Raw genomic sequence first — 72,089 nt, forward strand, 5'->3', positions numbered from 1 at the left:
TCCTGCAGCACTACTGCAGTTGCCCCACAGATACTGTATTTCAAACAGCTCTAAGTTAAGAAAAAAGAAAGTACCACAGTAAATGACTAGACCTACATCCTGCGTAATACAAAATGCATGTCCTGTGATATTCACACTAGGTTAATTCAATTCAAGATTATCAACAGAATGTATTGGACAGCCTCTAGACTATATGGGGCTATGATTAAAGGCAACCCCAGGTGATGGAAGTGTCTTGACGAAGGTACATTAATCCATGTCCTATGGGACTGCCCTGAAGTATGTGACTTTTGGACAGCTCACACAAGATTTGCTGATTACATTAATGGTCATTAAAGAATCTATGGCTTAGCTCCGTTCCATGTAGACACATGCTTATATATTGCCTATTTGGCAATGCTTATAACACAGTCTCCCCTTTTTTGGTACCCACTTAACATCCAATTGTTACTCGTTTCATTTGTACACAAACCTGTATAATGTCTTTTGTTTTGTATGTCTTAATCCTCGGTGTTAAGTTACACATGTATATATTATAATTTACTTCTTGCTTTCTGTTCGTTGGTTTTCCTATGTCTTTTAAAAACTTAATGAAATGCTAATCATAAAAAAATGGGGAAAAGAGAAAAAAGGCCAGGGAAAAACTGTATTTGTAATATTATTATTATTATTATTGCATTTTGAAATTATGTTACAGAATTTTTAGAATTTTTAAGCACTCTTTCCAAGACATTTCTTGTTTATTTGTTTTTAACTTTATATAATTATTTAATACTCATTTTCTTGTTTTATATTTTTAACTAATTTCTTGCTAATTTTTTGAGTCATTTCTTCCTTCATTGCTCATTGTCCTCTTGCCGTGCATTTACAAGAAACAAAGCCAGTTTGGTCAGGGTTCAAGAGGTTAACTAGCCACCTTAAACCTTCCTATATTTCTATTTATTTATTTTTTATTGTATTTTAGGTTTACTCTCATCCCAGGTCTGTTACAAAAGTGCAAACAGCAACATTACAGCATATTAGCCGTTACCCTGTTAGTTAGCTAAGTGGCAAACATTTACCACAGGCAGCTCAGCCGGCTACGTCTAATTCCTGGGGACGCTTCACATTCTCAGTTCTACTTAGCCGACCCCGGCTCTGACTATTTGCTGGAATTTTCACTACGAGGTTCTGTGCATTTGTTAGTAATTTCTGTACATTATAGTAATATTTCTGTACATAATACATTTTTACAAATTATGATAGGAACCCATAGTAACGTTACTCACCTTGTGTTCTTCGCTTGGTAAGACAGACAATACATTCGGTGGACCGGAAACCGTTAATGTAAAGTAGCTAGCTAAAATTAGCCGCATAAGCTAGCGGCCGTTTGTTGATAAAACAAAGCGATATAATTTATACGACATCTCTCATAAACATTAAAGGAACTAAACTTTGAATATTCAGCATGCTAACTTTAGCTTAGCAAATTTTAGCTTATCACAAATCACCTCACCTGAGTCCGCTTGTGCAGGTGGAGACGTCCGTGCCAGATTTGGGTTGTTGAGGTTATAACTTTGAAACAGCATTAAGATTCACAGCCTCTAATTTCTCTCTGGGTCAATTAAATTTAGAAACATAATTATAATTATTCAAGGGAAACCTTTTGTGTGATGCATAACCACTGTTATATGCCTGCCACTGCCACTAGGTGTTAGTAAAGGGCGTCAGAGAGTCAGCCTTCCTGCTCCCCGGTCATCAGGTTCACCTGTTTCCTATCAGCTGTTTCCTCGCTGATGGACTATCCTGTTTCCCCATTGTTCCCCTGTCAGCCTGCCTCCTTGTTTCCTAGCCAGCTGCTCATCCTGTCATCCAGCTTTCCTGTTCCCCAGTCAGCTCACCCTGCTCCCAGTGCACCATATTAACACTTTTACCAACCCAGTTCTATAGTCTGCTCTTATATGTCATTTACAGTAGATAGTTTGCATACTTCCAGGCAATAAAACTTGTCTCTCTTACTCACAAAACATTATCCACACAAAAATAATTGCGCAATTTTGTCATACATGAGGTTTCCAACAGTTAGATGCAGCCTAAATTACAGATTTTAAGCATTCTGTTGTTGATTGGCTACAACAAATGCCTAAAAAGCACATTACAGATGCCTTCAAACCAGAATAAAAGCACACACAATATCAAATAAACTTGATACATGTTAAGTTTGTGTGTCTGTGAGGAGCAAGCACTGTTTAAATTAGTGTTTTTTAAACTTTTTGTGCCCAAGGTACACCAATGGGCACGCCAAACTATTACTCAGGAAATATAAATACACAAATAAGTTCCTCTGAAGGTTTATTGAATTAAATTAAATTGAATTAATTTTCTAGGTAGAATTTTCCTCTTTATTAGTAAATCAGTGTGCACAGCACACTGATTAAAAATAAAATTAAAAATTAATTCATAACTTTGTGTATAGGCCCGGTTGAATATTGCAATAATAATGTGCTGTTATCACAAAATTCCACAGCACACCTGGATTTGTATTATGACACACCACACCATTGGAGAACCACTGGTTTCAATGATAGATGAATGCATTTACATAAGAGCGTCTTAACCTTGTACTCAATGTATTCATCCACACTGTTGATTTAACACTTGAGCTGTGGAGGAAGAATTATGGAAATGGCTCCTACGCACAAGACACCAACGTAAAATTACCAGATTATTTACAGAGTAAAGTGCATTTAAACAGGATAAGAGGCTCACAGACTGTGATAATTTTGCTGTATAGCCCTCAGCCTCTTGTATTTTCATTTCTGAGGCTCTGTGAGTACCGGATGTTTACCTTTGGATCCTGTCTACCGAGCGGGGCAAGTGATCCTTTTCACAAATATTACCCAGACACGTTTCCAAAACAAGTTTGCCTTTGTACTCCCCTTGTGTTAAAGACAGTGTGTAGACTGATGTTTGTTCCAGAGAGATTAAAGAGAGGCAGGGTGGTTGAAAGCGAGGCCTTATTAGAGCAGTAACGCAGCTGTGACTTGTGACTGACCTAAACATATAACATGTACACAGTGCTGGTCACCTTGGTGACAGTGCTGATGATGGCACCACAATAAAGTACGGTACACTCCACTGGATACAGACTGTGCTGTCTTCACTAATGTGTATGATTTCATATTCTCTGACTTTTGCCACACTGAGATATTTTCCACCGCTGATAACTCAGCTTTTCAAAATGCTCTTCAGAGTGGAACAAAAAATGGAAAGAAAGCTTTTTGAAAATCCTGATGTATGGCTGTCCGTCTTCACCGAAATAGTTCAGAATTTACTGTATCAAACGGAAGTATTCTGCCTCTGACTCTGCGTGAGGGCTCATTTGTGCAGGTGTCTGACAACAGAACAGAAACATGTCAGTGACAACACCTGTATTGAGTTCTTGGCATTAGACAGCCAAAGTCCCAGCACACATCTGGGTTACTTTTGTTCCATTATATAGGAAGCTTTCTCATAAAGGCTTTCTTCCATAAGTCTCCCAAAAAAAAGAATGTTCCTGCGGGGATTTCTGTCCATATTCCGAGATAAATGGGTATTTACTACAGTACTGGGGCCGATCGTGTATCGTGGGGCATCACTGCACCATGGGGTGGAGGGTGGCTGGCAGAGGGTAGGGGTGGGGGTCAGCGGACAAGTACCAAAGCCAGTGTCCTTAAAGTGATACCGATACCAAACTTGTGATCATGAGCTCTGGGTAGTGACCGAAAGAACGAGATCGCGGTTACAACTGGTGGAAATGAGTTTCCTCCGTGGGGTGACCGGGCTCAGCCTTAGAGATAAGGTGAGGAGCTCGGACATCCGGAGGGAACTCGGAGTAGAGCCGCTGCTCCTTCGCGTTGAAAGGGGCCTGGGAACGCCTTGGCGTCCCCAGGAGGAGCTGGACAGCGTTGCCAGAGAGAGGGATGTCTGGGGTGCTTTGCTCGGCCTGCTGCCCCCACGACCCGGTCCCGGATAAGCGGATGAAAATGGATGGATGGATGGGTTATTTTGGTCGATACCTCTAAGGTACTGAGTACTGATACCCAGCACTATGCAATACTGGGTATAAAAATTTCAACTCCTTGTCAGAGAACTATAAAATGTTTGGGAACTGAATATCAACAAGATAATTGTCACTTAAAATGACAAGGTATTTCAATTTTACTGTCCAGTAATTAAGAGGATACACATATAGCTTTGAAAAAGAACCCTACAAACATGACTAAGAAAAACTGATGAAAGAATCCTTCCATAAGTACATACATTAAATACATGTGGTAAAAAGCAAACTAGATGCTATTAAGATTGGAGGCATGGGCTCTCTGTACTGAAACACAAAATAAGTTGGAGATGACAAGATTAAACCTGCTAAAAGAGAGTGTATTTGGTAATGTCCTAAGTACAGTTGAGAAAATATCTCTCATACATAACTAACTGTGCTGAAGATTTAAAATAAATCAGTGGAAAAAGTAAAGTTTTAGCATCAAAGTTGACATTTTGAGAAGATCATTGCATTCACAACACAATGGTAAGGTGCAAGAAGGCCAAGTCTTTCTGCAGTTAGGTCCAACGCAAGTGCGAAAGGGGAACTAAAACACACTAAAACTCCTACATGTTATTTCAATGGTTTAAGGCAGTCCCAAAAAACACAAATCCCAAACTAGAGTGTTAAATCTGGAGCTGCCTCATGGACTATGAATTGGGAGAGATGGTCTGGATCAGTGGTTCCCAACTGGTGGGTCATGGTCCAAAAGTGGGCTGCAGGTTCGTTCTGAATGGACCGCAAATGACTCACAAACACGTCAAGTTTGTAAAAAACAAATTTCATTTTCAAGTACAGTGAATTTCTGGCACAGAGCTTTTATTTTTAAGTGTTGTTTCCTGCTGTAGAGTGAGTGACTAATGGGCAGCTATTTGACAGAGACAGCCAACCAGCTTGATGACATGGCCAAACGCAAGTATGACCCTGAATGTATTAAACTGTGTGGACCTTGAACTAATGACGAAGGAGAAATCTGGACCCTGTGACTGGACCAGTTGGGAACCACTGTTAGAGATGGCATTAAGAGCACCCTGGGGAATGTTCTGAATATACAGGTACACTTTCTATTTCAGAAGTGAGAACACTAGGATAGAATAAAGCTCATTTGGGTATAAAAAAGAAAACAAACTTTCTGTGGGTCCACAAAATCCATCTCCTATTCATTGTCTATGGAGCAGCTCCAGACTTTATATACTTCATGTCATCACAAGTGTGAGACTTCTCTGGTTTCTGCCTTTGACAGAGAGTAACGCATGCTCATAAATATTCACTGAACTTTTCTAGGCCATGGAAATAACATATTTGAGTTGTAAATTTAGGTAGCGTTCCCCTTTAAATATTAAAGCTTTCCTTTCATCAGGGCAAATGTCAACAGAAGAGATCAGTCATGTCAATGTCATCAAAATGAGCAGACCTGTGCTTTTTTATGCTACTCCACATAAAAAATGCACTTAAGAAATGCAGCCGAGAAGATCCAAATACATAAAACGTTTGACAGATAGAGCACATCACCACAATGGAGGATAAATCATTATTGCATTTTCCATTCTCTAGTTTCAAAGCTGTCCAAAAGCACTTGGTTTTATCCTCCCAGGTGGCCACCATCATCCCACTGCTAGACTTTCATCTCGGCATGATGCTACTACATCAGAAGCTTTGTGTGACATATCGTAGTAGAGTGCAGAAAACACACCACGACACACACATTCACAAATAAACAGACAGGAAAGAGGTAGACAGTTTTATGGCATCGTTTGCCACTTTAATGAATGGATGTGATTAAATATTAATCCAATGCAAAATGATAAAGAACTAGAAATTTCTTTAGGCCACACACAAGTTTGGAATTAACAATCCTCCCACATCCACCCTCAGTTTTTATGGTCCAATTTTCACTTTTCCTTCCTGCTTGCTCACAGACTCACACTGTGAGACAGCCAAGTTGGTTCAGTACACTTGGCTGTCTTTTATAGTTTGTATCATAAACCCCGTACCGGGTCAGGCTTTGGTGAGCTTGCTTTTCTACAAACAATGTTTGGTTGTCGGCAACGGACCGCTGGAGGGGGGGAGTGTATGCCAGTTTATAGTAAATATCAAAGGCTTCAATAAAGATCAAGGCCACAAGCTTAAAGCTCTTAAACAAGAATGTTTACCATTTAGAAAAAGAGATCTTTACTAGCAAAGAATTAATTTAAAACATAACCAAACTTAGACACCAGTGTTCCAAAATAGGGAGAGTTAAATCAGGTCCACGCTGAAAGGGAACACAGTTATGCTTTACACTTAAAATGATCTTGTCTCTGAGAGCCCTGCTCAGCACACACAACAGGCAACGGAAAGGCAGGAATGTCAGCTTTGATGTCAGTTTGTTCTTCCCCTGGTTTTCTGAAGGTGGGTGGAGAGAGAGATCGCTTCCTCCCTCGTCTGAACCCAGAAAGTCATTGTACACAGTGAAAACTGCCTTCTCTTTGAACTGCAAACATGTCCAACTCCACCTAAAACAAGATGGTGTCATCAGAATTTCAATTTCTGTGAATGCTCTGAATGTACACCAACAGACACAACTATTTTTGTTTTTGCACCAAAAAAAAAACTAACTGTAAATTCACACACTGCAGCTGCAACTAAGGATTATTTCCAGTATCAACTGATCTGTCAATTATTTTTTCAAAATAACAAAATGACCAAACCAGTAATGCAGTCAGTCCATAGGTTAATTTTGCTGCCCTTTAGTTTACTGTAGTGTGCACCACAAGGGTGTGCTGGGAATTAACTGCCAGCCAAACAGCATTGCTGCTGAAGCACTGCGTCCACCCTCGTCTGTCCCCAGGTAGCTTCACACACACTTTCGAGCCACAAACATCCTTCAGCACTGTTATCACTGTTAGCTCTCTTTGCACTGTTAGCAGTGTCAGTAAAGCTAGCAGTGCTGACATAGTTAACAATGCTAAAGTGGTTTTGTGGCTCAACATATAAGCCACTTACTCATCAGGGCTACCCATGGGGAGACCTGGGGGTGACTACCATGCATCCACAGCAACGCTCTGGGATCGGGACCGTGCTACTAGTGGTAAATGCAGAATGGGCAGCGCCAGGAGCTCCATGCAAACCTGGGTGGTTCATAGTGCGGTAAACTAAAAAGCAGCAAAATAAACCTATAGACAGACATGCGTAACCGGTCATAAATATTCTAAGTGGTTAATTGATTAATGGTTAACCTTAGCTCAGCAAGGAGACCAGCAGTGAGCAGTGACCACTATGTTTCTGCATGTTAACGCAGCTAGCCAGCTGTCTGTCAGCAAAGCCAACAGAACATAAAAGGCAAGACATTTTAATCACAAAACATTAAAATTTCACAACCTCTAGATGGATGGAACTTTGAAATGTGGTGCTTAAACTCACTGAGTCAATGGAGTGCCAGACTAATGCTGGATTTATACTTAAGCATCGAATCAATGCCGTACCTACGGCATAGGTCTGCATCGATGCAACCTACACTGTACGCTGTAGAGGTAATCTTAGCTCGTCGTTAGGCTAAATACAATGTAAAATGTCATGGGCTTGTGCTAATAACGTTAGCATGTAATATTTGTTTGGAAAATGTGTTTAGTATGAGAAAGTTGCTTTTATCAGTGAACCCTGTGAGTTGTAATGGAGCCAAATTTTGTGACGTTACCTTTGTTAAATGTTGCTGTTGTCCCTGGATTCATAGGAGTAGAGGAAAAGTCCACTAGCAGCTAAGCTAACTTATACAATGTAAAATGCCATAGCCTTGTGCTAATAACATTAGCATGTTGTATTGGTGGGGGAAATGTGTCCAGCAAACGTCAAGTGCTTTGTCTGTGAATGCTGCGAGTTATAGTGAAGCTGATTTGTGTACTGGTGTCTGAAATTGTCTATATTAAGCCATGCTTAATGTATGTTTAATGTGTGTTTAATGTGTGTTTTGCAACAACTAAACTTTAAAGCACTTCACAGAAACCCCGACACTGACTAGTGTTTTGAAGGTGTAACTGCAGAGTGACACAGACACACCACTGCACAAGTATAAATGTGCCTATCCTGCAGGATAGGCTCTGCACAGAGCTGACGTACAAGTATAAATCCAGGCAAAAAAGAAAGGTTTCTTCACACCATATGCGTCAATTTCTTAAAAATTAACCTGTTAGTTTCTGGTTAATGGGCTTCTGGCAATTGAAAGCAAAATGAACCAAAACTAACACACCTAGACTAAACCCTAATATATTAGTTTAAGATGTGTTAAAACAAAGAGAAGCAGTAAATCCTCACACTGGAGATGCTGGAACCAGAGAGTATTTGGCATTTTGCTTGATAAATTGCCTCCTTTGCATTTACTGTTGATGAACTAATTGTTCTAGCACTAAACCCACACACAAAGTAAAAGGTCTGTGAAGAAAGTGTAGCAGTAACTAACTTTGGTTGTGTACTGGAGCACCAGTCACAGAGGTGTCTCTCTCTTGTATAAGGCTGCGCTAGTGGGACCCTCAAACTGCAGTTTAATGGCCTGTTTCAGATTAAGCTGCGGGTCTGTGGTTGTCATAGTGACCATAACATCCTCTGGCAAGGCACTACAAGGTGGGACTGGGGAAAAACTGTAGCAAGCAGGTGACAAAATTGTCTTCTGGGGATGAGAATCCCAAACATCCCCTTGGAGTGGGCTCTGTAGTCTATATGGATAACCCAGAGGAGGACTGTCTCTGTTTTTAGCACCTACTGCAGGGCTGTCTTGCCCTGGCATGATGCCAAGGGAGGCCATGACTGAGTTCCATTTACCACCAGCGTAAGTAGTCCTGTCTGCTTTTATTAAGTTTTGTTTGTTCATTTTGTCGTGATGTTCATGTCCAGACGACAAGTCTTTCTGAGGCAGTTCGCAGTTGTGCACCATGGCAGCAACTGTGCAAACAGTGGGAGGAGGGCTGCCTTTGGGATGCCTCCGGTTGCTCCCATGGAGGCTGCCCATGCCTGAGCTCCCTGGTGGGGGGAGGGTGGAGGGGCGACTACGACTGCGTGGCAGTGAGTGCTGTTGGATCTGCTGAATAAAGCTGAGGCTGTCAGCTGGCACTGTCTGGACCGTGGCCAGCGAGTGGCAGGTAGAGGAGGTCTGGGAGCTCTGCATCGAGTGGAACCGTTCTGCAGTGGAGCCGGGAGACGATACTGAAGAGGAGGAGGTAGTGGCTGTTGCGTCACCTCCATTGCTCTCCAGGATGCCTGAGGAGAGGATCTTGTTAGGTTTTACAGGAGAGACGGTTCTAGAGTTAGGCAACAGGCCTACATATGGCTTGGCTCCGTAGCTCTCCAAGAGCCTGACAATGTTAAAGTGTCCGTGTTTAGCAGCCACTTTAACTGGACTTCGGCCATATTTATCCATGTGATTGGGATTTGCACCTCTTTCCAGAAGCATTGCAACAATGTTTGCATGTCCCTCCTGGGCAGCAATGCTCAGAGCTGTTGCCCTCTGGTGACAAGCTAGATCTATACTGATACCACTTGTTTCAAGGAGACGGCGTCCTACTTCAGCATGTCCTGTCCAAGCCACTGAATGCAATGGCGGTCTCCCCTCCGCATCCTGTGCATTGGCGTTTGCCCCATGCTTTAAGAGTAGATCTACCATTTCCATTAACCCCTGCCACGAAGCCACATGAAGTGCTGTACGGCCCTCAGAGTCTCGTGACTCCAGAGGCACCCCTCCTTTCTCTATGAGGAGAGTGGCCTTTTCGAGACGATTCTCTAATACCAGGAGGTAGAGCAGAGGCCTCCCTTCTGCGTCCCGGACATCAGTATCTGCCCCTCGCCTCATAAGCAGCTCTGAAACCTCTGCATGGCCCTCCAGGAGGGCTGCACTCAAGGCAGAATGTCCATCATACGACCTGTGGTCAATGGGAGAACGTCTGTCCAACAACAGCCTGACAGTGCTCCAATGACCTTCCTGGGCAGCCAGTATAAGAGGGGTCCGCCCTTCAATGTCCATCTCTCCGACACGTGCCATGCTGCCTCGCTCTGTCAAAGCAGCGCACACACCCCGATGGCCTTCACAAGCAGCAGCGTGCAGCGGAGTCCAGCCGAGGTCATCCTTGTGGTTCTCGTCCAGGCCTCGTTCCAGCAGAGCGCGGACAACATCAATGCTGCCTCTCGCTGCTGCAAGGCAGAGCGCCGTCCTGCCTTCACAGTCAATGGCGTCCACAGCTGCTCCCCAGAAAAGCAGCCGTGACACTGTCTTCATGTGGCCCATTGCTGCAGCTGCTAGCAGGGGAGTAACAGCAGCTGCAGCAGGGATGTTACCATCAGGGCCAGCAGTCTCATCTACATCAGCACCAGCTTCTAACAGAAGCTCAACAACGTCGTCATGGCCCTCATAGGCTGCAAGAAGCAATGGTGTCATTCCATCGTGGTCTCTGTGTCCTGGATCTGCTCCACGTTCCAGTAACAGACTCGCTACCTCACCGTAACCTTTGACTCCTGCTGCTGTAGGGACACAGAGAGCAGCAACTGACAGAGCAGTGCGCCCATCCCCATCAGCTAAGTTAACGTCTGCATTGTGGTCCAGCAGTATCTCCACAGCTTCATGATGTCCCATGTAGGCAGCAGCAATAAGAGGTGTGCGGCCCTTGCTGTCAGCTTTGTCAACTTGTGCCCCATAGTTCAAAAGGGTCAGAACAATTTCCTCATGGCCCCCCCACGCAGCAGCCCTGAGAGCAGTACGGCCCTCAGAGTCACATCCATCCACATCTGCTCCTGCGTCCAGTAGAAGCCGGACAGCCTCACTGTGTCCTCCCCAAGCTGCAGAGCGCAGTGCTGTCCAGCCTTCACTGTCGACATGCTCCATCATCCGCACTGCAGTTTCTGGTTCCTGGCTCTTGGTCCATTCCAGGAGCACAGACAACACTTTGACATGACCCTGCCTAGAAGCCAAAGTCAGTGGTGTTTGACCCTGATGATCACTGACCAGCGGATCAGATCCGTATGACAGGAGAAGTTCGGCTACATTTGCAGAACCCTCGTAGGCTGCACTGGCAAGCAAGGTCTGTCCATTTGGAGAAGCAGGCTGGTTTACAGACACCCCACTGCCTAGCAGCTTCTTTACAGACACCTCCCTTTCAAATGACCGTTGTAAACTAGTTCCCTCTTCACCTGTACAGTGCACTCCAACACTTGAGTCTGTGTCTGAAAAACAGGCTGCAGACACGAGCCCACTCTTCATTAACAGCTGATGGACTTCCTGACTGACCAGAACAGGAGGCTGGGTTACAGATGTGGTGCTAGGAGTAAGAGCAGACACATCTGCCCACAGCATCCACAGTGCCAATAATGAGGGGTTATCTTTATGGTGACCTGAACAAACTAAATGTGTGGCTAGCTGGCAAGTGTCCTCATTGTCCAGGTGGGGTCCCTGCAAAGTCAGAGCCATGGCGAGCATGCTGTGACCCTCTGCTCTGCTGCAGAGATATCTCTGTGTGCAATACTTTACATCCATCAGCCACTCAGCAAAACTGGCATGGAAGAGTAGTTTGGTGTCCCCAGGGCCATCGATCAGGAGAGGTGCGAGGGTTCGAAGCTTGCTCTGAAAGTCCTGTTGGCTGAGCAAGCTGTCATGTGTCCAGGCTGCCGTGAACAGCTGCTGGGGCGGGAGGGGCCTCGGAGCAGCCAGGAGGACGTTGAGGAGAGGCCTCACATAAATGAAGAGCCCCCGGGGGAACAGTCTCTGGCACAGCCACAGGTAGAGGCCATTCAGAGTCCCCGGGATGTCCCGGATCTCCCGGAGACCCACCAGTGAAGCTGCCACACCATCCAGGACACGCTCGAGGAAGAGGAAACAGCCACCACTTTTAATGTGCAGAAGATTGAGCATGTCAGCTGTGTCGGGGGTGAGCTGACGTCGAAGCGTCGCGTCTTCATCCAGCCGGCAGAGGATGTACTGCTGGACGTCACGAACTGGTGGGGGCTTGCGCAGATCATCCAGACAGAGCCTACGAAAACCTGCAACACAGAGGGAGATAGTAAAGGTTTTTAACCCCAATATAGTTTTGCTTATTTTTCAGTCCTACATTGTGTATTTTAACTTCTTCCACTACTTTTTTTTTGACTAAAACACAACAGTATATGTTAGTCTAGTGTTGCTGTAGGCACATCTAGTATTCTTTTTAGCTTGCAATGTATATTGCTGCACAAGTGCTTATAAGAGAGAGGACCTGCAGGGCTGCTGGTGATCTCTGCTGACATTGCTGTATTTCAGAGGCTTAAACGGGCTGAGTTTGAGTGACAATACTGGTATCATATGACACTAGGACACCAAAGGAATCCAGTGTTAACAACCATGTAAAGGTAGCTTGTTGGGCAGGGGGCTAAATAACAAACCAAAGTTTGGTAAAGGAAAAACTGGCATGGTCATTTTCACAAGGGTCCATTAGCATCTCACTTTAAGATAGCTGATGAAAATGGGTTCTGTGAGTACCCAGGAGTCTCCTCTTTACAGACATGCCAACTTTATGCTAATGCCATGCCATTTTGGGCAAAAGCCATGTGTTATTTTGCCTACTGTATTTGAATATTTCTACATATCGCGGTCCCTGAACAGTCTTGGAATTGCATAAATTGGGGATGACATGAAAGCTGAGACTCTTGTGGATTGAGTGAGCCCAATTTTATTCGCATTTGATGTTGTTAGTCTGCACTGTGGTCATTTCATTATAGTGAGACCACTTTTTAAATGGATATAACTGTAAAAAATGACCTATTTTGACCCCTAGGATAATCACAGCTCAGCGTCATGCAACTTTACCACCACAAACTAGAGACCTGGTGCATTCACAAATATACTGACAATAAGTGAATTTGTCGAACCTCCCACCTCAGGTTTGAACCATGAACTCTCTTGCTATGAGGGTGGACATGGACATAAAGGACCCATTATCAGTGATACTTCAATGTAACCTTGCGTCTTTTCATTTTCTGTTTATGATGTTAAGTATTTCACCTTCCCCTATGATGTCCCTGCTTGTTATCCTTGGTTTTGTCTGCTTTTTTCTTTTTGTAAAAAACGATAAAAACAAAAAAACTGAGAGTCCTCATTAAATGTCTAGTTAAGTCTGATTAACAGTCCAAAACCCATAAAACTGCACCACAATGCTAACCACTGCACCACAGTGCCATCTATAACACACATGTATTTATATGTATATATAACATGTCTTTTATTTTATTATTTCGATTGTTATGTTATTATTAAACAGTTATATACATACATAGATACAGACAGACAGACCGGCCCACACAGTGCCTGCTTAGAAAAACTCTGGACGAATCTAGTTGATGACCCCTGCTGTAAAGTTTAAATAGACACCTCACCAAAACCTGATGTTTATTAAAAAATATATGACTGGAAAAACTTGCTACCTTCAATATCCCCCTTAAAAAAGACAAAAAGGGTCTATGTTGGGTCCCAGAGGGTTAAAGAGCTCTGATTTTTCATCTGAGAAGAGGAGATACACACTCCACTGTATAATCTGCTCATCAGGATCCACTGTTATAAAACAACACGCCTCTCTTTCATTCAGAATTTGTAAGTAAAATGAAGCTAGAGCATAAAACCAGAGCACTCAGACTCATAGCATGAGTTAAAGTCAAAGATCTTTTTGCTATAGCTACAAAAAACCTTGGTCCTCAGCAGGTGATTGTATTTCATAGTTGACAGATGCTTGGTCACTGGATGTATTGTTAATGTAAGTACGTTTATCTGCAATAATAACTGATGATAACACGATGCATCACAACAAAGGGTCAAAACTGAGGACATTCAAATAAAATGCCGACATCGCGATTAGGGGATGATTGACAAGTGGCTGCTGGATGACTTGTGATAACTACACTGTAGCAATTAAAAATAAAAACATCTCAAAAACTCATTTCACATCTATTGTGCCTTGGTTGTAGTTTTGAAAATTATTATTTGCTTGCTATCTCTCAATCGATAGTCTCTGTTATAAACTAGTCGAGACAAATAAACAGCATTCACTCAGTCATTTTATGCCCAATCATGGCTGCTTAAGTTCCTGTCTGGCCCCACGCAGCGTAAAACTGCCACCATAATAATATCTTAAAGTGCAAAGCCCAATAAGAAGATTATTTTTGCTTTATACCTGAAAACATCTTGCACACAGCTTTGTTGTGGCGGCGCACGGAGCAGACCAGCAGCAGCCAGCCGGGAAGCAGATGTTGATTGGCGGCAAGGAGCTCTGCAATGGATCCGCTCTTCCCACCTCCTGTATCCAGGGAGTCTACCAGCACCATCAGGGTCTGGGCGGGTGGAGGAAGGTCTAACAGGGGTCCCAGCACTGCTCTGAGGACATGTGAGAAAGAGACAGACACATAAAGGAAGAGTTTAGATTTAAAACATCCATGTAAAAAAATGCAGGAGTCGTGGACAGATGAAAGTAACAGTGTGCACTTTCTTTATAGTGACTGCAGGTGGGTCATTTTAAATCTACAGTCAAATGAAATCACTCTGTGGCTATGCAGGCAACTATTTTGGCGCGACTAGAGGCAACTCCACTTTACTTTTACTTTTGTTTTCCTTTCCTTCATTTCAGAAGCATACCTCTCATGCTTTTAGACACAATTCAAAACTGTAAAGTAAACAACCATATGTCAGTCAAACTAACATCCCAGCAGACGACCTGAACAAAACACTTCCATCAGCAGCATCAGCGGGCAGTATGACTCAAATCTGGCACACTCACTCAGAACACAGTCTAATATTAAAATTTAGCCTTTAACACTGAAATACAGCCGGAAAGAAGGAACAAAAACAGCAAATCTTGTCTCCTCTACTGTGATTCAACTCTGGATTATGATATAAAACAATAAAAGAACACTAAACTTGCCAAAATCACAGTGTAGCTGTTCTTTAACCAGCACAGTCAGCACCCACGCCCCGCTGTGTGATCTGATGGTGACTCAGGTTAATGGAACTTGCGAAATGTCCTGCTCCACCCTGGGCACGCTCACACACAGCCACGTGGGTTAATGTGTGTACACACAGGTTATAAACACACACACACATACACACACACACACACACACACACACACACCCAATCCTAACATACCCAAGCTTACATCTCTCCTTTTGAAGTACTTCCACTGACTGTACTAATTTAATGACCCTTAAAACACCAGTGTAACAGTCATTCATTAATTTATGTAACCGCTCCTCCTGTTGGGGGTCACTGGAGTCTATTCCAGCTGACACTAGGCGAGAGGCAGGGTACACCCTAGACAGGTCGCCAGACTATCACAGGGGTGACACAAACAGACACATGCTCACACTCACACCCACGACCAATTTAGAGTCACCAATTAACCTGCGTGTCTTTGGACTGTGGGAGGAAACTGGAGTACCCAAAGTAGTTTACAATCCTTAAAACATTCAAAACAATACAGTAAAGAAAAGAAAGTTAAAAACAAGGACTTGAGCCCAGCGATGAAGCTCAGACACCAACAGTTCTTTGTACCTCCATGCTATTTTATTCCTGAATCTCGATTTCAGACCTGAGGCAAGTTTATCTGAGGGGAGTGAAACCCTGCAGACAACATGAGCTATAGAGCTGTCGGAGCATGAAATCTTTATAATAAAAGTGCAAGTTGTACAGTGTGAGGGAGGTGTGGGCTCGTGAGAGAGAAGTTGATGCTTACAGGCGACTGCTGTGGCTGCAGCAAAAATATGCCAAAGCCAAAACACAACTGACATCTATGATAATGTTATGGTAACTGTGTAGTAATACTAGTTATTATAGGAACCCATGTTCACTAGTTATTATAGGAACCCATGTTCACCCTGTCCTGACAAAGCCGTGCAGTGCAAGACCTGTGTTTAAACCAGGCTAGGAGAGGGGTGTAAAGCTGTAGTTACTGGATTACTAACAACCCTAAGCTTTAAGCATCATCAACCATGAAGTTCTAATTTTGGAACATTGCTTTACCTTCTTATAGACAGATCGATTTAAAAACTAGAATTACCACTTTGCAGTTGTATGCCTCTGTCAACCAGTCAAGCTGCACTTACAGTTTTCATCCATGTCTGTGAAATCATGGATGCGTCACACACATCTCCATCCCAGCAGCGAGGAAGATCTATACAATCAGCACAAATTCAAGACTAGTGTCACCAATTCGGTATCTGACCAAATGTCACTCCTTCTGTTCCTGAGTTGTGAAACTGAATAATGGCCAGAGAAGTGTTTTTGCAGGACATTTTGATGTCACATCGTTATATCCCATTAGATATTTGTGTGAAATTTTGTCCTAATTAGTGTAAGAATTTTGAGTAAAACTTTTGTGAGGTCAGAGTGACCTTGACATTTGATGTTCAACCACTAAATTCTTATCAGTTCATCCTCGAGTCCAAGTGGACATTTGTGCCAAATTTGAGGAAATTCCCTCAAGGCCTTTTTGAGATATTACATTCACAAGCATTAGACAGATGCAAGGTCACAGTGACCTTTGAACACCAAAACCTAATCAGTGGCTGTTTGTGCCAAATTTGAAAAGAACCCCTCAAGGTGTTCTTGAGATGTTGGGTTCAAAAGAATGAGACAGATGAGGTCAGAGAAATCTTGAACTTTGATCTATGACCACCAAAACCTAATAAGTTCCTTGTTGGGTTTGTGCTAGTCTCTATATACAGACTCTACATTCAGTGAGTGTACAGTCTGTAGGCAAACCCCAGAGATCTTGCCTCCGGAAGAAGAGGGGAAGAGCCCTGGTTTCCGGTTGTAGGCTGTTTGTAGTCTGCGTGATATTGACCAATCACGTTTGAGTCGGCTGCAGTTGTTGCCAGGTTAAACGGTCCATGCGGTGAACTAACGAGGCGGAACATAATTGCCGTCACTGCAAACTCTGAATCCATCGCAGTGGTTCAGCATATTTGCTTATATATAAACGGAAGTCGGAAACAGAAATTCGCCTCCTCCGCCCAAATCAAACCAGAATGCCAAAAAATCGGGGGTCTGCCCCCAGAGGCTGTATCGCCGTCTGCCGGAAGTCAGATGCCGAATACGGCTGATGGGTTCTGAGAATGGGGTTGTGCCAAATTTGAAGATTCGTTCTTGAGATACTGGGCTCACGAGAATAAAACAAACGAACGGATGGACATTCAATCCAAAAACATGATGCCTCCAGCTGGCATAAAAATCTTTTCTCATACATTTTTGGTTGTGCCAACAGTGGATCAAGGAATGGCAATGCTGGTCTGTCGGTCGGTTCACCACTTTGGTCCAGATTCAAATATCTCCACAAGAATTACATTGACTGCCATAAAATTGTACACAGACAGTCATGATCCCCCGAAGATGAATCCTAATGACTTTGGGGACCCCCTCACTTAGACTCTTGTGCCACCATGATTGCAAAACATTTTATGTGTATGTGCCCTTTCCCCTACTTCTTTGTGTCAATTACTCTTCAGGTCAGACATGGATATAATGATCGATCTCTGACAATGTTTGATAATGACTTAAACATGTCAGCAAACAAAAATCAAATATACAACAGTACCTCTAGCTGTATACTGAATCTCCATTGTAAGAAAACCTTTAATAATGTGAATATATTTGTACTAGTTCTGGTTTGATTCTGTCACCTACTCAGCAGAGACTTGATGGAGCTACAAATAGAGACAGGGGTCTTGTTTCAAAGGTGACAAACAGTAATTAACCTGTGACAGCAGTCTGGTTTGACTAGGTCACACCGAGGCTGAACTCAAGTCAATTATCCCGCAGCAACCACAGGGTGTGTGTTTGTGTGTGTGCTGTCATTAGTGTTAATGTCTATATTTAGGAATGACCACAAGGCCCAGTCACCTTTAGTCACCAAACAAGTTTTCTTCAAACCCTGATCTTACTAAAGCCTAAAGAAAAACAAGTATCCATGAAAGACCAAGAACAGAAACAAATCTGCACTTTTCAGTCTGTGTTTTTCTGGTGACTAATAATGCAAATCAAGGAACATTTCCAATCATGAAAAAAATAAAAATGTGCCGCTACCTGCAAGGAGCAGCTCCACAAGTATTTATAAAACACAGGTAAAAGATCATTCAACGTGTAAACAGAGCCGCTGTGGCAGAGATGCATGAAAATGTTAGCGTTCTGTGGCGAGAACAGGAGCTTGGTCAATTAACCAAGCGAAGCCCGTGCAGCTGAATTAACAACTAAAAGCAGGGTCATTAGCTAAACGTGTTCGGGTCAACAACAAAGTATCAGTCTCAGGATTAACATATGCGTGGGGAGTGGGGTGTGAAATTCCAACATCACAGTAAATTACTCATCCATGATGATTAGACTTTGGCAAAGGATGCATCCAGCAAATCTGCCCTGTTTGAGCTCCTGTCATTAAAATTGCACCATGCTCCGATTCCAAAACACACAAATTGACTATCAGCTCTTCCATTAAACTGTCCATGAGTTAATACGCTTGTCTTCACATAATGGACGATTTAACTAGCATCGTTTGTCAATGGTAACATGCACACAGTTCAGGGTTTAACCTGGGAATTTATTCAGCGGAGGTTGTGAGCCGCCCACATCCTGACACCTCTCAACTTATGATAAATAAGCCAGAAGAAATCAGACTAACAAGACTCAAGTATATGGCATCTGCTCTCTGTGGAAGAGCACATCTGATTTATCACTGAAATGAATGTTATATATCTTAACATAAATAAATAACTACATTTAATTTTTTCATGACGTTAATCGAGGCAATCTTTCAGACGAGGTGGCCTGCCTTTGATATTAAAAACCACACTTCCAGAAGACACCGCGATTTTCTAAAAACTTCTTCAGGGCTGCAGTTTATTTTCACCATCAAATTAAATCATTTGATCAATAAAATGTTAAAAGAGCTCAATGCAAAATTCCAAGCATATGAGTTGTCTGCACACGGTTCTTAAAATGGAGGTGGCTGAGCCAGCGGCGAGCAGCTTACGGTGCTACAACAGCAACAGCGCTGACAGAGCTAATGTACTACAGAGCTACTACACATTTTTGTCCGTTCTGACAGTCACTATGTCAGATTAGGCCTTTGTGGAGTCATAAAATCATGCCGTGACTTGGCCGACAGACATGACACAATGTCTGTGATGTCATCAGGTTATTCTTGTCCTATGTTTATTATCATTACTATTATTTTAGTCACTGTGTCTGTTCATGTGCCAGCCGAAATGTTGCTGTAGTAACATAAAAGTGTCACCATTTGAAGTACCGTACGCAAACATGCAAGTCACTGAATCCTCCACAAGTTCCTGCAAATGTTTCACAATAAAAGCCTGTTTAGAAAATAAAGGGATTCTCTCAACTGAAGTTATAAGAGGTTTTTAATGTGAAACCAATACAGGAAGTATTGAGTTTGAAATGACGGCTCGATGCATTTCTAATGTAGTTTGTTTCAAATGAAGCTGGTAGCCTCTGCAGTTGTGGTAAGTAAAATTTTTTCCTTTATATCCTCCATTATGAAGACACAACATTGTTTGCTAGCTTGATGCTAATGGCAGTACTCAGTGGGTTGAAAAAGTGCCTCTGCTGTTTTACACCATCATTTTTCTACTTTTACTCTGTGTAGCAACATCCCTACAGGAAATATCTGTGTTGTCATCATACAGTTGTCCACGGCAGCAGATTGCTCTGTTTTCCTCTTGGTCAAAGTAACAGCTGTGATGAGAGATGTCCTGAACGACAAAAAGGAAATCAATCATGCTGGACTTTCTGTCGGGACATCATGGGGCGTCCCAGACATGGCATCTATTGTTGTCACTTGATGAAATGATGATCGACGTACGACACTCATTATTGTTCACAATCAGAGCTGACACTGTAAGACGCTGTGTCGGGCTATAATTGAGCTGATATCGTGTAGTGTGAACCTGGCATAGAATGCATGTGTGGAAAACCTGCTTACCATAACAAACCACAGAGAAGCTCTGATTCAACACATATCAACACTGCTATATTAATGCTCTGAATGTTACATACAGAATCTGAAAAGGTCAGAGGTGTAGAATTTATTGGCATTAGCTGTGAGGCTGCAGACTGCAACCAACTTAAACTTCTCCAGTGTGCCAAGCGCTTAGGAGAACTATGGTGGCCGACCGTACCTACAGCCAGTGTTTGGTTTGTCTGTTCTTGGCTACTGTGGTAAAAACAAGGTGAACTCCATGGAAAAGAACCTGCTGCGTATGTAGACATAAACGGCTCATTCTAAAGTAATGAAAACACAACTATTCCTTAGTTTTAGGTGATTATAAACTGATGAAAACATAGTTATGAATATTATATTCCACTTCTGACAATACATCCCCCTAAACCCTACACACTGGACCAAATTTAAAAAAAAAAAAAAAAACACACAATAGAAAAGCAGCAGATACTCCAAATTTGAGAGGCTGGAAGCAGGAAATGTTTGGCATTTTTGGTTAATTGAGTTTTATACGAGGAATTTCAAATGTTATTATTACATTTCTTTTGATAAATTAGGCTTGTTTGAGGAGAATAGTAATAGTACCACCAAGAAAATGACTGTATCATCTGGCAACTTTGTAAGATATTTACAGACCAAGCCTTAATGTATGTGATTCATCTCATTGCATGGTAGCCTTGACTTTTATCATTGAGCATATCCTGCAATTAAAAGTAGATTTAACCCCCACCCTGGGTGACGGCTACAACGAGCTTATCAAACCTCTGTTTGATTTAGTCATCTGATTGAAGCGACACTCCCGCACCAGGCACACGTTCAGGTCTGCGGGGGAGGACGAGGAAGTGTAATGAAATATTATTGCTGCTGAACGTTTTCCGCTCCATTCAGCCCACGTAGTCCTCAACACAGGTCTGTCAGTGACCTTTGACCCTGAACTTTAATACAACTTGTAGCGGTTGACATGACACAATCAAACCGGTTTCCTGAGAGCTAAATATGTTACTCCAGAACATAATAACTTTACTGGCTCTCTGAGCTGCTCAGACTTCTGTCATGATTATGACTTGATTGATGTTCGTGATTAGTTATTACACTGTGCTGCAAGTGAATGTTTCTGTGCTTTGTATCCTCTCATATCTTGTTACTGTCGCCTTTTATTGTATCTTATCTGTTATATTCTTCTGCACATTTCCATTTATTTTCAGAGTCAAGGCCCTGATTGCCTGTAAAACTCACCTGATAGCAACACTACACTGTTACCCGGTGTGTATGTGTTCGTATTACATTACTTGACCAGGAGAACCTCACTCAGACGTAAGAAAAAATCAATTTTTCAAAAGTGCCCTGGGCAAAATGGGCAGCTTAACAATCAGCTACAGACTACAGAAATAAAATGTTACAAGTTCAGTTTGTGGTTTAAAAGCAAAGTGGGCCAACCGCAGGATGACATGATCGTAGGTATGAGATGTTGCCACGTAATCAATACCTGTCGAGCAAAGGAAATATTAATATATAATGAGCGTGTATATAAATACAGTGGATAATTTGGTAACCATGGTAACATTTCTGCATGCATGTCATGTGAGTCCAAGGATTTTTCCTTCATTTGTCAGACACAGAAATGAAGTTTAAAAATGGTGCTCTGTGATTGTGTCCTACTACTGCTATGTGTTTAACTGAATAACGTAGCAACCGCACAGCAACTAACCCCTCAACGACATCACAACAAACATTATTTATGTCATATAAAGTTAAGTAGCAGTCTCCAACAAAATGGCTCTTAATCACCTTTCTTCTTGTGAGCTCTTGAGCCTTGACACACGGTATTAACATGTGTCTTTGGGGATTCAATCACAAGTGGACGGCTCAAAGTCTGTCTGTACACACTTGGCATTAGAATGCGTCTGCCCAGTCCATCTCGAGTGACCACTTAGGATCAGATCTCATTTCTCCATTCAATATACAGGTCAACACATACAACATTCCTGTTTCCAAAGACAAGATGTGTTGTTGATTTCACTGGCACATGGCAGCAACGCACTTCACATCCCTGAATCCGCTTTTTACATCTGGAACCTCCTGACTACAGTGACTTTGCCGCGCAAATTGGTATGTACGTCTAGCGATGTCAGCTGAGTAGGTGGTCCTTCAGTGTGTCCGAGTGTGGTGTACACACTGCTGAAAGAACATGGCCACACGCAGCTAAGACCACCTCTAAATGTGCTCTGAGCGTAGAGGCCCTATGCTTCAAACTATGAAGCTCTAGGTACACCTTTAGTGTCAGTCTGAGATAGGGCTGTCAAAATTGCTCAAAAATGACATTCGAATATTCCTTGTAAAAATAACTCATAGGTTCGAACCATTCGAATATTTTTTTTTTTTTTCGCATTATGTCCACAAGAGGACAAACTAATACAAGGAAACATAACTACTTATGAAATATACTTATAAATATAACTACTGGTGACTGAGGCTACCATACATGGTGCCACCTGATACTGAGTAAGCGTTCACACACTCTCACACACCTATTGAACAGAGGCAATTTGGGCCTTAATATCTTGCCAAAGGATACATCAACATACGGACCGGAGGGGCCGACACTGATATTCCAATCAGAGTACTCCTGAGCCACAAACGCCCCGTTCACAGACAAAACTACATGAGGCAACAAAACCACTTGGTTAGGTTTGAACAAAAGAGCCTGGTTTGGGTTAAAAAACCTAACTTCTAAGCACGTTAACAAGTATGTTAGTTTCTTTTTTTTAAAGATTTTTTTGGGGCATTTTTTTGCCTTTAATGGACAGGACAGTTAAGTGTGAAAGGGGGAGAGAGAGAGGGGATGACAGGCAGCAAAGGGCCACAGGCTGGACTCGAACCCAGACCGTTGCGGCAACAGCCTTGTACATGGGGCGCCTGCTCTACCACTAAGCCACCGACGCCCCAACAAGTATGTTAGTTGATATTAACTACGATACATATTTCAAAACATCAACGCTGACTTTTGGTTTCAGAAGGGATTCAAAGAGCGGCCTCTTGGCTCAAAGTCTGGTGTTAGTTTGATCCATCCACCTTCCTTCCCAACCTACACAGATTTTCTAACCTCTGCTACAGATGGGTTTACACTAGAGTTTGTGGTGTGATGCAGGCTGCCTCGTGAGTCGATAGCAAACGGCAAGGGTCACAGACCAAGCTGCCGTATTTGACCCTAAGCCATTAGAGGCTGGCTCGAAAAGCAGTATCATCACCACAGACACCCACGTTAACATGGCCAACTTTACGGCAGAAATAAACATGTTTAGAGCCTGGTACAAAAAATGGTGTTGGTGCAAACTCTGCAGGGGGTGGTTTTGTGTACAGGTCACTTGTTTATGTTTGATTAATGCTTAAAGTTACGCATGACCAGTGGCGTCGCCTGGCCTGGGCATCCGGGGCTTTAGCCCCGAACGTTTTTTCTTAAGCCCCGGATAATTCAACTTCAGAAGAAATAATGATAACTGTACATTAACGAGCCACTAAAGAAGTTGTAGTTTTCCATTTTCAGTGAATGCAACACAGGATGACGTCGAGACTGGTTAATCAGAGAGAGGGGTTGCGTGAAGCATCCGTGTTTTATTAGCTGATAGCCTCGCGTCACCAGGCTCTTCCGGTATCTAAACTGTTGGCGTGCTGGAGGGAGACGTTTTAGCAACAACACGAAAGATCATGGATATAAGACGTTTTTTCAAAAACAAGGAGGCTGACTCGGCTGAGGCTCACGTCTCTGGGGAGCCGTTACCAGAAACAGGTAAATGAATAATTTAAATTCTGTTTATTCCTTCAAAATTATGTGAAACGTGTAGTGTTAGGGGGGCGTGCCGGCGGAGCTGCGGGACAGTCCTCCCCGGTGATAGACGCTCTTAGGCGGGCTGAAAATCCCTGAAGGCTCGGTACGGCTGGCGACTTTTCCCACACATAAATTCAGTGATATTTTTCTCACATAAGTTAGCAAAGATACCGCACACAACTACGTAACTGTTGTTATGTCCTTCTAACGTTGCTGTGTGGGTTGAAGTGTTGGCCTTTTTCTTTTTATTGTGAAAGCTGAGCTTTCACAATAAAACTCCCGAGGACTTCCGAAGGGCTGACGAGTGCCGCCGAGCACCTCTATCTCATTTTGCCTTAAACTGACTCATGTAATGTGCATTTTTTGGGGAAAATATGGCTCCTGATATAGTCTGTAGGCATCATCACTCAACTTTTTCACATGGTCTGGTGTTAAAAAAAAAAAAGCAAACTAAAAATCGCAAATCATGTAACCTCTAACATTTTTTAAAAATTGAGGGGGAATATGACTTGGCTTCAGTCAAAATATTTACAAAATATTTATTTTTTTGGCTTTAATTCCTGTGTTATCTATAAGTGCATCATCCTGTTCCTATCAATATAATATAATTTTATTTTGACACATTTTGAAGTACATGTTGGCAGTATTTGGCTGTAGACAAGACACAATAAGGCTCAAGAAAGCATCGAGCTTTTTTCCCCAGGTAGGATCCCCTAGACTTCCCTATAAGGTTCTGGGCTCAGCCCCCAGTGTTCTCAGTCCCAAGAAACGCCCCTGCACATGACTAAGGGCAAATTAATTTAAACTCAGAGAAACGGACCAACTTTTTAAACGTTAAAAGTTTCCACACAGAGGGAGCAGCACAACTTAAAATTCCTGCAAAGAGTTAATGACAGCTGGTTCAGGCCATATGTCCCACGTATATCCTGTCGCTGCCGATTCAGGCCCATGTTTCAACATTTTGTCAACGGCTGTTCTCACATGGCAATGTTTCGCCCGCAGCCACTTTCCCTCACGAGCGCTCCAAACACAAACAGCGTCTGGCTGCGAGCCAGTCTGAGGGGAATGTGGAATCCAGCTCGGTACTTCACACCAGAGGTAAGCAAACACAGGAGGAGCGTTAAAGTGCTCAGACTCATCGCAAAGCAAACACACCAGGAGAGAGTGGAAAAAGTCCCAGAGAGGAGGGTGACCTCGCTGACTGGTGCTGAGACGGTCACTGGGGTACTGGAGGCATTTTTTCACTTCTTTGTTCTTTTTTTTTTCCTCCCTCCACTCTGAAAGGAAGTTGTGTCGTAAATAACACTGTAGCATTCATTCACACTGGAGGCCCATTGTGTGTGTGGTGAATGGGCTGCATTATGAGAGGAGAAATAAATATAAGACGAAGAAGAATAGCCGCCGCCGTCTTTTTCCTGTGACTGCCGTGGCCTCTTTCTGCGTCAGCAATGGCCACATGGTTGCTACATTAACAGGCTTTGCAGCTCCTCTCGTCTTGTTGACAGTCTAAACACCTGCAGAGAACCACCTCTATTTATACAAGAAAAGGTGCAGCCTTAACGCTTTCATGGATCTTTTTCCCACAACAAGAGCAGGAGCTGCTGCTGTCTTTGACGCTCAATAAGACACTTTGCTAGGCTGAGTGGGAGCTCTTTATATGTCGCTGTTGCTGACATTGGAGTGACGGCTGATAATCCATATTAGTTAGTCAACTTCTAGTGGAACTACGTCATGATGTCAGACGTTTATGTCATCATTTTGCTAAATATGGCATGTCCAATTTAGTGATGCCAGGCAAACCTAAAGATACAGTATGCAGGACAGAAGTAATCCCTCTCAATCATCACCTCTGATTTACCACAAGTGTGTGGCGGTGTATTTTCTGCAGAGACTCTGCCTGTATTTTCTTGGTTTCTGTGTTTTGGGCGTTTATGGGCGTGTACCCACAAAGCAATCAGGTAAGGTCGTGGCTTTAAAATTTAAAATTCAGCCACTCGTCAGCCCCTCGCTCCAAACATAAAATCAGGTGTAAAAAATCTAGGTGTTATTCTGCAGAGTAATTTGACCCTGGAGCAACATGTAAGGAATGTAGTCCAGTCTTGTTTCCACCAGCTGAGGAATATCTCCAAATGTAGGTCACTTCTGTCTTTTAATAAGACAGAAAAATCATACATGCTCTTATATCCTTGATAACTATAATGCCTTGTTCACCTGCCGAAGCAATCAAGCTACACATCAGCTCCAAATCGTTCTAAATTCAGCAGCTAGACTTTGACCAAAACCAAACGATCCTTACTCATCAAACCCATTTTGGCTTCCAGTCTCTTTTAGAATCCATTTTAAAGTTCTTTTAATCACATACAAGGCTCTCAATGATCTGGCACTGGAGTATATAACTGAGCTTCTCACACCGTACCAGCCACACAGGCCCCTCAGCTCTGCTAGTCTGGGTCATCTAACTGCTCCAGAGTCCAGGTTAAAGACAAGGGGTGGTCGAGTCTTTTCAGTTCTTGCTCCTCGGCTTCGGAGCAGCCTCCCACTGAGCATCACATCAGCTAAAAAACAAAAACTGCAAATATAGCGAGGTGAAACGCCAAACCAGAGTGAATCTGGGGTCGGCTTTGACTTTGACTTTCACTGGCAAGCGTGTCTACATACAGACATGTGTTAGGATGTTACATACATTGACATGTTTCGGTGGAAACTTCCGCCTTCCTCAGAAGTGTCACTTGGTGGTGGTTGTGACGCGTCTTTATCAGCTGATTGACAGATTAGGAAGGCGTGACCGTCCTGCCAGAGAAAACCATCTTATGGACTGGGACAAGGCCAGAGTCATACACACCGAGGACAACAAATACCGGCGCTGTATCAGGGAGGCTATCGAAATAAGGAAGTGGGGCCCAAGGACGATGAACAGGGACGAGGGGGCAAACATGCTCTCCCACACCTGGAGCAGCGTCCCGGAGAGGCGGCGGACCGACAGCAGGTGGCGTGATCGTCCTGTCAAAACAGAGAGGGCGGTCATGCCTCCCTAATATCAGCTGATTGACAGATCAGCTGATGAAGATGCGTCACAACCACCACCACATGACACTTCTGAGGTAGGTAACCAGTAGGTAGGTAACCGGTACTACAAAGTTGGTTCTCATTTTGCTCAGTCATCTCTGGGTTTTTCTTATCCAGCCATGAGCGCGTTCATGTGAAAGAGGTTGGCATGTTAATTACGAGTGAATGAATGAAGTAGGCTGCTTCATATCACATGAGATGAAGCAGTAACAGTAATTACCTGCGAGAATGTTTGGTCTATGGAAAAAGTAAAAAGCGTGCAGTGTAATCTTACAACGAAAGATGTAGGAACACTGGAAATAATTTAGTTGGATGATGATGAAACTCCTCTGAATACGTCACCTTACACGTTAAAGTGACACCAGACTGTTTCTGCTGCTGAGAGAAAGAGTTTAAAAGTAGTTAATGACTGACAGAGATGTTGCATTTATATAAATCAGAGCCAATTAACAGTGTGTGCAATATGTTTTTCTAATAAATTATGATATTTGCTCTTTCCTAGTTCTCACAACACAGGTGTCTCGTGTTATTTTGAGCTGCGGTGATGAAATCAGGGTGTAAAAACAGCAACACTGTCAGCTATCACTGAGGACTTAAATACACTTTGCAGGAGTTAAAAGACGTGTCATGTGTTAAGTGTTGTAAATGATCTCTCTCTTTGTTAGAAGCTCTGTTTTAAAACCAGTGGACACAGAAAGCCCGGAGCAATGAAGTGAATCTACTGACTTATAACAATATATAGGCTCCTCTTTTTTTAAACCTGTCACTCCAGACTTTTGATCTGACAGGTTGTGATCTGATACCCTGAAGGTAACCTGCTCCGGAGGTTGCATGCTTACAGGAGTTTGTGGAGAAGTGGAATGCATTGGCCAAAATGCACCCATCATCTATCATCTGAAGACAAGTTAGCTTTGTATTAGTTTTTTAAGAATGTATCTGCACTCATATGTAGATATTGGCTCTTACTGTACGTTCAAACCAGAAGCTTCCAAAGAGGCAAAGTCTCTCGCAGACACCCAAGAAGCACGACTGTCAAATATCTGTGGCAGCTTTGGTCGCTCTAGTCGCTCGATTTAAAGGAGCAGCAAAGCGGACTACTGGCTTGAAAGCAGCATAGTTGCTACTTGCTGTTGTCCAGTCAAAAAGCTCATAGTTGGCCTACAGAAAGTTATGCTTACCCCCCAAAATCGTATCAACTCAACATGGAAGATGATATTGCTGCTGTGATGTGTGCTGCTGCCGTCTTGTGCTGCAAGACCAACATTATAAAGGACTGAGTGTCAAGTAATAAACTTCTTGATATCCATTGTCAGAACAAGTGTGCTGTAGAAACCAAAGTTACGTGGCTTGTTCTCTGGGACCCGCTTCATTGAAGCACGTCAGCATTCCGATTGGTTGTCACAGAACCACATCAGAGCTCATTACCATAAAGTTAAATGAGTTTTATCTCCCCTCCAGACCGCTCCGGTCGCTTCGGTCACCCAAGACACATGGCTGACGACCAGGTCGCCCAAGTCGCCAGACTCTCATTGAAAACGAATGACTTCCGCCGTTTTGGAAGCTCTGGTTGCTGTTGGTTTGAATGTACAATTAGATTCACTCATTCATTTTCCGTAACTGCTTATCCTGTTGGGGGTCACAGGGGAGCTGGAGCCTATCCCAGCTGACGTTCGGCAAGAGGCAGGGTACACCCTGGACAGGTCACCAGACTATCACAGGGCTGACACATAGAGACAGACAACCATTCACACTCACATTCACACCTACGGACAATTTAGAGTCACCAATTAACCTGCATGTCTTTGGACTGTGGGAGGAAGCTGGAGTACCTGGAGGAAACCCACGCTGACACAGGGAGAACATGCAAACTCCCGGAGAGGGGCTCCTCCACCCAGGATTCGAACCAGAAATCCTCTTGCTGTGAGGCGACAATGCTAACCACTGCACCACGGCACAGAAAAATCTATGTATTACAACACTTTGATGCAAAGATCACAGGAACAGAACAGTGGCGGCTGCTGGTCTTTCAAGGAGGGGAAGCTCATTTTCGGCCTACATCATAAAATGTGTCCGTTTATTTATTCGTAAATTCTACCCTCTGGGGCTGCTGCACGAGGCTAGTGTGACCGCCTGTGAGTGCTTTGGGACGGTGGAGGAGCTCACAGCACCCGCTGCTCGTCGGGGACAGTAACTGCAGAGCGACAGAAGTCAGAGTCTCCAAACACGAGTACAGTCTCCAATAACACCAGAAAAAGATGTTAGATTTGTCCCTAGTCGTTTTTAACAAAGAAAAAGTCACTGAGAGGATTGGAAAAGTCTCCAGATCAACTCGGAACAACGGAATGAAACTTGAAAAATGCTCTGGTGGTGGTTTATATTTCAAAATCGCTGATTCGCTCATTTAGCTGTCAATCAAAAAGGGATTCAGCCTCAGACAGATCATCCAATCATCATGCAGAAGCCCAGCGTCCAGGCCAGCCGAGACCAGCCCACTGCCCCATAGGCCCCCAGAGACGCTGAGCGTCCGATGGGTGGGACAAAACCAAACATTTATCCAATGACTGTCTAGTTTCGCTGCAGTGGCACAACCCACTCTATGCTTCCCTACTGAAGTCTTTGGACGCTGAGCTTCCACTGTTTAATGCACTGTGACGCTACGGGAATGAATGAGAAGAAAGTCACGTCAGTGACCTGTGATAAGTAGCTGATTCTGAACAAAAGTTGAACGCCTTCTAGCGCATATGTAGTCAATGAAATGTAAACACAACAGTACATATTTGAACACTTATTTTTTGACATTTTAGGGAAAGCTGAGCTTCCCTTGCAGTCTTAGAGCAATCGCCACTGGAACAGAAGAGTGTTGTATTGTCACACAGCAGTCCTGCTAATGGTTTTGCACCACTGCTCACACTGACCTAACAGATTACACAGAGATTATCAGAAGATTCCACCCTGGTGTAAACAGTAAGGTGTCATGTTACCCAACTCTACTGGTAGTGAACAAATATTCTCCTTGTGATACTGAGTTTAAATACATCACAGAAGTAAAGCAACGGGGTAGAAATCAAATTCATCCAAGTTGTGTCGCATTTAGATAATCAAGCAAGCTTCTGTTACAAAACCAAAACTGGGTCATTAATGTGTCTCGTGTGATCTCTAATTGAAGCTTGTCTGGTTGACAATAGACCAGATTACGTTCCCACGACCGAGGCCATCACGTCTACAACGACTGCGAACGTCGAGCATTTTTGTCACCTCTATCAAAACACTGAAACTGATGATTTAAACAAAAGGAACTTGTGGTGCAGGTTTTCACCTTGTTGTTCTCACCAGTAAACCACTTGTTGGGGTTTTGACACGTATCAGATGTAACTGCGTTCAGCTGCTCCGGCTTTCATCAACAATAATCACCATTTGTGTGATACCGCACATAAATTGTGCCGTGCTGAGCTGGGAATGAGGCACCCTCTTGAACATGCACGCACATGCCCAACGCCTGGATGGGTTTCGGGCTTGTTACATTTCATTACGTTTTCTCTCCCTCTCATCTGGCAACTGTGTGATTTCCCTCAAATCAAAAAAAGAGTAACCCTTTTTAGATCAAGCATCAAAAACGCAGAGCATTTCTAAAGTAAAACTGAGATACAAACCTCTTGAAGGTGTCGTCAGGGTCTCTTTGACAGGTGAGAGGCTCCAGCGCAGAGGACACAGACGGGCTGTTGAGGGTCTCCTCATACTGAGGTGGCAGGAGAGGAGAGGCCCTCAGCTGCTCCACCAGGCCCAGGACGAACCTCCACAGCACCGTACTCCTCTGATCCTCCCGCTGGCAGAAGTGAGAAGCCAGGCAGCGCGGTGCCAGCCCGACTGCCAGCCCTGCCTTCGAGGTGGGCCACACCACCTCAGTGCACAACGCTGTCTTCCCAGCGCCGGGGCCCCCAGTCACTAGCAAACCGGGCGGCTGCCCTGGCACGGAGCGGGTGTCCAGGCAGCGCCGCAGCTTGTCCAGGGCCCATTCCCGGCAGTAGAAACGCCGGCCCTGGAGCAAGCTGGAGCTACTGCCGAATCCACTGCTACTCATTTGATCCTGGGGGTCTGACTTCCAGGAGACAACTCACTGCTTTGAACTCCACGTCCCATGCTCCTCCAGTAATTGCAGTCTGACTTTTTTAAGTTGCACTGCAGCTGGTGACACCTCTGGTTTGTGACAGCCAAGTATTTCCTCTCGCTGACAGTTCCTGAAAGTGTTGCATCAGGTGATTATCAGCGGCTGTGCTTCCCCTGCAGGTCTGGAGGTGTGAGACTGACAGGTCGAGGAGTCAGAGAGAGGTTAGGTCAGCTAATGGTTCACCTCTTTGTTTTCTTCATTCAGAATTCACGCGATCATCTTGCTGCACGGCTCGAAACGCCAAAGCGAAGACGAGGATCCATGGTTACCGCCGTTCATCGTGCCTCTCCTGGAGATCGTGGAGCTGTTCAGAAATCAGAAACCAGAAAGAGGGGAAAGGATTGAGTCAAGAGAGGAACTGACAGCATGTTTTTCACAGATATAATGACACAGTATCTCACCCCTCCCATGACTGAGCTGTCCTCCGTCTTCCAATTACAGCTCCAGTCTCAGTTTCTGTCCCGCTTCTCTACAAGATTTCAAGCATCGTTCCCAAACTGCAGCTTTAGCATGAAATTCCCTTTCCTTTCTCACGCCCTTATCTCTCTCTGCAACCCTCCGTTCACACCTCACACCTCCCTCTCTCCATCTCTCTGTCTATCTGTCTCTCATGCTCTCCGGTTTTTCCTGTTTGGGTTTTTTTTTGTCCCCTCCCTCCCCTCGGTGTTACTCGGCATGTCAAGACATGCACAGGAGAGCAGAGAGAGGGGAGGAGAGAGGGAGGACTCATGTGGCTGTGAGCGATTCAACAGTTGACAGGTGGGAGGGGTTACCTGGGGTCAAGGTTCAGTCACAGGGCAATACTACACCTCCAGCTTTAGTTTCAGGTGATTTAAAGCCGCATGACGCCACTGGAGTTCTGTTCCATGAAAATAAGTTTTAAATCTTCTGAGAAGTTGTCATGATCATGATTTCATTCTGACTTACTTTAAGATGATTGATTCATGTTAGCGCTGAGAAAGACTAGAGACACTTTAGATAATTAGTCAGAAAAAAAGAAAACGAAAAACATGCGGTTTTAAATGTCTTAAATGTCAGAATTTACTGCGACTATCTGTTTTATATTATGTATTCCAAGTCTTGGAGTTTGGGGCTGTTGAAAAAACAGTGAGCAAAAAACTTCATTCTCATTAAAAACAATTACAAAAAGCCGCCTCCAGCTGCTAAACGTCTTTTATTATCATTTAATTAGATCCAATATCAGGAAATCAATTTTTTGCCTTAATTTGAGGTTTACATATCTTTTCGAAAACTTTCACAATTCTCCTTTTTACTTTTTAAAAGTTTTTCAAACTGAGGAAAGTCTAACTGAGCCATATAAATCCCACTGCAGCATTTTTTCTTAAAGGTCTAGTGTGTAGGATCTAGTGGCATCTAGTGGTGAGGTCGCAGATTGCAACCAACAGAAACTTTTCCAGTGTGCCAAGCATGAAAGAAATCGATACAGCATAGTGTTGCGATATTTTTGTGTGGCAAAATCATATCGTATAGATTTTTTTATTACATAAATCATCAATATTCTAAATACAACTGAGAAAAAAAAAAAAAAAGAAAAAAGACTGACATAAGATGAACGGACTTAAACTGTTTTTCTTATTTGACAAAACTGATCATGACAAAGTTTCCCTGTGAGGACATAATTTAAACTTGGATGGACCTCAGACAGCTGTTGCCAATATCAAATGTAAGACTCACAGTAAAGGGTATACAGTGACTGTACAGAAATTAAATAGTTTGGAAAAATAGCTTTCGGGGAATTACAGTAATTATGTAGCTTTCTGGTTTTACAAGCGTCAAACCACCCCCCTCTTTTCCCCCACTGTATAATCAGCTGTGAGCAATTTCCACCATGCTTTCATTTTAATGCACAATGTGCCCATCAACAGCACACTCAAGATTCAAAGCAATTTGGGACTGAACGCTACCACTTGATGACTTGATAGAGCAAGTGAAAATAAAAAAGCCGTAGAAAATGTTCGGACCTGCTATTAAAACCTTCAAGGAATCCAGACGAGGAATGTCAAAGGCCTCTGTGACATAGTTAACATGGTGATGAGAGTGCTTCGCATTGTAAGTCAATGACTAATCAGGCAGCGGCTACACTAATCTGAATCTGTAACGTTATAACCCTGATTTAACACTTGAGGGAAGTGAGCAGTACAAAAAACACTGTTGTGCATATCATCTGCAACATGATAGCCTGGTGACAGAGGAATTCAGAGAGCTAATAGGAAGCATAATATCTTCCTACAGGTGGATGACACATGTTGAACACTTACACTGTCAGCTGACAAGTGCCAAATACTGAAAATGAACCGGAAAATGAAGGGATGTGTTGTTTTAGGAGGGCACTGAGGACTGACACCAAGCTGTGAAGTTGTCTACATTCTTGTCATTACTTGTGGTCTTTACAAAGACCTCAAAAACCTGGCGTGTAGCCTGTAAAGACACTGGAGGAGCAACCAAAGCCTGGGGCAGCGTCCTTACAGCAACTCACAGACATGCTGTATGCTGCATAAGCAATAAGTCAAACCAAGTCACGTTAGTTTGATTTATACAACCAAAAACAAGCCCCAAACCCTAACTTGGAGGCATAACTTGTTTTACTGTAGCTGTTTTAACTGGGTTGGTTATACAATGCTGTTTCCTGGTTCTTACAGCACAAACAAACAAACTTTCAGTGGTGGAAAACGACTTATTTAGACTCTGTTTCTGTTCATGTTTGCCTTCATATGGAATTAATTTCAAATGCAGTGATGTATGGCTACAAGTAATGATCTCTTCTTTCATTCTGCTGCCCTGCTGCTATGGAAATACTTTCCCTGTCTGACCCAGATTTCGTCAGGGCACATGCGCACAATAAAAAGCTGGTATGAAACCTGGTGCTGTGTATACATGGCCAAGGAATGGGCATTTTCCAGGAGCAGGGTACCCACACCTTCTTAAACATCCAATTCAATGATTTTTCAAGGACTTTCCAGGCCGGGTTCCTTGAAATTCAAGGACCCAACACGACATGGTTTGAGACATGGATCAAGATTAATACTGTCACAACACAGAGTTTTTATAATGAGAACTAGCAGGTTTTACAGAAGCTTTAAGACAACACTTAAAACAAAGAGACACTGTGTTGTGTTACAGTGATGGCAGACTATTTCAAGAGAACTTGACTTTCTAGTCTTGCACACTTCTCATTAATTCAAGCACTTTTAATGACCCATTGTCTGTTATGTCTTCTCTCTATTTTCAAAAACTTTAAAGGCCTTGATTTATTCCCCTCACATTCATTAATATGGACCTGTGGGAATCCTGCAGGAGACACATCTACTGTAGAAGGTGAAATAAGGTTTCTCTAACACCAATTACAGAAACTCAGGTTTGTCGTTCACATGACCAGCGTACTAATGAAAGCGACAGTAACCTGGTTACTTTAAGTGCGTGTAAACGCGCTGAATGAAGTTGCTAAGCAACCAGTGAAGACACTGTACAGAAGTAATGGGAGGATGGATAAACTGTTGCACCACCTATAAACATTTTTTAACATTTGTTTGTCTACAGCTTGAAGAATTTGTTCGACATTATTTTCTTTTAAGCCAAGATTTAGATGAGCTGATTGATACCACTGTCATGTCTGCACACTAGTACAAAGCTGGAACCAGCAGCTGGTTAGCTTAGCCTAGCATAATGTTTGAAAACATAGGGGTGGAGGGTGGTGATCTGCTGGCAAAGTAGAGACTTACCGCTACTGAGCACTGCCGAGCGGGGCGCAAATTTGCGAATCCCAGGATGATGAAGGTTTGATTCGCCCTACTCTCCCTATAGCTGGCAAGAACTCATTGCCTTTGTTGGTTGGATTGGTTCGGTTGAGGCAAGAGGATTGGTATGGGTTAAGGTTAGGGTAAGAATGTCAGGGTAAGCCAGTCAGAGGCAGACAAAGATGAGACATTCCTTCACCATCCTAGGATTCGTGGATTCACAAGCGGGGCGGAGCAGCCAACTTTCGCCAGCCGATTCAGGTTTAGCACTTCACTAACTTGAATGAAAATAAAATGATTTAATCTTGCGGCTCTTCTAGACATTCCAAATGCTATCAAACTGATCAAATCCTGAGTCATTTCAAAGGGGATGTGACGCTCAAAAAAATGAATCCACTGAGTTACAGACGTCTCTTTCCCAGCGTAAGTCAATGGGAAAAAGTCTTTTTGGGTGTCATGTGAAAGACCCCGGAAAAAGCAGTACCGCTGTTTGGCCACTACAAAAACTGGCTTAAGATTTGCTTAAGTCCGGCACACTTCCTGGGAGCTTGTGCCTAGCTGGCTCCCACCCGACACGGGTGGTGCGCAGGGCAGAGTGGCCAAGGTTAACATTAGCTAACCAGGAGGGTTGGCAGTGGGCTAGCAGTAACAACGAGGCAAGTGTATCATGTACAAAAATAAAAGGCAGGACATATACAGCACAAAACATTAAAATATCACCACCTCTAAATGGAAAGCACTTTGAGATGTGTCAGTGGAGCACTAGACACAGCGTCGCAGCAACTCAAGGAACTCCATGGTTTCCCTACTTCATGTTAGGGCTGTGCGATATGACGATATAGATCATGTGATGAGAGAAAAATGTCTATCGTTTATATCGTTGTGACGCAAATTACGCTTTTTACGGCAATATTTTTCATCATTTGGAGTCCGTCCATCTTTTGGGGGGCAACTTTTTATTCTTTGGATAAAAATATGCTATATCGGGATATGTATCGTTATCGGGATATGAAATGAACTATATTGTAATATAAGATTTTGGTCATATCGCCCAGCCCTACTTCACGTATAGCTCTGCAGGACGTCCATTCGTCCAGTCTTCTATGTGTATACTCTACTCACATAAGAACAGGCTGCGGTCAAATCCAAAGCCTCATCGACATCACTGAAATCAGGTAAATAATCCTCCATGACACTGATTACCTTTTAGATAACACTAAACTATGTGTACTGTAAACTACTCTGATAACTATACTCTCTCATGAACTCACAGACGTTTCTGTACTGTTGTTTTCTAGCAACAAGTGACATCTCGTGATATTTCAGAACAAGACTTCTGCTTAACGAGCCTTATAACAAACAGACCAGATCAAGTGAAAGGTAAAAAGACACTATGGACACTTACAATAACAATCTGAGCCGCTATGCGTCAAAAATACCCACTTATAATGGACATACTGTGACGATGTTCAGTTGCCCCATTTGCTTCCATTGCAGCTGATTCCACTGTGCTCAGCCACTGCCAGCTCCTTTAATACTGGACCAATTACAAATATTGTGGTCCACATCAGTCTCATTGATCAATTGACACGGGTAAACAGGGTCCATGTTGAAAAATTATGAAGTTATCCTTTAAGGAGCAAACTGATTTTAACTATTTTCACCTCTATCTCAAGTTTTATACTAAACATGATTTTAATTATCCCACCACTGGTTGCTTTCAGTGTAAACCCCTCAGCCAATCAGCTCCTCAGTACAGCCACATTAGTGTCGCTCCACAGGTGATCCTCTGCAGCCTGTCTGCCCTCCTCCACCTGTCTGCCTTCAACCTTACACCAGCATGTCATCATTATTACAGACAGACAGCTGATTAAACCCTAACATACGCGTTACTGTGTTTTATCTGACCTCATTAATCAGCCTCAGTGATCGGCGCCATTGTAAACAACAACACAAAGTGCCGCCCAAAATACTTTGTCACTTTGATTCCGACTAAATCTCCCAAACTCACACATTTCCGTCATTTTCCTCCCAAAACCAGCGAGTTTCCAACCCAGCCTTCACGCTCCTACCTGACAGACACGCTCTCCATCTTCGTCTCCCTCCTCACCGACACACCAGCAGCACTCCGCCGGATTTTAATCACGTGTGGGCCAGTCCACTCCCACAATCCTCCACACCAGCACATTAAAGGTGAAGTTGGTCTTATTCCTGGTGGACATGTCCGTGTCCGGGAGGAGACATGACAGGCTGTGGCTTCTGTCCCTGCGTCCCTGAGGGAGGCTGCTCTCTGTGCTGCCGTGCACTCTGTCTCCTCAAGGATGTCAGGGAGGAGAGACATTAGAGGAGTCACTGTGTGACATGGAGGACATCCTCTGATGGGCTGAGCTCACACTCATGTGTTGGACTCTGAGTTTAACCAAAGGTACTTGTACAGTGAGCAGAGGTTCTTTTGAGAAAGGAAAGGACAGGAAAGGAAAGGAGACGAAAGGAAAGGAAAGGAAAAGGGGGGGGGGGACAAAGGGGAGGAAAGGAAAGGAGTGGAAAAGAAAGGGAAGGGAAGGTCAGGAAAGGAAAGGAAAGGAAAGGAGTGGAAAGGAAAAGGAAAAGAAAGGACAAAGGGGAGGAAAGGAAAGGAAAGGAAAGGACAAAGGGAAGGAAAGAAAAGGAAAGGATACGGACGGTCAGGAAAGGAAAGAAAAGGAAAGGATAGGGAGGAGAAAGGGAAGGAAAGGTAAGGAAGGCAAAGGAAAGGAAAGGAAAGGAAAGGAAAGGAAAAGGTGGTGAAGGGAACGAAAGGAAAGGAAAGGAAAGGACAAAGGGGAGGAAAGGAAAGGAAAGGAGTGGAAAAGAAAGGAAAGGTAAGGGAAGGTCAGGAAAGGAAAGGAAAGGGGAGGGAAGGAAGGGAAAAGAAAGGAAGGGGAAGGAAAGGGTGGTGAAGGTAAGGGAAGGAAAGGAGAGGAAAGGGAAGGAGTGGAAAGGAAAAGAAAAGGAAAGGAAAGGACAAAGGGGAGGAAAGGAAAGGAAAGGGCGGTGAAGGTAAGGGAAGGAAAGGTAAGGAAAGAAAAGGAAAGGATAGGGAAGGGAAGGTCAGGAAAGGAAAGGAAATGGGAGGGAAGGAAGGGAAAGGAAAGGAAGGGGAAGGAAAGGTAAGGAAGGGAAAGGGAAGGCGAGGAAAGGACAGGAAAGAAAGGGAAAGGAAGGGAATTAAAGGACAGGAAAAGAAAGGAGGTAAGGAAAGGGAAGGGCAGGGGAGGGAAGGAAAGGACGGTAAAGAAAAGGAAAGAACACGAAAGGAAAGGGAAGGAAAGGAAAGAAAAAGAAAGGAAAGATCAGGAAAGGAAGAATGATAAAGTCACAGTTATGAGATAAAAATATTCACTTGCTATCTCATAATTCTGACCTGTAAATTGACTATGTCTCTTCAATGATGAAGTGTTATTTTGTTTTTATAATTTCTACATTTTTAAAATTTTATTCTTCTTTCTTATTATAGAAATTGAAAGCACTGACCCAAAAGCCTGGATGGTGTTAAAGCCCCACAGCCAAAACTTTTAACTCTATATATTTCACTGTTGTTTTGTCTTACTGCAGGTTCGTCCACATTCACAGCTCATGTCAGCATTAGAGTTCGAATTCTTGATCAGTAGAGAGTCACTAAAATGCAGCCACTGTGTGATTGTTGCTCCTACTTAAAAAACAACCAACCAGGCCTGTATGTTTAAACTGTTAATGTCTCATTGCTCCAGGACATTAAGTCACTGACACCTGCTGACCAAACAGGGAAAATGTGGCTCATATTCCTTCCAAAGTATTTCTCCAACAGTTACATCAGAATTCACAGCTGACATGGAGACATGATGAGTTTTGTCCAAACCACATAAACTCTGCTTTAAATCCTGCTTCACTCAGAGCCTTAAACTGTCCCACGTTAACAGCTGAGCTCACAGTGACATGAGAAATGACCTTTTCACCCTGTGAGCCAATGCCTCACATTCTAACAAACCCTTATAGACCAATAAACACCAAACATCTCTTCTCTTACATAATGACTTTAATATGTCCCACTAAAGGCTTTAGTATTGAAATATGTTTTACACGATGAGGTGCTGAATGCAAGAGTACGGTACATTTTTTAGAATTATTTTTGTCAATGATGATGTGGAGGTCAATCAGTGTTCCACTGTGTTTACAAAGGGAGACCTCTACTGGCCATCTGTGGTCATGACAGACGTCTATCAAAACTGTTCAGCTGAGGAGGAATCACAGTCACATGACTGTTTTTTTTCTCACAGAATATTCTCTTTTCACGAATCTGGAATATTTTTGTAATATTTTTATTTTCCAAAACTTTTAGTCACAGAGAGACAGCATTCAAACAAAGTTAATGATTGTTGCAGTTATCTCACCTACAGACTTATTAAACACACTGGCACACTTATTTGTAATTATTAACTATATTCATTCATGACATAGTAAAAAAAAAAGTCATCTGTATATCTTAAATAATTTTTATTATTTAATTATTAATTTAAGCAGTCAAAAAAATAGTATTGATCATTAATAGTCAGCCGCACTGAGTCAAAAACAGACAAAAGATAGATAAAAATAATAAAATAAAAAATAAAGCCTACACAAAGGAAAGGCAGCTTTATTTGTATAGTACACTTCATACACAAGGGCAATTCAAAGTGCTTTACTGAGCAATAAAATATAAAACATAATAAAGGATACTGAAAAGAGTGAAGACAAACAAATATATAAAAGGCAAAATTAATCACTAAATTATTTAAAATTAAAAAAAAATCATCATTAAAAACAGCAAAAGTGCAGACAAGAGGTGCAAAGATAAAGATAATATTTAAAATAATTTAAAATTCAGTTTAAAATAATTTTACAGTCATCACAGGTGGAGTAGGCAGTGTAAAAATTATTTTAGCTTTGACTTAAACATGTTCAGAGTCGGGGCTGTCTAACATCATCTGGGAGGTTATTCCAGGTTAGTGCTGCATGATAACAAAACGCTGCTTTACCATGTTTTGTTCTGACTCTTGGGACGGTCAGTAGGCCGACCCCTAATATCCTCAGGGTCCTGAAGGTTCATATGTGCCAAGCATGTCAGAGATATATTTGGGCGCTGAGTCACAGAGTGATTTATACACAAGCAGCAAGATTTTGAAATCAACTCTCTGAGTGGCAGGTGATGGGTGAGACTTTCAAGGTCTTGCTTTGATATTATTCCTGTCGCAAAAGGTCTCACACATTCCACCAGGGATCTTGAGGTAATGTCAGGAGATACTTATCTGGATTAAATTAGGTATGTCTCTAGATTAAATGTTACAGGCTCATGTCTGTGATGTATGGAGGATTTTTTTCCCCCAAATAAGTCATAAATCATGTACTGTTGGTGTGCATGTTGATTCCCTTGTCTCTGTAGCTCATACTCTCTCCTCCTTCATCTTCTTGTGGATGTCTCATTGTGCCTCAATAGTTTTGTTCTGTAATGCTGAATAATTCATTAATGTCAACACAAGCTCCCTCCAACATCTCTGATACATTGAGGCATCATCAGGGAGTGGAGGCGAAATGCATAATATCACCATTAAGTAACAGCAACTCATTCAACACATTTAGTTACATAACTGAAACAATACAAGGTTTTTGATGCATCATTTAATTGCAAATGTCATTAAGGATTTATTTGTTTCTATTTTATTTTTTACAGTTTTGTCAGATTATTCACAGATTACTGTAAAACTTCAATTAAAAGCAATTAAATTACTGGCCTACCCTGGAAATCCAGAGTTCTCGCGAGCGCACAATTTGAATTTGCTCAGTGAGTCAGTCTGGCAATCAGTAATGATGCTCATTACCCATGCTGTTGGAACCAAGCTGCACCAATCACATCGGTGTATCTGATATAGGCGGGCCAGAGGCGAGCTAAACAGATGACGACAGCGCTGTGATGACGAAGTCCGGAATCAGTCAGTAAACATTGCAAGATGGCTATGGATGTACACCAGTTGTTTGAAACGGTGTTGGCCGCTACAGTGAACGAGTTAGACTTGGCTTTTTCTCTAAAAGAGGAACAGAAGACAGCGCTCGAATCTTTCCTTTGCAAGAAGGACGTTTTAACTGTTTTGCTGACCGGATACGGCAAGAGTCTAATCCACCAGTTAGCTCCACTGGTAGCTAAGCATATACGTCACCCCGTGTATTGTTCTGATTGGTCGTAGTGTTATCCAATTGCGTGCAGTGATATTTACAAATGCATGCTTGGTGCCGCCCCTCGAGTTGGGCCATTTTCATTACTCATGACCAGACCCTAAATCTTTCTAGATTGGGGTCTGGATTTCCAGGCTATTCCTGGTGTGGCCACACATTTTGACAAATAAATGCCTGTATCAAATAAGCGCCTGTTCTGGTTGCCAAGACGTTCATTTCAATAGACTTTCTTTGGATGTATAAAACACATTTGCCTTGGTTGTTGATGTTCTGGGACACTGTGCCAAGTTCTGCCTGTTACATGCGTTGTCTTCTTTCAAGATACATTTCAGCTTTCACAGGAAATTTAACATGTACATACAGTCTCTTTCAAAATAAAAGCACTACGTCAGTACAATAACGTGAGTTGACCTTTTTTTTCCTTCATCAACTAACACATGGTTAGATTCAGGAAAAAATACCAGGGTTTGGCTTTAGAATCTTACGGGACACAAACACAGCTCTCTCGGGTGAAAGTCCGTGTTTGGTGGACCCATCCACCATCCCTCCCACTTTAGCTGCCTAAACTTTTGTCCTTGTCCCACTGTATTTCCCTCCGACGCTGCCGGGCGCTGTTAAACTATGATGGCAACCAGCCATGTATCTTTTTGACATTAATGGATGCTTTTTTTCGTTCATTTCTGGCGCTGCAAGTCACTGCCCAAGCACTGGATATCGACAACTTTGGAGTGGGACTGGGCTCGAACAACAGTTTTGTGTGAAAGAAATTAAAGGCCTGTCCCAAATCTACACCTGGCGAGTTCAGTGATTTAAGCAAATAAGAGCCTGAGCTACTCTAATATGAATAACTGAAAGTCTGTATACTCCTGTGGCACACTTACTAGTAGATTATTCAATACTGACTTTGCGGGTGGAAAAGAGACTCAGGGTTAAATTCTGCAGGCATCTCTTTGAAAACAAGGTCTACCTCAGGAAAAAAATCCATCTCCAAGGATTTCTTGGTTTAATAAAGGTTAACTGAAATAAAAAATATAAGACAAAACAAAACATCACTCTCAAACAGCTTTCTGAGGAAAAAGCAGATGTGTGAATGTTTTAAATAACCATTGTAATGCCATTAGTGAGCACAACAGTTATAGTTTAAGGGCTCTCAGCACAGATCTGTGAGCACAAAACAAGCTTTGGATTTAAAACTCTGATTCTGAGGCTGCTCAGTTTTATCTGTCATCGCTCGCTATCAAAACTTGTTCAGCTGTTACAAATCTGTCCCTGGGAGCTCTGTGTGCAGATTTATGTTCTCTGCCTCAACGCTTCTGTCGATAATCATCTCCCATAAATTACTAGCTATGATCTCACAACCGTGTGTGTGTGTGTATGTGTGTGTGAGGGAGGGACTGTGATTAATGAAGGAAGTTCTTTTATGCCTTCTAGGTTTATTCATATTCAGTGAATTTTTAAATAACCCTCGAAATGTTCTGTATGTTTTGATAAAATATTCATCTTTTTCATGAAAAATTCATCGTACTCATAAGATATTTAATGATTCGAGAATATAAAAATATTTATGAAATTTACTGCAGGATATCAGATATTTTACAGGGGATTTCTGGGTGAGTTTAAGTAACAGCAGGTTTACATGATGACGTATCATATCAGCATTTCTAAAGTGATGTAGTATGGACGCCTTTGTCATCAGTAGGTGTAGGGCAACAGTGCAGCAGTGTAAGTATCTGGGCATGGTCTTAGGTGACAAGTTCAACTTTGATGTGAACACTGACGGCATCTGTAACAAAGCAAACCAACGGCCATTCTTTTTAAGGAAGCCAGAGGGTCACCTCTACCGATCGGTCTATTGGTTCAGACTCTCAGAGTTTCACATGATTACATCAGGGCGGAGGTGTAGCCTTCCCAAATGCAGCTCAAAGTGTTACAGCTCATCCTTTGTCCCGTCTGCTGTCGCCTATCTTATCCAGCGGTGACCACTAATGTCCATTATTCACTTCTGACAGTGTGTGATACTGGATATTGTGTGTTTGTAGTGTACTGTCTTGTTGTACTCATGACTACTGTCTGTATCTCAAATTGCACCTCGGAACATTAAAGTTTACCTTACCATACCTTACCTTACCTTATCTTACCTCACCTTACCTCACTTCACCTTACCTTACCTTACTTAACCTTACCATACCTTACCTTACCTCACCTCACCTCAGCTTACCTTACCTAACCTTACCATACCTCACCTCACCTCACCTTACCATACCTTGCCTTACCTCACCTCACCTCACCTTACCTAATGTTACCTTACCTTACCTCACCTCACCTCACCTCGCCTTACCTAATGTTACCTTACCTTACCGAACCTAACCTTACCATACCTCATCTTACCTCACCTCACCTCACCTCACCTTACCTAACGTTACCTTACCTTACCTTACCTTACCTCACCTCACCTCACCTCACCTCACCTCACCTTATCTTACCTTAGGGGATGGTGGATGGCGTGCACCTAGCCGAGATGCCTAACAAGTTTCAGACCACTATTTAACAACTAACAACAAAACTGGCTGTTTCTTTAGCAGTCATCGCCGCGTGTCCAGCAGCTTTTTAGCCCCCAAATGTAGGTGTTGTTTTGGTGACCTGTCACTGTTTTACCAGCTGCTTTTTAGCCCCCAAACCCAAGTGTTTTTTAGTGACCTATTGCTTTTTGTCAAGCAGCTTTCAGACCCCAAACATGAGTGTTTTTTAGGGACCTATCACTGTTTATCCAGCAGCTTTTTAGACCCTAAATGTGGGTAAACTTTAGGCCCATCACTGTTTTTTCAGCAGATTTAGCCCTCAAACCTGGGTGATTTTAGCAACCTGTTGCCAGGGGCTTACATATAGATAGTGCAGGCTGTGCAGTTGCACTGGGGCTAAAGAGTGGGCCCTCCAACAATGTGATGGCGAACTTGGAAATATGCCTGTGTTCAAAGAAGAACTCACATTAAATTAAAAACAGTGCCATTTGCTATATAGGCCCTTGAAAAAGACAAACCCATCTCTGTCATGTTTTCTTTTTCTTTTCTTGTAAAATAGTCAATAGCACCAAAAACAAAATTGCATTCTTATTCCAAATAAACTATTCAAATTTATTCATTTATTCATTTTTCCATGACTACTTATCCTGTTGGGGGTTGCAGGGGTGCTGGAGCCTATCCCATGATGATGTTGGGTGAGAGGCAGGGTTCACCCTGGACAGGTCACCAGACTATCACAGGGCTGACACATAGAGACAGACAACCATTCACACTCACATTCACACCTACGGACAATTTAGAGTCACCAGTTAACCTGCATGTCTTTGGACTGTGGGAGGAAGCTGGAGCACCTGGACAAACCCACACTGACACAGGGAGAAGACGCAAACTCTACACAGAGGGGCTCCCCCACATCAGGTTCAAACCAGGAAACCTCCTGCTGTGAGGCAACAATGCTAACCACTGCACCACCATGCCAACCATTGAAAATTGAAATTGTTAAATTAAATTAATAATTTCTTATTTTCTTTGGTATTTTTGTCGTATACAGATATGTAATGATGATTGTTGGGTAATATGATGAGACAATTTATGCACAACAACATGCACTCAGACCCTTCATCATAGCGTGTGCTGGGGCCCATTGAAATTACCTGTCGCTTTTTGTCCAGCAGCTTTTCAGCCCCGAGACTTTGATATTTTTTTAGTGATAAGAAATAGGGTTAGGGTAATGTATTTTCTGAGTGCTTTGAGCAGCACAAGCTGAGTGCCATCTAGTTCCATTATATTGAAAAGAAGGCATCTCTACAGGCGATATCTCCAACACTGCAGCCTTAAAAGCATGACATCTTGGGTTTGAATATTTCACACAGCGTCATCTGAGGGGAAAATCAGAATCCAAGGTGTAGAGTCTTTCAATAAAAAATGTTACCTTTGAGGCCTTTGAGATGTGAATGGGGAGAACTTGTATGGACCAATGTCCAATTAGTCTGTTATTTTAACACATGCTCACCTTCACACAGGTAAAACATTGTATGTCCATAATTCATCTCAGGTAATTTCAGAGTCCATCACAGGTAAGTGCCCATTCAGCAGTTAAGTGTTTGTCAAAGGTTTCCATTTATACATTTCAGTTTCAACACGCTACAAACCCGTCACGCTGCCACATTTACACGGTCAAAAATCTGTTTGCTTCCTGCGTCATACACCTGCTGCTCATCACCTGCACCTCTGTTACCTGCGTTTTCCTGTTCCAGTTTGCCACCCATTATTTAAACATGCGTCAAGTCAAATGCAAAGAACGTTATAGTGGCTCCAACACTAGGGTTTATTTTCAGTCCAAATGTCTATGTGAGCCATAATCACATTCTCACATCATAAGCTGGTGAAAGTGCATTTCTTGATTACTTGTCTGCTGCTCATAGATTCCATCCAACATCCTGATTGTGGCACAGCTTATACTCTGAAAAATAAATAGACGATCTGAAATGAGAGTCATTTCCTTTTTCTACTCTGTTCAACCGAGGCGCAGACATCCATCAGGTGATATGATGGAAAGCATTCATACTGGTTTTGACATCCACTTGTTCATTCGGGAAACATTTCTTATTACGAATGATGTTGTTTCAGCGAACAAAGAGGAAGAGAGTCCCACATTATCCAAGGACAGGTTGATTCATCTTCTGATCTCGATACAATGGGTGATTACTGAGCAGTGAGTCACTGAGTGTTGCTTTCTGTAAAGTCACACCATGTTCTGGCTTCATGGGATCAATTGCAACTAACAAGATGTGGAAGAAACTTTGTATTGTATTGTACCACTTCTTGAAGGGCTTCCATGGCAATGCAGAACTGTCCATTAAGACCTTCACCCAGTTGGATACCCATCACCACCTGGGTCATGGAGACGCTGCTGTCCGCATGCACTACGGCACCTTGGATCTCAGCTACTCTTCATCTTTGTAGTACAGTCTTCAATATCAAGATAAGAGTATTCCCTTCCTAAAAATGAGATCTGTGAGTAAGGACCTGCAGGGTCCTCAGAACATGTCCGGGATCAGAGATATCCAACCATAGCCAGCTGCCTCAACTGTGTGAGGACACAGGATTTCAGTGTTTTCTGATCTCATCATAGCACGCTCGTTATCAGCTGTTACGTAACACAAGTTCATGTCTGAAATCAAACCAGCTCCCTGTAAAGACAATCACAATCTGGATCGTAATTTATCTAGCACAAGAAAACAACTATCCCTCAGTGTGTTGGCTCGGTGAAACAGAACCAGTTCACAAATGGGTAAAACTAAGTTTACCAGGTCATAGGAGGAGTTTGGCAACAGGCAAGCAGCCAGAACAAGATAAAACAAAAGCAAAAGGGCATGAACTGGCAGAGCAAGTGGGAAAATAAGACAGATAAAAAAGGCTGGAATGCTGAAACTCTCACCCATGCCTTCATCACATCCAGAACTGACTACTATAACAGCATTCTTTATGGTACACCATCCCACAACACATCCAATTCAAAGTCCTTCTCCTTACTCCCCTCCATAACCAGGCCCCCTCCTGCCTCACTGACCTGCTCCACCTCCACACTCCTTCCTGCAGTCTTCGCTCCTCTGATGCCAACCACCTGACTCCACCACTCAGGACCAAGCACCTGAGGAAGAGGCAATGCAGAAACAGAATCTTGGAGCGCTGCCTAGTTTGACAGTTTGACCGCAGTTCACAAGAAGTAATTGACATGATTGAAAGCACAGAGATCTCTCAGCTCTGATTGGTTGTTTTTGTTTATGGGGAATATGCATGAGAAGTGCTGCAAGAGATCAGAGTAGGCAGAATAGGATTGCAGACAGAACAGGCAGTTTTGGCTTTTCACCAGCAGAGGGCACAACAGCTCCACTTCAGCACCCAGCCTGTTCGTAATGACAGTAGAACCTCTGTCTGTCTGTCTGTCTGTCTGTCTCGTGTTCCTCTCCAGCAGAGCAGCACCGATAAGTCGGTGCAGGTGTGAGATTTGAGTTAACGACAGGGAGCTCCAGACTGAGGTGTAGAAGCTGTGCCCCCCCACAGACCCAAAGACCTGCTGCAGGTGACTGACACCTGTCGTTCTCTCTGTGTGTCTGTAACATGTTAATGATGTCACTCTGCTGGTGCTGCCATGTTTTTAACCATGCAGAAGGCTCAGACGCTGTTCAGACATGTGGCACAGTTTATACTTCGAGGGACAGTTTCCAACATTTAAACAGATACCAAATATCTTTATAAATCTATGAGGTTCAGATTGAGAGACAAGATTCAGTCTGTGAGGTCTCTGAGTGTCGGCCATTAAAACAACAAAGTTTCTTTTTATCCTTCCTTCCTTCCTTCCTTCTGTCTTTATTTCTTTCCTCCCCTCTTTCATTCTCTTTTTTCTTTCTTCCTTTCTTTTTCATTTTTTCCCTCCTTCCTTCCGTCCTTTTTTCCTTCATCTATTTCTTTATCCTTTTTCATATTCTTCCTTCCTATTTTTCTTTCTTTCTTTCTTTCTTTCTTTCTTTCTTTCTTTCTTGTCTTTCTTTCTCTTTTTCCTTCCTTCCTTCCTTCCTTTCTGTCTTTCTTTCTTTCTTCCCCTCTTTCTTTCTCTTTTTCTTTCCTCCTTACTTTTTATTTTTCTTCCTTAATTCCTTCCTTCCTTCCTTCCTTTCTGTATTTCTTTCTTTCCTCCCCTCTTTCATTCTCTTTTTTCTTTCTTCCTTTGTTTTTCATTTTTTCTTTCTTCCTTCTGTCCCTCTTTCCATCCTTCCTTCCTTTCTTTCCTCCCCTCTTTCATTCTCTTTTTTCTTTCTTTCTTTCTTTCTTTCTTTCTTTCTTTCTTTCTTTCTTTCTTTCTTTCTTTCTTTCCTTCTTCCTTCCTTCCTTCCTTTCTGTCTTTCTTTCTTTCCTCCCCTCTTTCATTCTCTTTTTTCTTTCTTCCTTTCTTTCTTCCTTTCTTTCTTTCTTTCTTTCTTTCTTTCTTCCCTCCTTCCTTCCTCCCTTTCTTTCTTTCTTTCTTTCTTTCTTTCCTTCTTCCTTCCTTCCTTCCTTTCTGTCTTTCTTTCTTTCCTCCCCTCTTTCATTCTCTTTTTTCTTTCTTCCTTTCTTTTTCTTTCTTTCTTTCTTTCTTTCTTTCTTTCTTTCTTTCTTTCTTTCTTTCTTTCTTTCTTTCTTCCTTCCTCCCTTTCTTTCTTTCTTTCTTTCTTTCTTTCTTTCTTTCTTTCTTTCTTCCCATGCACAGGTATGATAATAATAAATATTGCTACGTGGCTACATAAAGTGATGACTTTATATGTTATTGTTCCAGGATTTAAAAACAAACAAACAAACAAACAAAAAACACCTTGACTTTGTTTTTTTATTTTTTATTTTTGCTATCACGTCTCAGAGCAGTCATGTCTCAAATCCTAATTTTTCTGGCCTAAGTCCGTCTCCACCTCTCAGATGCACAGGTGCTCACAGAGTGACAGGTCTGAATCCAACAGGACCTGTGCTGCAGTGTTTATAAAAACAGGTGTTAAAGTGCCTTTATTTATTTGCTGCACAGAAATCACTGTCCAGCGCAGCTCCGGCCTGGTGGAAGAAGACTTTGATCATTAACAACACAAGCTCTGCAGTGATTTGGGGGTTCTCCCTCCCATCCCCAGTGACCTGCTGCTGTGCATCGTGCAGCTCTAAACTGAGGCAATGGGATGATGTCAGCGTCATGGCCGAGGCTGAAGTCTCTGATAACAGCACGCTTCATTGGATCACACAATCCCTTACTTCACCCCGCTGCCTGCTGGGATGACAATGGACGGAGAAACACTGAGGCCCTTCAGCTGCACTGATATGATGCCACAGTCAGCCACACAGGCTGCCAGCCCAACGACACACACACACACACACACACACACACACACACACACACACACAAAATCTGCCTAATGTGTCTAATGAGAAGAACATGTTTTGAGATAGAAAATGTCAGTACTGTCTTTTAATGTTAAATTAAATGTTCCCAGTCTGCAGCTGGAGAGAAGTATCTGGTCTAACCATGGACGACCACAGGAGGTGTTCCTATTATTTTGTCCAACCCATTTATATCCAGTGAGGGCAGAGGCCTGTACTACGAAGCCAGTTGAACTTACCCAGGATATATTTTTTTTAAGTCATCTGGCTTGACTAACCAACTCTAAATCGTGACTGCTGGAATGTTCAGAGCAGCAGTTTGCGCCGTAAGTCTGCAAAAACCATAACAACTATATATATAATACAATAAAATATGACAAAGATAATCAGCAGTAGGCTTTATGACACTTGGCACAGTCACAGCTGATGAGTCAGACCTGCTAGCAATCATTAGCGACTTTCACTTTGACACATCTTTGTTTGCAGTTTGAGTGACAAAATGTTTTATGCAATGCATCACACACACGTATCTGCCCGTGCTCTGTTTCTGTAGCTCTACAGTAAGGACAAACAAACGTTGGACTGTCCGGCTGTGGGTACGTACAGTATGCTTGTGCCTCTGTGTGTGTGTGTGTGTGTGTCTCCTTGCTGTTGGTGATGCTGCTTAATTAACTGGACTGGGAGGGTTGACGGACATCTGCTCTCAGCCTGTCATTTAGGGTAGCTTGACCCCCAGTACGTGTGTGTGTGTGTGTGTGTGTGTGTGTAACAAGCAGGTATGGACATTGGCCAAGACTGTGCCAGATAAACGTTGGCTCTCATGACCAGATGGTGCCAGCTAGCGTCCCCTCTGTAGACTGGTGACCGCTAAAAACACTCCCTCAGATGTAACCTCGGTGCCCTGCATCAAACTGTCAGAGAGAGCAGCCAACCAGTCGGGTAAAGACACACAGAAGGGACCAGACCGCGCACACACACACACACACACACACACACACACACACACAATAAAATGATGTGTATTAAGCTCAGGTATTTCAGTGCAGAAGCAGACTGTGGTACAGACATGGCTTGTTGATGATAAAAAACATGTATTAAAAGATGCTGTCAGTAAAATATGATCCCAGATGGAAACCACTGGTTTTACAGTCAGAGAATGTCAACATGAAGCTGGTTTAATTTGTAAAAGCATCTTTTTCTCTCAGTTTCAGCCATCTGCTGTCCACACTAAACCACCGCTCTTCTCTCTGCAGAAACAGCTTTCCAAAGCGGCCTCCAGAGTGTGTAAATCTTAAAATGCTGGCTTGGTGTTTCAGTGTGTCGGGGTAAACAGAGCTTTTGCAAAACGAGCCCAGTGAGGGTTGAGGGGCTGTGAGCCATGTTGGCAGTAACGTTAAGAAGACAACCTCTGACTGTCTTTGTGGTTGTTAATTTTAAATGTCAGTAAAGCCAAACAAAAGCAAAGCTGCTGTTATTTACCTGTGTGTATGTTGATTTTGTCAGATGACAACACAATTATACAAAAAGGATTTTAATACAGCAGCTTGGGAATGACATCCCAACAAATATGACGCTCTAGGTACTCTCTAGTGTTTTTGACATTCAGGGATGGCATGTCAGTTTACGCTCATTACATGCATTGTGTCCTTTTAGAATACATTTTCCATTTTCTCCTTAAGTTTTTTCCTTAAGTATGACACTTAAGGCTTAATTTCTCCTGAGCTGAGGGACTCACACAGTTGCACAGAATCCCTTAAAAGGTTTCCTTAGTTAAGAAAAAAACATTAACTCATTTCCTATGTTGAAAGAGATTTTACAAGTGTCCATGGAGATCGTTTGTTTGCTTGGACTCACGCTTGTGACGCCTGTTATCGTCTCACAAAACTGGCTTCTAGTTAAATAGTGAAAAGATGGAAGGAAGACAGAGGAAGACAAGAAAACCATGTCGGTCAGAGGGGGAAAAGAGTATACTTCTGGAGGAATAAAATCATAGAAAGCACAAACTACAAAGTAAATTTGATCCCTAAATACCAGAAAACAATTGTAGGAAGAAGCAAGAACAAAAATAAATTCAGTCAACTCTAAAGTGTAAAATCAAAAGTGTATCCACTGGGTTCTCCTGGTTGCAGAACACTCTTCTCAGGGTGTGTTAGTTTTTTTCATTTATCACCAAAAAGTTGGTCATGTTGCAGTTAAGATAGAGTCAGAGGTACCTTAAGTTTTTTTTTTTTTTTTTTTTACCTTGTTTTGGTTGCTAAGTTCTTTTGTGCAGTGGTCCAGGGATTCCTTAAGTATAAGACCAAAACAAAGAGAAAACCATAAATACTTAAAGCAACACTTACCTTTCTGGAAATTCAATGCTTTTCTTTGTTTAGGTTAAAATGCTATTAATAAGCTGATGGCACACTGAAATGTGAGTGAATTCCACCAGAGATGAAAACTCCTAATTGTACCATTCTCATATGGTTCTAAGAAAACTCTATCCAATCATTGCATTTGGACCGAATGCAATGACAGTCATCGCTAACCCCGGAAAACTCCGGGGTTGCATTTGTCTGTGCAGGACAGGTAACGTTATGTTTAGTTTGCTTCTAATATAACATTTAACGTTATATGATAACACAGCATCCAGTTGCTAATGGCTAACGTTAGCCTACTGTAGCGTAGCCTCTGAAACATTAACGTTATCTCCGGGGTTGCATTTGACTGTCTTGGTTGTGACGTTACACTCGCTCTCCTCTTTCGTGTATCTGACGTTACCTTGCCATACGTAATGAGGACGTAATGGAGGAGGAGGAGGAGGAGGATGGGACTTTGGAGGGAGGCCAGAGTTGTGGATGTTCAAAGTGCTGTGTGAAATGCAAGAAAGGTAAGAGTAGCTTTAAGTGAACATTTTAAAGGAGCTATATGTAAGAAATCTAAAGCAAATAGTCGTAAAATCCTCCTAATATGTCACAGAGACTAAGGAATAATGTTCATATAACATACTGATCTCACCAACAGCAATAGTACAGCCAGAATATTTGCATTTAAAAAAATTTTTTACAGTCTGCAAATCATGTTTATGTTTTGAATTTGTGTTTTGGCCTGTTGCGCCACCCACCGCCGTCTACCAGTCACAGTCAGTAGAGTCTCAGCATCAGTTACAGTTACGACTGAGCTACAGCAGCACGGCAAGCAGCATTAGCAGTGTCCCAGTACATAGCATTAGCAGTCTCCTCCGCTGTATCCCGGCAGCAGCGTTAGCAGCAGAGAAGCCGGACTTGCTCGAATAGTCCGCTGGAAAACCGAAGATCAAGGACGCGGCGACGCAGCCCTGCCATGGCAGCCGCCCGTGGGCAAACAAATCAGTCTCCAGCGTGCTGCTGTCCAGCAACCTCGAATCTGTAGGGGAGGGGGGGCAGACACGACTCGCAGCTGTATTTTGAATTTGAGTGCAGTAACCGTTTTGGCCACATTCTTCATATGGTGCCTTTAAGAAAACCTTAAGGAGGAAACTTAAGGGTGTTTTGTGCAACTGATTTTAATTTGAGGAAACCTTAACAGGACTTAAAGGAAAGTCTTAACTTGAGGTATTTTGTGCAACGGGTCCCAAGTCTCTACTTAAACTGCATCTCAAAAATGTCGATATAGTCCAAGCATTAAGAAACTTCAGTAAATTTTGCACTGCTTTCATCCACCTCTTTACTGAATCCAGATTCAGATGAGGTAGAGCTAAACTCAGGTTAACAGTTAAAGCTAAAGTTCACTCTGTGAATCATGGTGTTAGTTCAGACAGATCACTAAAGTTGCTCTTGCATTAGTTTTTGTACATCAGAGTCACTGTTGCATTCATCAGCTTGATACTGATGTGACTGATAACATACAGTTATATTCATGCAGGTACACAGCATGACCTTTATGATCTGTTTTCTGCTGCAACTTCCTTCACCAACCCGACCACTGGCCCATGTTCAACGTTTTGGTATTCTTGATTTAACTGAGATTTTGGTTCACGCACAAACAAATCAAAGTCCAAATACTCTTCCTCCCTCAATCTCTCTCTTCTCTCAGTGCTGTCCCACCTCCCCAGATGTGTTGGACCAAATCGTTTTTACCCCCTATTGTCCTCTTTTCTCCTTTGTCTCTTGTTTACTCCTTCTCTCTCCTTTTCTTTCACCTTCCTCTCTTCACTCCTCCCTCCTTCTTCTGTCTGTGCTACTGTTGGCAGTATGCCTGGACTTTGCTCTGCTGCTGTTTTGGCTGCCTTGTTGTGAGCAGTTTCCCCCTCCTTTCTCAAAGTTGCCACCACCTCCACATCCCCTCCTATCACCTCCTCCTCTCTTGTATCTCTCCAACCGTCCTCCTCCTCCTCCTCCTCCTCCTCCTCCTCCTTGAGTCTTGTGGATTGGGCTGTGCGGGGCTGTCAGTCCCTGGCTGGGCCTGCCAAGCTGCACGTCCCGGTCAGAGGGGAGGCCAGGGCAAATGGTCGGGGCGTCGTTGTGGGTCCGGCCGACCTCCCACCACTGAGCTGCGGACCCCCTCAACAGATTGAGCCTCCAGCTGGCAGGCACGGGCCGGCCGTGGCCCCATGCTGAGGGCACACATGCCACAAAGCACAAATTCCCACTTGCACACAAACACGCACACACACACACTCACATGTGTGTGTATATGGAGACACATGCTTTCCTGCATACATAGACACAAACATGTATGCGGACACACAAACAGCAGTCTGCAGTGTAAAGAGAAACACAAGGGTATCTCAATTTAGTCAACTTTACACCAGCTAAAAGAAACTTTGGCTGTTTCGCAGTTCATTTTTGTCGTCTAATCAGCACTGGTGTAAAAGTAGAAATACGACAGTGTGGAAATACCCGAGAAAGGTGTGATTTTTAATGAGTTACAATGACAGGAAAATTGACTTTTTTGTAACATCTCTGTAATGCCCAGCGACAAGGCCTGATTGCATGTGCTGCATTTAAGTGTTTTTTAAAATTGGTTTATTGTCATCCAAAACTTGTCGTAATAAAAATGACAAGAATTTTTCAAATATAACCCTTTAATGTGGAAAAATTGTGGCGAAAGACCAGTTCAGACCAAAAATCCCTGTGTTTGCTTGTTGCAGCAGGTGCTCCCTCCCTGCCAAGCCCAATTTTCTGTCCTCACAGTGTGCCGGTGTCGGATGGTGGGTCACTGCTACTGCACGCTGTATGAGGTGATACGCTGTCTCATCTAGTTGCATTGGTGTGAACTGGCAGGTTTTTAGAATATTGCAGAACGGTGCATTACAAGTAGTTTCCTGTTTCAACTCAACTCGTCGTGAATCCTTGGTGTGAACTGGGCTTAAAATGTCAAGAGCTACTGAAGGGATGGGTACAGATGTCCATTAATTCTTGCCCTCACAAGTTATTGAATTCCCAGAAACACTGTCCAGTTGTTTCAAACAAATCTCACAGACACAATGGTTGAAAAATAATCCCAATCTATACAGACTTATTCCCTAAAACTATAATGTTAAGCATTGAAGTTGTGCTAAAAATCACAGAATATTTAAATTCTAATGCAGTTAGAGCTACAGGCTACAGTGAGGCTAAAAACAGAGTTCAAATGACGTTTTTCCAAACAACTTTTTATGTCGGGGCTTCAGGACACTTGGATCACTACGGACGAGCAGTATGGAGATATTTTGTGGTTTCAATTATGTGTTTTTGGATGTTTGAATCTGGGGCGCGGTAAGCCTCCATTAGGTGGAGTTGTGTTGCCACCTCCTCTCCCCTTGGATCTCCACAAGGGATGCGAGGACTCTTAACACTTCACCTGAGCCTCCCTTGGCATATGGGTGAGTAGATAATGGCTGAATTTTCATTTTTGGGTGCACTATCCCTTTCATAGTGAGGTACAGTTGTCCTGAATGTTGAAATTAGCCATACAGCCAAAATCGTTTTTTGTACCAGGCTGTAAACATGTTTATTTCTGCTGTGAAGTTTTACATTTCAACATGGGGCTCTATGAAGATTGACTCACTGTTAGAGCCAGCCTCAAGTGGCCATTAGAGGAACTGCAGTTTTTGGCACTACTGTGATGGCTTCATTTTTCAGCCTCAGAGTTTTCTGCTTAGTTAATGCACACGTGAGTGAAATTTTTATTTGTCGCTGCATGATTTAACTTGAAATCCCCACAGTAGGAGTTATTTCCTGTTTATGTGGTCGTGTTGTGGCATTGTGTTGTTTTAAACATAGTCGTACCTTGTTTGGCCGCCACTATACATTTCTGTCCTTTCTCTCATTTAGAGTTAATTCCCAGTTTGCTTATGCTGAGCTCACTACCTCTCTCTCATTCAGCCAGGTAAAATTCTCATCCTGTCTTCATTAGCTACAATTGCATTGGGAGGTTTCCTGCCTGCCAAGGTCCTCCGGGCCCCCAGGCACCAGAGCAGAGGCCTCCAGGGGCCAGAGGAGCCAGCCTGCACACTGTCGGTCGGCAGTCTGTTCTCCAGTTGTGACAGCGGACGCATCCTTATGATGACAATTAGTGGCTGTTAGAGAGCACAGATGAGCAGGGGAGGCAGGAGAGAGAGAGAGGAGGAGGAGGAAAAGAGGGGGCGAGGACGGGGAGGGGAGGAGAGGGGGGGCAGGTGGTGCAAAAAGCAGGACACAATTAACAAACATGGGAAAAATACCCGCTAATGAGGACGGGCAAAGCTCAGGGGACCTGGTGAGATGGAGGGGTGAGGGAGGAGAGAAGGGATTATGACTTTAACTCTACAACAGGGGAGCGGAGGGGGGGCAGAGGAGCAGGAGTTACTTTGTGACAACATGTGTGAGGTTGAAAGACAGAATAAGAAAGACTCTTCTTCACAGGTGCACTCAGCACCTAACTGGGACCTGATCTGGGGTGGAGAATGTGAGGAAAATGGAGACAGTCCTCTGAGAAGAATGACAGCATCGGTCATTCCAGCAAGTGCCCCATTCAAGTGATAGAGCCCTCTGGGGCCTTGGTCATCATGACGAGAGCAACGGAGGAAGTAAAGGGACGTAGTTATAGAGAAACAAAGTCAACAAAACACCCAACTTTAACACAAGAGACCGATTGTTTCATAACCATAATTCAACCTGGCCTCACTCCCAACTCATCAAATAGCCCGCTGACGCTTTGTCAGTGGCCGTCAATATCAGATACTGATGTTGTGAGTGACAGTATGGGTTGCACTGGGCAGCGGCATCTTTTGATGCTCAAAGCAACTGTCTTAGTATAAAATAGCATTAAAAATACAGTTTGCTAGTAGTCTAGTGTCAACCAATCAGACTGCAGTGTTCACAGCTCCACCTTTTAGTACCAGATCTGTGTGCTAGGTACCCCAACAGAGGGGGGACCAAACATGGGGACGGTATGGAACGCTTCCATTGGTCCCATCCACAGCTTTTCACAGTGGAAACAGAAAAAAGTGAACCGAACTGCAGCATCATGAGTAAAGAGATTTATTCATGCTTAAACCAATGTACAAGTGAGTCTTTGCAACATTTGAATGAAGCAATATTCCACACTTTCTAATTCAAATGAAAAAATCAGTTTTGAAACTGAAAATCAAACACACTCATCCTCAATAGATTCAGAAATTTCTCTGATACAGATTTTCAGGGGAAAAAACCCAGGATTCTGACTTTATTTTAACTCTAAACCTCACCTCACCCCTAACATAACTCAATTTACAACTGTACACCATAAAATGCACCCTAATATATATCTGTATGTTACAGTGACACTAAACATAAGTTAAGAGTCAGTTTTTGTCGATCTGATGCATCTTAAAGACGAGTTAAAGTTCACACTGGTGGGAATATTTCTCTCAGGTTTTAATGAATCATTTAGGAGATGAGACTCTGCAAACATTTTGGCCTGAGGCAATCACCAGTGTCATCAGGAAGGCAGCTGTTTACGTAGGTGAGAGGCTCGTTACTCAAATTGTCAAAGGACTGTGGAGAATTAACACACCCTTAATTATAACCTGCGGCAGGTTGACACAGCAAGTCAACAATTACTGCTCCAATGAGCAAAGCTTTTTTTTTTTACCTATTAAGAAATGTGTGTCTTTACAAACCCCCTCACTGGTGACCAAACTTCCCCTGTGCATAGGATAAAGGTTTTTTTTATGACCACTGACTGTGCATGTTTTCTTTAAAGGATAACTTCAGTATTTTTTAATCTGGACCCTATATTCTCATGTTCCTCTGCCTAAGACTAATGGAGACAACAATTTTTGCAACTGGTTCAGTATTGAGGGACACTGCTGCCGCTAACAGTGATGAAACAGGCTGCAGTGTAGCATTAAGGGGCAATTGTGCACTGTCAATTTACATCCACTGAAAGTGGGTTTTTTTTGCCACTGACAGGCTCAGATTGTTATTATAAGTGTCTGACAACATTATGGAAAGGATCCCTACAGAGATCGACTATTTTATTAAAGAGTAAGTCTTTTTATTTAACCAGAAACAGCCCCAACATTGCTATCACCAAACCCAAAAGATTCTGTTGAAATAAAAAGTAATTTTATCATCGCAAATTATACTTCATTCAGAGTTGATAGAAACAAAATAAACTCCAAAGAATATCTTGTTTTTCTTCTCCACTGTTCCAGCAATCACCAACTTTTGTTTGGTTGAAATAAACCCTTGATTCACCCGATTAGATGTGCAAATATGCTGGCTCTATACACGCTAAAAATACTGTTTTTTTAAATGGAGTCTGGTGGATTTGTCGATAGCAATTTCAGGGTCTTTTTGAGTTAAACAAAAGGATCTGACTCTTCGACAAAAAGTTCTATCTCTGTGTGAATCCTTTCCATAATGTTAACAGACACTTAGGATAACAATCTGAACCTGTCAGTGGCCTGTTTCGCGCTGCTGGCTGCAGTGGCCTTGCTCAATACTGGACCCTTCTCAGAAATTGTTCCCATTAGTCACTTAGACACAAAATGATGGTAAAATAGCGCCCATGTGGCCTGGTGCCACTTTACAGTCTACACATTACCCCTTTTAAAGTATCAATAAAACAACAAAACATAAATATAAATTTAAAATTACTTTAAAAGTGTTTAAGAAGTAATTTAACAGACCCACAATGCCGCCTCGGGATTTACAGAGCCCTCGGACTCTAGGAAGGCTTGCCTGTTCTTCTAAAATCAGGGGTGAGCAGAGTTAAAAACAAGACAAAGGATAAATGTTCACAGATTTATTACATTAAAACCATGATAATTAAGAAAAAACACAGATGATGCATAAAAGGTCCTTTCTCCAGTCGAGCCACTCGCCCACGTGAAATGCCAGCGGCTGCAGCGTCCTCATCGGTCTACTCTTCCCTTGTCCGTGGCAGCTCTCGGCCTTCCTCATCCTGCGGCACTTCCTACGCTGCTCTGCTTGCTTTGAAGAAGTAAAAAAACAAGAACCAGTACTGTGGAGGCACACCAGTCCCAATTTACACCCTTTGCCTGGCCCTCCAGTACCCACCAGGAAAAAGGTTAAAAAATACTTTCCTGGGCAGTGGCCAAACTACCGATCCAGGCTGGTGCATTCTCACCAAACAAATATCTATAATTAGCCACCAGAAGCAACCAGTCATACCAGACCAAGAACAGATAAGCCATAAAACCTCCTGTGTTGAACTGAGCAATATTATGCTTTTTGCTTATGAATTTAACTTTGCATTTGTTAGAGGATGATTGTGTCATTTGCTCTTTCAAACTTACATAGTTTTGTTTAAGTCCAACACAAGTCTCCAGCGCTGCTTTACCCTCAGTGTGGACTGCCTGATGCTACTGACCTGGTTTGGCCTACTGAAAACCTAAAAGTACAGATTCTCTGCAGTCCCACGACATCATCGTACCCCTTCTTATTCCCATGACCCACATCCAGTGTGTGTATGAGCCATGTATTATCACGCACTGCATCTATTGTCTCCCAGCCAACAATGCAAGGGTTAATAACTGGCTAACCTAGAGAGACGTGTAGCTAAAACAACAATAACAAAAACAACAACAACTCACAAAAAGAAGAGAAAAAAAAACTGTGACAATGATGCCATCCAGGGAGCACAAGTCCTCCATTGTTGAGGGCTGACACGCCGTATTGTGCCTGGCAGACTACATTGCCTCATAGCAGCTGGGATGTGCTGGCAGGGGAAACAGGCCTGACTGTCATCAGCTGGGGGAGATACAGTGTGATGCAAGCAGCATTACATCACATATGATCCTCCAGGCGATCGCTTCTGCACCGCTCAGCGCTGTGTGGTGACCTTTGACTGGCTGTAAGAGATTCTATGGGTTCATCTGAGGACTGAAAATACAAACCACCTCTGTTTTTTCATTCATCTTAAAACGTCACTGTAAACATTTCTGCAACACTGAATGTACATTTTGATTTGTTAAGCATTTAAATTTAACATCATTTTTAGGATATACAGTCTCTGAAGGTCATTTGTATACCTCAAGGCACTTATATTTTTAATACAGATTTAACACCCAATCCCAATACCCCCCCTTGCCCACTACCCCTTGGCCCTCAAAATGAAGCAACAAGGGGTAGGGGTAGAAATCTTTCCCTAGAAATTGGGACACCACTCACTACGTCACTGCGTCAGTTACGTTCACGCATAGTATGTAACTATTTTAAACAGGAAGCTGCGAGCCATTTACATTTCCAACCGGCATCTACAATGGAGTCTCATTCATCCCACCGATCGCGTTTGCCACATTCATCATGCTTCGTTTGATGAACGACAGACAACAGGGGACTTCTGCTAGCTAGCTAACCAGCTAACATTATGAGGCAGCATAGTTATACTAGCTGGCGTGTTATCGTAATGTGAAAAGTCCAACAATTTTGCATAACAGGACAGATGCCAGATGCCAGATAACAAGCAACCTGACGACGGTAACGTTAGATGAACTTTTTTCCCCGTCTCTTGCTCGGTGGTAGCCATGGCAATGTCTACCCCTGGCTGGCGAGTCAGCATCTGAAATCCCTCGCTCCGAAGGGCTAGTTTCATACCCATTACCCCTCGTTATGCCCCCTACACCTACACGCAAAAAGGAATTGGGACACCATGGACACCACGATGTAGGGGCATAGGGACGTAGTTAGCTGTTAGCCGTTAGCGGTGCCTGTAATAACTCAGCAACTCAATTAATGGTCCGTGAATTTTTTTTTTTTTTTTCCAGCGGATGTCTTAGTTACCGTACAACATGATTGAGCTAACTGGAGTAGTTTCGTGTTGTATCCGGGAGGCTTTTAACAGATGACGTCCTGGTGTTAGCTTCTCTTCTGCTGTTAGCTGTCCCTGTCAGTTGATGCTTTCTAGACATCGTGATTTCCCAAAACTGAATAAATACCACACATAGCAACACAAAACTGCTTTGCTAGCTCAATCATGTTGTAACTAAGATATCTGCTGGAAAAAATATTTTTTTTCACGGACTGTTTTTTGAGTTACTGAGTTATTACAGACACTGCAAACGGCTAACAGCTAACGTTAGCCCAGTTAATCTACGATAACCATGTTATTAATTACAAAACGTCACATCCTGCCTTGAGTATATCCAATCAGCACCAAGCCCTGGCCCCGGCCCCGTAAAATTACCCCGAAGTTCCTGCGGTGGAAATGGGCCTAATGCTGAGGTTTCGGGGATTAAGTGACCCTGAGTTTGTATTGATGGTATGTATGCAAAGTTTGAGAGGATTAAGACTTGTTTAAAGTGACAGTTCACCCCAAAATCAAAAATACATATTTTTTTATCAATCTATTTTTTTTATCAATCTATGTTTAGGCAACAAAAGCATCTGGTTGGGTTTAAAAAAGAACAGGGTTTGGCTTTACAGTCTTAAGGGAAGTGAACACTGGCCTCCCGGGTAAGAGTTGGTAGTTGCTGGATCCATCCACCACTACTCCCACCCCTCCCACTCAGACCTCTGCTGCCTTAACTTTGGTTGGTGTTTCGCTGTGTTTCCCCCGACACCATTGAGCACCGTTAAACAATAACTGCAACCGGCCGCATATCATGCGGATGTGAAAGGACAGCTTTTGTCGTCAGTGTCTAACCCCAGAAGTCATTGCTCAGAGAAACAAACAACCTTTAAGGGTCAGAATCTACACTTGTGGTACATTCTGTCTAAATGATTACACTTATTCTGTCCATTTATTACGTCTTTTTTTTAAATGGGAACACACATAGAGGTCGGAATGATTGATTTTTCACTAATTCCTCTGCTAAAACCTCTCTAAATGTGCATTTCTTTACTTTATCAGCATCTGTTTGTGCACAGGTGGTGTCAAGATGTTGTGATATGGTATAAATATATCGTTTATTCTGTCTTATTTCTTTATTTAATCTAATCCAGTAACAGTCTGTCATCCTCCTGGAAGGATTTCCCCTCTGAGATTTCGCCACTTTTTGTCCTGTTAAAAAATTTTTGGGGGGGGTCTCCTATGATTGTCAAGTTCTTAAATAGCAAATAAGCTTGACATGTTAGCCACATGTTACAGTATGAGCTTAGGCAGGATTTCTGTGCAGAGCCTACAAATGTACCTACACAGTTGTGAGCATTTATACTTGTGTGGTGGTGTGTCTGTGTCACTCCGCAGTTACGCCTCCAAAACACTGGTGGGCGGTGGGTGTTCTGTGAAGTGCTGTAAAGTCTAAACACACATTAAACACACATTAAACATGTCTTAAGAGAGACAATGTCAAACACAAGTACACAAATCAGCTTCACTATAACTCGCAGCATTCACAGACAAACACTTTTCTTTATCTGGACACATTTTCCCCACAAATACAACATGCTAATGTTTTTAGCACAAGCCTATGGCATTTTACATTGTATAAATTAGCCTAACCACTAGCAGAGCTTTTCCCTACTCATATGAAGCCAGGGACAACAGCAACATTTAACAAAGGTAATGTTTTAAAAATTCAGCTCCATTACAACTCACAAGGTTCACCTACAAAGCAACTTATTAAAACTATGAGAATAAAGTTCTGACTCTAAAACATTTCAATTGTCTTCCAATCAATAAACATGCTACACGTTCACAAAGTAATCGAACACAGACTTTAAATACAGGATATAAAAAATAACCTATTCTTCACATACACAAACCAACTCTGTGACAGTGAGGTCACATTTCAATGTATGTGTGTGTGTAAAAATCCTCCCATAGATTCCTGTAGTGGTTACGAGCCCCATAAACACACAAAATCAACAGAATTTAACGTCTACAAGTCATGATGCAATTAAAATAATGTCGCCCCATTATCTGTACGCAAACAAAATTAGCTGCGGGGCTGTTCTGTCAGTTTGGAACTGATAAAAATGTTAACCTAACTGCTGCACTTACCACACACACACACACACACACACACACACACACACACACATGCACACACACTTTTCTCAGGCAGGTCCTAATTGCCTATAAATGTCAGTGTGAGTCAGGCTGCGATTGTCTTCTGGTAAATTAACTGGTGAGACTGGCACCTCCTCATTAGATACACGACACAGTGAGAATACAACACACTGGTCAACACTGCAGCTACCGGCTACAACCCTCAACTCCCCTGAGATTTTATCAAAGATGGAAAGAGGTGGTGTGTGTGTGTGTGTGTGTGTGGTTGAATGCATGTCTGTGTGCATATGTCTGTATGTGTGTATACATTTTGTATTCATGCGTTTGTGCTCGTGTGTGCATCTGAGTCCTCCTGAGGGAAATTAGTCGTCTCTACCCTGCTCCGTCTCCAGGTCCGTCCCTGATGTTTTCTCTCTCTGCCAGGACACTCCCACTCCCATTGGGCCACACTGCGGCTAATTGCTAAATACACTGGCTGTTGTTTCAAATGTTGGCAACAGTCTCTGTAGAAATGACTGCCGTCCTGGCTAATTGGGAAACAATATCCAGACACGGGTCTCTATAGTTTTATGCTGCCTTTTGCAGAACAAGTGCAGATCTGTCAGGTGCAAGTCGAGATGATCACATGAACCTTACTTTGTCTTAAATATCAAGGCCCAAGTTAAGTTTTTTGGTCCAAGTAGTTTGACTGTTTCTTTATCAGCAGAATATGTATGAAAAAAAACCATTTGAATAATATTTGGTGGAAAGCTCAGAAAAGAGATGCTAGCAGCGCTATGAAGCTGAACGTAGGCACAACAGTGCTCTGAACTAAAAGCCAATGTTAGCACAGCAACATGCTAACAATGGTTGGTGCCTTGTCATTGTTCGGATGGCCCAAGGTTCCAAATCCCCATCACTCCCATTGGCCCCCTCTGTTAAATTACATGTTCAAAATCTTAGAGTCATACTAGAGTTGTAATTGAAGTCTGACAAACAAATCAAGTACTAAAATGAAGTTTCACACAGTTGTGTACCATCTCCAGACTCAAATCAATTCTCTGTACACTGTGAGAGAACTGAGATCGTCTGATCAAAGACTTCTGTATGTCCTGAGATCCAGGACTAAAGGTTACCAGGGACAGGGCTTACACACTTCCTACATTTAGGTTTAGTTTCCCTGCAGTATTTGTGCAAGAATCCTGGGTGTTTTTGCCGAGCCTTTGCCGCACTTCCCAGCCGCATTTGAGCCACCAATCTGGGGTGTTTTTCGCTGACCTGTCCCTCCTTTTCCAGGGATTTTTGTGCCACTAAGCATGTGTTTATAGCCAAATCACAATCTATTCATAACCATGACTAAATGGCTTTTGCAGGCTATCTAAACCTAACCACACATTCACCACAGCGTTGTTGATAAAAATGACGTATCTGTGGTTTACAGAAACATGCTATGCGACTGTATTTTTCTAGTAGATTGGATTGTCTTACTGCAGGGAGAGTGTATTTTCAGAGAAATGGGACTTCAGAGGAATGGTTGTCTGCTTTTGGGATAATGGACAGTGGCAGAAATGAGCTTTTGGTCAAATGGGACATTTTTTGGATCAATGGAGCTTTGGAATTTTGTTTATAGTTAAGCATCTGCTGATTAGACTTCAATATGAAGAACAGCAAAGGCTGTTGGGAATGCCATTAGTTTTGCAGGTATATGGTCACAAGTAAAGTACTGGACAAGGGGACTTTTGACCTGATAATGACAGCATACAAAGTCAGGGTTTCACCAAAGTGATTACAGTTCATCCGGAGGGGAGTGTCATGTCTTCATCCACATTTCATGGCATCCATCAAATTGTTGTTGAGATGGTCTGAACCAAAATAGTGAACTGACCAACAGCTTTCTGAAATCGACTCAATCCAACTCATGGTGTCATCAGCAATATCTATCTATGTTCAGCCTCAAAATAAACCTGACAAGCTGAAAATCAGAACAGATACACGACGATACACGACGCATTGCAAGGAGTTGCCTGTTTCAACTCATTGCAAATCTTTGGTCTGAACTGGGCATAAGGATTTGAGATGTTACAAACAATGATGCCATATCGATGATAAAAACTGACTAGGAAGCATACTAATTTGCTCAGTCTGTAGCATTAGTTCAAGCTCACATTTTGTTCTGCAACCACGTGTTGTAGACTGACAGTTAGCAAACCTTGTAAGCTTGCGTCCATGTCAGGTGCAGAGGCTTGAGTGATACAGTTGGAATCAACATGACCAGAGAGTTGGTGAAACAAACTAAAAATATCCTAAAAGCAGAATAAGTTGCAAATATTGATTGTAAAAAAAACAAAGCAAACACATGAGACTGTATAGCAGTGGCAGATTTACTGAAAACACTCCGACAGGTTTGGTTATGCTTCACCACTTCCTCCAGCGTTGCAGAATATGGAGGACTTTCTTTCAGCTCTTTCACTAAGCATTATTCATATCCATGACTGAATGGATCTGTAGCTTTTCTCCTTGACCAGCATCGCTGTGTGAAAGCTCACACAGAGCACAGCGCCACTCTTCACAGCGCTCTGTGAACTTTAGTCGGTTGTTTCCCTCTCTGAAGGTGTAAAAGGAAAGCTGTGAGGAGATTTATTCATTCCTCCGCAGCAGCGAGCAGCTGAGTGTCTGCAGCTTTCAGAACCCTGGAGAGAGAGACAGACAGAGAGAGAGAGAGAGAGAGAGAGAGAGAGAGAGAGAGAGAGAAACACAGCAAATAAAGTGATGAAGCTCTTTCCATAGATGTGATATGTTACAGTGCTGGCTGTATGTATCTGACAGACTGAGGTAACTTTAACATTTATGTCCCTCATGGCTTTATTCAGCACATTAACAGAATGAGCTGCATGTTCAATGTTTGGAACCTGCCATAAGAACAGAACAGAGTAGAACAGACATTTCCATTTAAGTCAGTGTAGCAGGATGGTCAGAGCAGCAGCCATTTTTATGTGTACTCATTGCAACTGTTGTAGCAGGTTAACTTCCACACATACAAACTGACTTGCGTCAAGTAGCGAGCTCACTGAGGTGAAGTTTTGCAGTAGTGTGTCCAAATGAGCAGTGAGGTAGTAATGTTACATTTTCAGAAAAGCAATCATTAAAAGAGCCAACATGTTTCAACCACTGCAGGTCTTAAAAAGCCCTGTTGAAGACCTGCAGTGGTTGAAACATGTTGGCTCTTTCAATGACTAGCCACTACAATATAGGCTTCTTAATACTTCCTTATTTTTGAAGTGCCTGGATAGAGTGGCGAAGTCACGCCCCTTCTGGTGAAGCTCATGGGACCTTAGATCGGAAAAAATATGAATGGCAGTGAAAGAGGAGAGAAATATTATCTTTTGTTCCCGTTTGAGTTGTGACATGAAATCCAAATATGTCGTTAATGAATTTAAAACATAAATTTTAAGGTCAAGAAAGTCATACTTTGTGGTAAAACTGTTGAGATATAAGCTTTTGAAAAAACGTAATTAGAAAGACTACACAGGAGGCGGTCGCATATGTGACGTCATAGCTTTCGCTCATTTCCAGCGGCTTGGAGTGACTGCAACCTGGCACAAAACACACAGACATCTTCAATCATAAATCAATTAATCATAAAACAGTGGAATTTCAGCGGGGAGGCCAAGCTGCAGGAAGCGAGTGAAAGCTATGATGTCACATACGCGACCTCCTCCTGTGTACTCTTGAGTCTTTCTAATTAAAAAGCTTATATCTCAACAGTTTTACCACAAAGTATGACTTTCCTGACCTTAAAATCTGTTTTAAATTCATTAACAACATATTTAGATTTCATGTCACAACTCAAACGGGAACAAAAGATAATATTGCTCTCCACATTCACTGCCATTCATATTTTTTCCGATCTAAGGTCCCATGAGCTCTACCGGAAGGGGTGTGACTTTGGCACTCTATTGCTTTCCTGTGTCTATACTGTTGTTTCCCGTTCCCCCATGAGCACCTGACACAAGGTTTTGATCCACATTTGAACATAAAGAGCAACCAGTCAACTCTCTCTTAAGCAATCCGTTACTTTAGAGAGAGGCCCCAGAACAGAGCCATGCTGCCAAATATAATACTGCAAATGGAAATAAAGTTTTCTTTGGCTAAGTGTTCCTGACTGAAGAGTTGATTTACCTGTTGCTTGTTGAAACATGATGTAATGTTCAATGGCTGCCTCAAGAACGAATGAGAGCCACTGCTCAGCAGACAGCTGAGCGTGGGTATTAACACCGTGTATCTAATTCTGCTGGATTGTTGGACCAGCTGACTAACTATCTTGATAACTAACAATACAAACTAATATAGTTTTGGGAGAGTTTTATGTTGTCTCTATTTTACAATGAGTCAACAAGGCTACACTCTAAAAAATAATCCACTGCTGGTTCAACTTTTTAAAATACTAAGTAGCTCCAACTCTGACGTTATTGAGTCGTTTATAATCTGACAAACTCAATTAGTTTAGCACAAACACCATGATTTGCTTTCACATTGAAAGCTTAAATAAGTTGGACCAACTTATCCAAAAGTTTTGATGATATTTAGTGGTAAAATTAGCGGTAAAATTATATTATTTACAATATTCTATCTGATTACTTAAATTTAATCCTACTCAAAAATGTCAAAAAATGTTTGGGATTTTGACCAACTTCTCAAAATAAGTTGTCAACTGACTAAATCATGTTCATAAAACAAATGTAATTTTTGGATGCTGAAAAACATCTTTATTTTAAGCGTTACTAAGCTAACGTGAAAGAGAGTGACAGCCCTTTTTGGTCAAATGCACAAAACAACTTATGTTACTATTTTATGCATGTTGCACCAAAGTTTGTGTGGATGGTTTTGTTTCTTTGGCCGAGGTCTGTGCCACGTCTACCACCAACAGTTAGTTCCCTTTAACCATGGGGAACTGCCCATTGGTTCGACAGCCCATTGTTCCGACCATATTAAATTCATTGTTCCGAAGTCCGTTCCGAAATCATCATGATGCCCTGTGGTTAAGGTCTGGTTAAGTTTAGGCACAAAAACCACTTGGTTAGGGTCAGGAAAAGATCATGGTGTGGGTTAAAATGAAAAAGAAAGTGACAAACACATAAGCTGTGAGCCTGCTCCGCCTCAAGCCAGTCGCGGCGCACCATACGCCCGCCGCGAGCCGTTCAGCACCGCGGACAGTCGGACTAACGGGATGTCGAACCAATGGGCTGTCGAACCAATGACATGGACCCTAACCATGACCACATGGTCTTTGTCTTGACTGTACTCGAGCAGTTTAAAGCGCCATAACCTTAAGCATAGGTAGCAAATCAGAAAACATGCATGTGTATCATTTTGGGAGGCAATGAATATCAGCCTGTTTAAAAGGAATTTATCAGTGTGCATCTCCTACAACGACTTTTGACTCTGCTTTTGTTGAACATAAGAGCACAAAAAGTAAATCCCTGGCAGAAAGGAAAGTGATATTTGGCACTGAATCTGTAGATAATTCAGTTTTATTTTATAGCTGCAAAGGAAATGTCTCAACAGGACGTCGCACATATTTGGCCAAGAGCGATAAAATTCACTGCCAGCTGAAAAAAATAGGGCCAGAAATGCAAATTTGATTTTTAATACTTTTGTTCATGTGGACGTTAAAAGATCTGGGAGACTTCCTGGTTGTTTTGGTGATTTATTTATCATCTAGTGCTAATTTATCTTAATTTTCCAACTGAAAATGTGTTTTCTGTCGTTTCAGTGTGAAACAAACAAGCATTGAAAACAGTTGCTGCTCCTTGAACCGTCTGAGTGTGAGAATAGAAGGTTTTCAGCCTCTGCAGCGTGTATGAGCCATCTGTTAGACAGTGAATGTGTCTCTGCTTCCTTCACTGTGACAGCACTCACTGTGATTTACACTGTTACCGCCAACTGTCTCTCATACTGAAAACAGGGACGTCTCTGTATACAGTATGCTGATGGTACGCAGATTATAGTGCTCAGCCTGTCGCTCATAGTCCAAGAAAGAAAGAAAGAAAGAAAGAAAGAAAGAAGTGACACCATTCAGAGTGTCACATGAGTTTCTCCTCAGTGGGGTTTGGATGCAGGTGTGTGTTTGGTCTCCCAGGCTGTGTTCTTTGTGTGACGCACTGAATGAGGACAAAACACACACGTGTGCGCACACACACACACACACCCACACAAGCTGTGTTTGCCAGTCAAAACCAGCATCAGGAAAGTTTCTGTGTGTCCCACTGAGGCAGAATATAATCTTAATTTATACATAAGTTCCTCTACAGGAAATTCAAAAGGCACAGTGTAAAATTTTGATGCATTTGAATTAAATATCTTTGTAGATTTTCTCCGATATCAATACAACTGATGCTATGTCAAAGATGGTGCAGGATTTCTTTCTCCCTCAGTGACTGAAATGCCTCTCAGCAGCGTCAGACTCAGTGCTGCCACCTGTGGATGAAATCTGTGTTACAATAGTCTGTGTTTGATGAGTGGTTACTGGAGTTCAAAGGAGTACTTCACCTGCAGAATGAATATTTGTTTATCAATTATTCACCGTGTTACGTTTAATTCATGATGTCTCAGGGTCATCACGGGAATGAAGAATCAAAAAAAGGCAGAGTTCATGAATTAAAGACAACTGGGTCTGATTTTAACAACAAAAACTATTGAAGCAAAACTATTGAAACTAACGCAAAACTTCTGTTTATTAACTCTCACACAACTCCAGCAGTATAATCCAAGTCTCATTTAACAAGTAAATTGCTCAGTACTTCCAAAACGGTTTCCATGTTCATGTAGCGTGCCTGAACACACGCGTGCATATGAGCTCCACTTGAGCAGAGTTCAAAGGCGCGCAATTCAGCTGTGTTTGCACTGATGTGTTTTACATCCTCCAAAATGCATGTGATTGGGGAGTACTGAGCAGTGTTGGGCAGTAACGTATTACAGTAATAAAAATACATTTTCCAGTAGTGTGAGTGAGTAGTGTAACTAATTACTAGTAAAATTTCAGTGAAAATATCACAGTTACTCATAAACCAAGCAACTTGTTATAATATTACTTTTGTTATCACATCACTACTGACCTGAAATACAACATTTTTGATTTGTTGTTTGTTGATTTTTTATGGAAGCAGGCAATATGCACAGCACTTAAGTCACAGACAAATTTCCCCTCGGAGACAATGAAGTATAGCGTATCCGTCGTATCACACCAGCGGACTCATCGTCGCACTGTGCAGACATGTCATAAATCAGCAAGCTAGTTTTGAAGATGACAACAGTTACCTGAGCAGCTGGAAATATTCCCATTAATTTCATTTTGTCAGAAGGACAGATGACAAGAACACTGTTGCTTCAGGTAGTCGGACTAAAACTCTTTCTACTGTGGAAAAACATGTCCTCAAACCACAGGTCTAAAACATCTACTATGTTAGGGTGACCATATTTTGATTTCCAAAAAAGAGGACCCTCGGCCGGCCACGACATAGCCTACTTAAATGATACTCGCAGCTTACTCATATAATTTTAATATATTTAAAGTTTACATGTATGGATAGAAAATTCAGTTATATTACAAAATAATATCTCTCAAGACAGAAATTCAGATAGGCCCCAATAGATAGGGGACACACACACACACACACACACACACACTAGAGTGTGACTACCTGATCCAAGCCCGACGGGTCCCGACGGTAGGCCTACCCGACAGTCACGGGTCGGATTCGGTCAGCTTTCAGTGAAAATGTAGTGTAAAAATAAATAAAATCCTATTGTCTGTCCTGTTTATTGCTTGGGCACTGCTATTTACGTGACAACACCTGAACAGAACACACACAGACACACATTGGCTGTTTGTTTCTACCTCTCCCCTCGCTGGAACCCTTGGACCTCCAGCCGCCCGCCTCCACCTTGATTAAACACTGAAAATAAAATAAAAGAGGGAGACAGGTGTCTCCTATTTTATCTTATTTTGTTATATTTCTCCCTCTCCCCTCGCTGGAAGCCTCGGACCTCCCGCCTCCTGCTCCCGTCTCAAACACGGAGGTCTACCTCTCCACGGAGCACCCACAGCCTGTTAAATAGCCTGTAACCACTGTGTGACACAAACTCAGTGCTTTAGACAAAACAAAACAGAATGACTGTCGGGTTTGGACAGAAATATGCGGCCCGTGCCGCACTCTAACACACACACACACACACACACAAGGAAAACTGGACATTATCATCAGTTTATAAACACCCCCCAGACGCCCTGGACAGGATGTGAAAAGTGGACATGTCCGGGCAAAAGAGGACGTTTGGGCAGCCTATACTACGTACCACCAGCACAACATCCTGAAGCTCCAGGAAATACACCCCAGCAAAGGTGAGCCCTTCTCTGCCATGGACATCGGCAGGCTACAAAGAAGTGATGAAGCTTGAGGCTGGATATGTTGTGGATGAAATGTTGCTCCTAGAGTGACTCTCCATCTCTCAGAGAGTCTTGGGAAAATACCGGCCACAGGCAACACAAAAAACCCCAGGTAGAAAAAGAAGCTACCTAGCTTTAGCTACACTTACCAGCAATCACCCTGACATGAACACAGAGGCACACATCTGAATTTTGGGGAGATACATAACTATCAGTACCAGAAAAGGTGTTGTAACAAATTATTGTTGGCAGGGAGTAATACCTAAAGTAATAACATTACTTTTGAAACAAGTAATGAGTAATATATTATATTTTTAGAGTAATTAGCCTTGTACTGGGCAAAAGACTGGATAAATGAGACTTGAATTATACTGTGTGAGTTTGTAAACAGATGTTTTGAAATAGTTTCGCTGTTGTTAAATGTGGAAATAAATCTTATGAGTATCTGAAAGACGTGAAAAGAAATGTTCCTCTAATAGCTGTTCAGGAATATGATATGAAATGTTGACTCAGAAAGTATTTAAGAAAAATGCGTAAAGACGTGATGGAGCGTGACACAGGGACAGGGACAGACACACACACACACACACACACACACACACACACACACACACACACACAATGTGTCGCCTCAGACAGAGACAGAGGATGTCTGAAGGCTACAGACTTTCTTTCTTTAGTCTTTCTCTGTTTCTGTGTTTTCTCTCTCTCTTTTACACACACACACACACACACACACACACACAGAGGCATCTCTCTTCTGCAGCAGCCTTTCAATACTCAACTGTCACTGAGACTGTATGGTGACCTGATCTTATTCTGCTGGTCCATACACACACGTACACGCACCAGCACACACACCCTTTGTGTCTACACCATATATAGTCTCTTTAGATTGAAAGCCCCATGTGTGTGTGTGTGTGTGTGTGTGTGTGTGTGTTTATGTGTGTCAGTAGGAGAGCACAGGGATGCCCCCTGACAGTGCTTTAACTGAGCTTTGCCATGTCATCACTCAAATCATTAATCCCCTTTGTCCAATTGGTTGGCACCAGGTCGTTTTTGGTTCTTCCAGATTTTCTTTTGTCTATGTCATGAGATTGTGACCAAGACGATGTCTTTAAATTACTTCTTTTGTACAAAAACAGTCCAAAACTCAAAGATATTCAAAATACAATGATATAAAACACAGAGCATCACATTTAAAAAGCTGAAACTAACAAATATTGGACATTTTTGCTTGAAAAATGACTAAACAACCATGGAAACTGTTGATTAATCTTGT

At 42.6% G+C, this 72,089-nt stretch overlaps 1 protein-coding gene across 3 annotated transcripts; it reads right to left on the bottom strand.

Moving 5' to 3' along the window:
• Positions 1-5,795: 5,795 nt before the first annotated feature.
• ankrd50l (ankyrin repeat domain 50-like) lies at positions 5,796-37,318 on the bottom strand. 3 transcript variants are annotated; one of them, XM_049593692.1, is made up of 4 exons: positions 36,928-37,318; positions 30,586-31,404; positions 14,215-14,414; positions 5,796-12,055 (listed from the first exon to the last, which is right to left on the bottom strand). In XM_049593692.1, the coding sequence occupies exons 2-4, from the start codon at positions 31,011-31,013 to the stop codon at positions 8,520-8,522; spliced, it is 4,164 nt and encodes a 1,387-aa protein (XP_049449649.1). In that variant the 5' UTR covers positions 31,014-31,404; positions 36,928-37,318; the 3' UTR covers positions 5,796-8,519. The 3 variants fall into 3 exon arrangements, with proteins under 3 accessions (XP_049449649.1, XP_049449651.1, XP_049449650.1); XM_049593694.1 differs by lacking the exon at positions 36,928-37,318 and adding an exon at positions 36,867-36,905; XM_049593693.1 differs by lacking the exon at positions 36,928-37,318 and adding an exon at positions 31,502-31,681.
• Between the last annotated feature and the right edge of the window lie 34,771 nt (positions 37,319-72,089).

The sequence above is a fragment of the Epinephelus fuscoguttatus genome, linkage group LG13 (assembly GCF_011397635.1).
Source record: "Epinephelus fuscoguttatus linkage group LG13, E.fuscoguttatus.final_Chr_v1".
NCBI lineage: Eukaryota > Metazoa > Chordata > Actinopteri > Perciformes > Serranidae > Epinephelus > Epinephelus fuscoguttatus.

Bases quoted from the DNA above. Each gene is read 5' to 3' on its own strand.
- ankrd50l (XM_049593692.1), bottom strand. From the start codon at position 31,013: ATGAGTAGCAGTGGATTCGGCAGTAGCTCCAGCTTGCTCCAGGGCCGG. The intron at 14,415-30,585 runs GTTTGTATCTCA...ACATGTCCTCAG, and splicing joins CCTGACGACACCTTCAAGAG to AGCAGTGCTGGGACCCCTGT. The intron at 12,056-14,214 runs GTATAAAGCAAA...TCTGTGTTGCAG, and splicing joins TGTGTGCAAGATGTTTTCAG to GTTTTCGTAGGCTCTGTCTG.